At 39.4% G+C, this 68,845-nt stretch overlaps 4 protein-coding genes across 4 annotated transcripts; 1 reads left to right on the top strand and 3 right to left on the bottom strand.

Annotated features, from left to right (window-relative positions):
• The first annotated feature begins 364 nt into the window (after window positions 1-364).
• Window positions 365-23,676, top strand: LOC128711100 (leucine-rich repeat and calponin homology domain-containing protein-like). Its single transcript, XM_053805963.1, has 8 exons — window positions 365-678; window positions 18,577-18,721; window positions 18,889-19,258; window positions 19,335-19,870; window positions 19,953-20,810; window positions 20,933-21,179; window positions 21,265-21,342; window positions 22,411-23,676. The coding sequence occupies exons 1-8, from the start codon at window positions 423-425 to the stop codon at window positions 23,674-23,676; spliced, it is 3,756 nt and encodes a 1,251-aa protein (XP_053661938.1). The 5' UTR covers window positions 365-422.
• Window positions 15,641-16,672, bottom strand: LOC128711101 (uncharacterized). The gene is made up of 2 exons (XM_053805964.1): window positions 16,627-16,672; window positions 15,641-16,209 (listed from the first exon to the last, which is right to left on the bottom strand). Exons 1-2 carry the CDS (start codon window positions 16,670-16,672, stop codon window positions 15,641-15,643), a joined length of 615 nt encoding a protein of 204 aa, XP_053661939.1.
• Window positions 23,677-46,490: 22,814 nt separating the features above from the next.
• LOC128714823 (tachykinins-like) lies at window positions 46,491-47,783 on the bottom strand. The gene is made up of 7 exons (XM_053809703.1): window positions 47,691-47,783; window positions 47,378-47,607; window positions 47,221-47,269; window positions 47,025-47,151; window positions 46,851-46,958; window positions 46,694-46,755; window positions 46,491-46,622 (listed from the first exon to the last, which is right to left on the bottom strand). Exons 1-7 carry the CDS (start codon window positions 47,781-47,783, stop codon window positions 46,491-46,493), a joined length of 801 nt encoding a protein of 266 aa, XP_053665678.1.
• A 14,402-nt stretch (window positions 47,784-62,185) lies between these two features.
• On the bottom strand, window positions 62,186-63,056 carry LOC128712563 (cytochrome b5 domain-containing protein 1). The gene is made up of 3 exons (XM_053807456.1): window positions 62,901-63,056; window positions 62,476-62,823; window positions 62,186-62,407 (listed from the first exon to the last, which is right to left on the bottom strand). The coding sequence occupies exons 1-3, from the start codon at window positions 63,054-63,056 to the stop codon at window positions 62,186-62,188; spliced, it is 726 nt and encodes a 241-aa protein (XP_053663431.1).
• Window positions 63,057-68,845: the final 5,789 nt, after the last annotated feature.

Genomic DNA, 68,845 nt, shown 5'->3' on the forward strand with positions numbered 1-68,845 from the left:
CCGAGTGTGTGTGCGGGTTGTTGACAGGTTTTCCTAGATGCTGGGGGGAGGGTTGTGCTAATGGTGTCGAAATGTCGGTTTCAGCGTTGCCGTAGCAACGTCGATTGATCGGTGTTCACGGTTTTCTCGCTTTTCTCATTTTCATCTTACGCGGCGGCGGTGTACCAGGTGCATGTCGTTCGATGCTTTAGAAGGGAGAAAAGAGGGCCTTTTTTCTAAACGCTATTGGCCACTGTTAGTAAAATGATTTCCTATTCGCAGAAGGTGAAAAGTGTGTAATAGTGTGTATTGCCGCAAGTGGTCGTTGGCGTTGGTCGAACAGTGTCGCTATCTCCGGCACGATTCCGTGTGAGGAAATCGTATTCGCTGATGGACAGACGCAACTTGAGTGCTTCCAGTGTTGATAGGAGTGCTGCAATAATATGGCTGTTGCTGCCTGTCTGAAAGCGTCCCAGTCAACCGTCGTGTATTCGGGTCAGGCACAGCCATTGCCACTGGTAGGAATGAACGGCGTCGGCGGAGGAACCGGTGGTCACTTGCAGAGTCAGCTGACCCGCTCACTGGAGCGCATTCTGGAGGATGCGCATCTTAGCGGGGAGCTAAAGCTGAGCGGCCGCAAGCTAAAGGACTTTCCGAAGGCTGCTGGAAAGTATAACCTCAGCGACACGGTTATAGCAGGTGAGAGATCCGTACTTGTAGCTTACACCACTTGACCATGACTCTTACAATTTGCCTGAACAGAAAGAGGTTGAATCCTTTGTTTTTGGCACCCGGTATGTGACGTTGCGACAGAATCGATGAGGCACCCGTAAGCATTTATTCCCGTACGCGAAAGATGGCAGTACACTTTGCAATTAGAAGCAACGACAAAATCGTTAAAAATAAATTATTCCCGCAAAACCAACCAACCCCAGCCGGGCAAGTACACCAGCGTGCCGCCAGACTGGCGGACGAAAGGTCTTGATACACATAAGCATTCAACATAGATGAACAAATTGAAGAAATTAACACCGAGGAACGAACTTCAACATGCTTCATATTTATTCTACTCTATTTATATGATGAGTTTATTAATGAAAAGCGGTTAATGATGGACATTTGTACCGTAAGCAGAGAAGAGATATTGGTATGCTGAGGATATATCAGTGTGATTTTCATTCGCACATATCGTTGGAACCACAAAAGAAAATGAATTTATACGATGGTGCTATGAAATACTTAGTATCCTCTTCACAGACGTTTTTATACTTCCCTTTAAAGCAGATTTGCATGCAATCTGCGTAAAATCGAAACTTACCCTCGAAGAAAACAATGCTACGGGTTTGCAAACGAAAATTCGAAAGAGTAAAATCAATACCTGTGAAAAATTGGCTTTTCCTCGGCTTCTACCGGGGGTGCTGCTGCGTCCGTTGCGGCAGGTTTTTTTCTTATTTGAAAAAAAATGAGGACATACAAAATGAGGTAGTCTAGCTTACGTAAACAGCTCTCAGCCAAGACCAAGGAGCGCTCTTGCAGCACACACCGGCATGCTTATTGGTACGACCTCCTGCCTGCCCAGCTTTTCTTTTGGGACCACGGTTTGGCTGGTGGATGAAATAAGAAGTATGCAATGGGTGTTTCTGTGTGTGTTTTTTCTCCCTCTCGTTTCTGGTTTTGCTCAGTCTCGTCTGCACTTAACCCTAGTGCGGTGTGCCACCGGGCCGAAATTGCTCGAGGATAATAATTTTGTTGCTTGCCATTGGTGCGCAAATTATGCTACACACACCTCCCCATGGTTTGCCGAAGGGTCAACCATCCGTATGTGGCCATTAACGGTCGGATCGGATGATGTTTTTTTTTTTGTTGGTTTCATTGTTTTTTTTCGACACCGAACAAGTTGACCTAGAAGATCAATCTACCAGCATCGTCGCTGAATAATACGTGTGAACGGTGCGTGGTTGTGTCCAATGTACTTTCATAATTTTTCGTGGCTCATTAAAGGTTGAAAGCACATAAAACACATCGGGACATTGATGAATGGCGCATGGAAAGTTGAAGCAAAACAGACTTTTCAAGTGTTGATGTCTTTAATAAGTGAAATGCAAACCAAATGCAGAGAAAACACAGCCCTCACTCTGTAGGGTGACTTTGGAAGCACTCGAACAGTAATAGATCGCAATGTGGTTGCATTTAAACAGTAATGAACGATCCATAAGGGCTTTCTAAGAAGATTTTTTTTTTTTTCTCCGACCCTTCTACTTTGAGCAGACACATTCATTAACCACAAGCACCAAGCACTTGTGCTGTGTAGCGCACAGGCAACATTCTCGCTCCTATTATCAATTCTCCGTGCTTATCGCACACGAACGGGTCGCAAAATCATTAACACACTTTGTTTTCGCATGCAGTGTAGTAGAATTATGCAGGTTGCCGCCGATTGTAGCGCAAGAACGTCAGAAAACATATACTAACGTTCTGTCACTGTATAAACAATATACAGAAACACACGGTTTTATTATTAAACGCGATTAATTTTTCATTGTAACAAAAAGAATGGTGACCGTATGGGAAGTTGTTGCTTTAGAAGTTGCTCAGAAGTAGTGCTCCAGATGTTGAAATCGCTAAAGAATTGCGTTTATAATGCGGACTATGTTTAATATGAAATTATTCACATCTGTAGCAACACTTTCTATACAGGAACGCGTAAGAAAACTAGACGTAACTGTACCATTTCAACTTCCATGCTGTTGCAGGCCACAGAACTACTGTTAAATTTATAAATGACATCACCGATGTGGTAGCCTTCGGATGGAAAGGCGAAAACTGTTGTGCTTGATAATAGTGTGGCCCCAACGTATTGAAAGTGTGGCGACTGTTGTTCGCCACATGGCATGATTAGAACTCGTTTCTGTAGAGTTTTTCGGCGAGATATTTAAGGGAACAGCTAATTAGAACGGTAAGAAAGCGAGATATTTGGACAAATTCGATATTGCTGGCAACATAAAGTGTGTCCCACATGAAATTGTTCACTGTTCGCTGTTGCAATGCTGCAGAAAATTAGTCGACCCATCCTTTTCATACTTTCAGGCAACAAGATATAACCTTGGCGAATTTTTATTTCATTTATCTCATATACCACTACAACATACAACAACATCTGCCTGCAGTTTTTTTTTTCATTTTTCCTTTATGTTTCATGTTTAACGCAAGTTTGCTCAAACTCTTTTCGGGACGTTGTTTATAATATGACGTCATATTTTTTTCCTGTTTTCCTGTTCCTAATTGTCATACGTAAAAAAACATTGTAAACAATACTCTCTAAACTATTTCTACTAAAAATTTCAAGAGGTTTGATGTTTTTCTAGAGCGTTCCGACCGAGGTGCAATTTGATGTGAGACACCCTTTACTCATTTTTAGTTATCTGGCGCTACAACCGCTTCGTGGTCATAAGCTGCTGCAAGGGTTCGCTAAAGCGCTGATCGCTTCCATTCATGTCATTGTATTGGATACTATTGGAAAATTAATAATTAACTACGTGTGGAAAGAAGTACGTTTGGATAAAATAGACATAAAAATGGACTTTCCACTGAAAAGCCACTTATAAAATAGGAAAGATATAGATAAACAATTACGTCCGATAACAGAAAAAAAATATGAAGAATTCAACATTTTTGAGTTAAAATGTTAACCAGTTTCATGAACATGGTTTCGAGATGATTGCTTTCGAAGTTTTTGAAGATCGCACGAAATGGTTGATGTGTTAGGATAAGCAGCATAATTAAAAATCATAAAAGCAACGTGCAAAAACTAGATTTCAATAATGATCCAATCGTGGAAAGTTACCAACAAAACACCATCATAAAAATCCGGTCTGACAATAAACGAATTGGTGAAATTCCAATATCACTCGACAAGTGCAAAATTGCTCTAACGCGACTATGCGTGAGATTTCTGTTTTAGTGTTATGAAAGTAGGGTAAGGGTGGTAAAATGATACACTGATCGCTGATCGTGTTGTTTTACAAACTTTCGTAGTGTTGCACAAAGCAACATTTCTGTAGATAAGCCATCATCAACAGCGTACGTGTGGCGTTCGTCTTAAATAAGACAAGCGGTTCGTGCTGCGCTAGTGTCCGATGTGCGCTAACTGTCACTGCACACACAGTTAGTACATACGAAATGTTTACTTTTCCAGGCGATAATTCTCTGTCACAGGAGCTTTCGATTCCCGTTACCTTTACTGGGGCGTTCTGGACTCACCAATGCCCTCCCATGTCGAAGTGAGATGATGAGTGATTTACAAAGGCATTTGAAGGTGGTTTTCAAAGTGTATTCGGCATGCCAAAACTAATCATTTGAAATTTTCCACCGTGCTCGCTGTGCTCGAAATTGATTTCGGCCGGATTTTTCGTCCGCAGGGCGAGAGAAGGGAAAACGAAATTGCTCAATTAAGATGTGGCGCCTCGCCAAGGCTGCGCTTTGGATTCTGGCAATTTTATAGAGTCAATTTCGAAAAGTATTATAACCCACTAATATACCATAATGGAAGATTAATAAGCTCTCAAGCGCTTCAAGCCGCTCATTGCACGTACGCAAATGTGCTTAAGTGGCGTGTTGGTACTGATGATTTATGTATCGGAAATATTCTGCTTTTTCCGCTGGATCGCATGCGCAGACACACAAACAGTCCGGGGTTTCCTTGCGCAACATCGATTGCAATAACAGGGAAACTTTACTTTTACGGTGCATCACTGATCGATCTAAGATCATGTATTTTTCAACGTAAGTTTTTGTTTCGTGTAAGTTGGTTACTTTCGAAAACAGGAAATAAAAATGTTACTCAAATATTCGTTCGAGGTTTGGAACGTCCGGTTTTAACGGTAACCGAAAATTTTCACTCTCTTTCGCTAAACCACAATTTTGTTACGACTAATTGAGCAATAAAAACCTATTCAGTTGCATCGAACCGTGCATCGATGCGTTGCGGGCTAGTAGCGGAGTGAGTAGGTTGGGTACGGTTAAAATCAGAAATAGATTCATCTATCCCGATGGGTGTAAGCTCCTACGGCCGATCGTGAACGGGGCCCTAGATTAGATTGTACCGGGATGAGGGTGTGTGATGATGGGAGCTTAGGTGGTGGGATTTATTTTGCGCATGATTGCGCTCGATGGAGTAGAGGTGGAGTAGTTGGTAGGTTTTTTTTCAAAGAGTTTACTTTCAATTTTGTTCAATTGATGAAGAAATTCGAAGGAAGGGATAACATCATTGCATTGTTTATTTGTTGTTTTTTACTGCTGTTGATGAAATCTGTACGATTACGCGTGTTTTATCACACGATAACGACAACAAATTTCGGCTTTACTTGACAACTACTTATTTACCTAGTGCCAAAATTATGGAAATTATTAGCAAAGGTCAATATTTCACGTCAAACCGAATCCATGAGCCACGAAGCGATAACACAGCCGAAGGATTGTGTCGCTTGCCACATATGTTTTGCCGTCCAATTTCCGTTTTATATCCGACCATGAATCATCGCTCCGGTATCGAGTGTAGTGTGTTTGCTGATCGTTTCGCATATTTTTTTCACGGCCGCAAATCACGCTTACGACAGACAACATTTCGCGTATGTTGTGTTTACACTCGCAAACGAAGACTAGCGTATGTTGGATGTCGTGTTCGAAAAGCGTATATCCAGCGTTATAGTATTGCTGGTGAGGCCAGCACCAAGTATGTGTGTGCACGGTGGATTGTGTGGTTCCATTCACAAACGATCTTGTATCGAATGATCGCTGAAACACGAGGAATGCAATGGGGTCTAAAAGGCAAGCGTGTGGTTACGCTTGCGCTGAGTAACGTTTGCATCGCACGACTCAAACTGGTCTTTTGGAATTGGGAAAAAAAGGAAACAAAATGAAGAAAAATTGGCGCCACACGGTACTTAAACATTTACACCGTTGTTTAAATGGTATGTTGGTTTATTGGAATTGAATAGTAAATTTCGTCAATATTTTTTTTGATAGCCGAGATAGTCTAAAATTCAATTGATATATTGCATGTTGTTTTTGTCCGAAACATGAGGATGTGTTGAAGATTGAAGTAGTTTTTTTTCCTAAATAGACATAATTATATCTGAGATCTCGTGTACTAAGTATCTGACAAAAGCAGCAGGACTCCAAGAATACACCAATACACTCAGCGCTGTTCACTATCTGTTTCATCATTTGATTGATGCTGTACTCAACTTGATCTCGTTGTGACTTATAGGGCATGGCCGCACGAATGTTTCAATGTTCTCGCCTAAATAAACACTTTCGTACTTGACATTGATTCTGCAGGCGAACAACGAACGCATGATGGCCCTTAACTGTCACCAACGCTGAAGGGAGCGAAGGTTTTGTTGCAGAGTTTCACTGGAAACGTGCGTCGAACACTAAAACGGCATATGATCTCATCGGATATTTAAATATGGTACTAAAGTATGACTGATCACCGAAACTGATAGTGGCCTTTTCTATGGCAAGCGAATTTATATTCATACGTTAAGAGACCTTTTTCTTCAATTGCTGTGCTTCATTTAAATGTTCCCGCAATTGGACAAGGCAAATCGTTTATGTGTGTTCTCAAACATTATTACACTTAAATCTTTGTTGCGGTGTATTGGCGCATACAAAAGCGCGTAGAGCGTGTATTGGCGCATGAGCAATATAGTTTGCGAGATAAACTATAGCGTATTAGTCAAGCTGACGGTACGTTCCACACATATTGCTGTAGTGAAATCGATATTCTATTATTTCAATGTTGGTTATTTTGGAATTTTTCTTTTGTCAACATTGCTGCGTATCGTAGATGTTAGTATAGATAAGTATGTATGATGTGGAATACAATCAACATCAGGTCGTAAAATACAGGTTTACGGTTGGGAAAGTATGCATATGGCTAAACAAAGCGACAATAAGAATGACTCATTGCATTTATGATGCATGTTCGTATGCAACTGGTACCCAACGTAAGAAGTTGCAGTGTGCGTAGAGCAAAATATAAATAAACACGTTACACATTTTTTTATATTCATGAAGAATGGGCCACACTGCTAAATAAACACATGATGATGAATGCATTTCATTCTTTTTATAACCATCAACGGATCTAAACGAACATCTGCTGTTATAAAGTTTGGTTTGTAGTAGAAATAAGATACAACAAATCAATAGTGTTCTATTGGATGCAGCAATTAAAATATTGCGCATGTCGTACGTTGCCGTATGAAATATTGTGACAAAAAAACCCTGTTAAACTGCAGAAGGTTAAAAAAGTCATTTAATTTACTCCAGGATGCAGATCAAATCTCGTGCACGGTCGTGGAATGCACAATAAACCATTCTCGCGCTGAAATGGCACGTTCCGGCAAAACATCCGAATACGAGGAAGGAAAACATGGTTTGATAGTCGTTCGCTATGTTTGTCGCTCTTTTCTGCTCACATCAGCTATTGTGGGTGTAGTATTTCGTTCCTTCACTACCGGATGGCGTCTCCGTAATAGCCATGAGTGGTTGAAGAATGTTGAAGTGTGATTCCGCATTGGCAAATAAACATTTCGAACGAGTGTTTGCATATGTTTTTCGTAGAATGAACATTAGTTTTCATCATGTCAGAATTGTTATGGTGTGAAATGTAAGTTCTAGCCATTACCAAGAAAAGACGGGATTCCTTCTTAAATTTTAGATGATTACTACGTAACGTTGTTTTTTTTGCCAGCTTTCAAAGTCGTATTAGACTTATGGTAATTTTGTTCCAAATATTAGGTAACTTTAAATTTCACCCATCCTCATTGATCACTTTTATCAGCATATCGTCCAAATCCCGAAATTATTACCGAACATTTTCTTTATCTCTTCTAGCATTTCGACAATCAAGTCATTTTCCATCCACCTATATTATTTGAACTATTGGTCCATGTGGGTAATGTCATTGAATTTGTCCATTTACCATTGAACGAGGAGATTTACTAATAGTGTAACTTTTAGCGAATGCAGCTAGAAAGATAGAATATCTTATCTTACTATTTTCATACGGGGTTTCATTAGTTCGGCATCAAAAGGACGCCCTGTTGTTATGTTACAGAATCATTTTTTTATGCTAAGTGGTTATTTTTCGTGCAGTGTTTGAAATAATTTCATACATTGATTTCATTCGATTTTCAACAACTCCTAGCAGTTTACACTCAACTGGTCCCACCAGTTCATCATCTTTGGACGCGCCTGTCTAAACGAAGGCTATGGTCGACTTCGCAATCGCCTTTCCACATTTACTATTTATTTATAAGTATTCGATACTTTATGGCTCATTTCAAAGACAAGAACTTACTGTCTGAAAAAGACGATTATTAAACACGATTTCACAATATCTATATCTCTATCTCTATCTATGCTAATATCTCTATCTTGCTAACGCGACGTATTTCTTTTCTTTTTCAGGTAAGCAAATCGATAACGGAAATTACTTTTGATTGGAACTGGTCAAATTAATCGATTTTTTGGGTAAGTGTGAATATCGACGGAAAGTCGAAAAAAAGAAGTCGTATTTTCATTACTACACGGAAGCTAGTTGGATTATCTTTGGAAGGCGTGCTGAAAGCAGATGAACAATGCAGGATGAAAGAGAAGGCGAGTAGATATGGAAATAACAATATGCAAAGATAACGCAGACAAGTCATGCCTGCGTCGGATGATGCCAATTACTTTCTATTGTTGTTCAAAAGCATAGGATGTCGAATCAGACGAAAACAACATCGCCGGATGAACTGGATTAGATACAGCAAAGAGGTGGAAAATAATTAAAAACCAATAATCCACGAGAGAAAATGTAGAGCGTGCACGAATGGAGATGAAAAGAAAAGGTTTTAGTTTATCAATTCCTGTGCAGAGTAATCTAACGTTGGATACTCCACAATATTGTTGTTGGTTCATGTGTAATGTAAATCTAGCATTAATAGAGAACTTTTTTCTTTATTATTATGTGCAGAAATTATGAAACATGTATAGAATAAAACGATTGAAGCGTATAAAGATGCAATGCACATAAAAAATATAAATAACGAAACGGAATCCATGCCAAACCATACAGAGAGCCGTAACGGTCTGTGTAGGAAAGTATTACAAAGGAGTTGTTCCGTTTGCCTTCAGTTCAGACAACACAATAGAAATACGCAAAAGGATGCAAAGTAATGCATGGCTCTGGTGTGTGAGGAAAGCGTAGGATGGCAGACAAAAGTCCCCGACCGGCAAGCAGCCAGAATGGTGTTGCCAATGGCCGTGTGGTTCATTGGCACAGCTAAAGCACCCGGGTAGGAATGATATGAATATTTCCGGTAAAATGTTCAACTCAAGGTATGACGACCAAAAAGGGTGCGGCTCCACGTGGAGCTGTAACCGTCGCGACATCGTCTGGGGTTTTGCACCAAACTGCTGTCATGTTGTCAATGTGTACTGCAGTACTGCGAAACCATCTCCACGAAGTTATTATATTATGTCTCCCATTTCCTTACTATACACCGGTAATGCACGGAGACATGGTAAAGCGTTTTTGTTTTGTTCGAATAATGTGTGATTCAATACGGCTAGAAGCATTGTGCACCGGAAGTTATTGTTATTTATATGTTAAGGAATCTATTAGATGTCACACTATATTGCTTGATATTTCGTAATTATTCTTTATGTCGCATATAGTTACTATCATTTTCATTAGATAATCTGTTCATTTTCCACGAAATTTATTTTTTTAAATACGTTCAGCATGAAATTAAAGACAACTATGGTTTGATGTTGCGCATGCACCAAAGTCGGACCATTCGTTTAAAGTAAATATACAGACACTGCATGTGGGGTTTTAATACATAAGGAAGCGCACGTGTCAGACTGTTTGTAAGGCCGCATGCAGTTAGCATAACGTGCATTGATTATAAAACTGTTCTTTCCTGTTCTCGGGTAACCTTTTTTGTAATCGCTACCCAAATGCGTGGTATTGATTGAATAAGGAACGATCGATTTTTATATGAGAAGTTTAAAAATCTCTGAATCTTATGTATATATGTGTGGGGCTTTTTGAATTGAAAATAGAAGACATAGTGACCATTTTTATTATGTTATTGCTTTATTGATGTGTTTAGATATTTCTATCAATGTTAAGATTTAATCCAGATTTGTCAATCGTTATATCTAAATTGAGCTTTATGCAGCAAAACTTTTTTTAACTGATATGTTATCGATACTCTTGACGTTTATGAAACACATGTAGCTAACAAAAAATCGGCATTAAATTGAATCTAACGAACAGGCTGCGCTATTTCAACTTGATGTGCAAACCCCAATAAATATTTGCGGACACAATTTATACGACCAAATGCTGTGTTGTAGCCCAATATCTGCACTGACCTTCAGCTGTCCGGGAATGATCGGTACGAAAGCTGCCATAGCACCCAATTCCATTTGAAACGTTTGACAATGCCGAAATAAATCGGATTGCTTCGAGCCAACCCTTGACACTTGCCTTGGTTGATGCAGATTTCCCCAAAAATGCTTAACGCTCTGGATGATGTTCGTGGTTTCACTGTACGTTATGTATGTGTGTGTTTGTGTGTTTGAAAGTGATGTAGTGAATCGGGGAAAAAGGTTTATTTATAGCAGTATATCGTTTCGTGATGGCCTTCTTTCTTTCCGCGAGGAAAAACCTTTTCCTGGCCGTTTGGCATCTATTGGCGTTGTGTTCGGCGTTAGTGTCTTACGATGGTGGCTGCATCTGTGGTGCCCAGCACAGTGTCTTGTAGCGTGTAGTTTGGGCAGCAGCATGCTCGGACGCATGTTTTAGTGCGCAGATGTAGGCGTAAGTGCATTGGCCTGGAACAGCCAAGTCAAACATGATACGAATGCTTTAGCACACACACACGTTCCAGTTTTTGTCGATTCCGTAGTGTGGGAGAACGTGTCCGGGCGGTGCAGTGTACGGGGTGGGAGAAGTGTTGTCGTAATCAAAACACAATTTGTAGCTATACGCAAAGTGTTTCGTCTGGAGCATACTTTCTAGGCGTTGGCCGTTCACGTTGGTGGTAGATTAGATAGCCTGCTTTGCTCTTTTACCGTGCATAGGAGGTGAATAGAAACATAACGATGAAAACATTAGTTCCGATCAAATAGTTTACAGGTGTGGTACCGAAATTTGCCACTACTAGCCCGTTGTAGGTGTCCCTTCACGTCGTAAACATGGTTCTTGACAAGTATTGGTGGTTCTTCTTGGCCCAAACTAACCTGCAAAAGAATTCGGATCATATGTAACGAATGTTTTCATTGCATCTGAACACGTCAAGCAGTAATTTGTTGTATAATATATTTTAGCACATTTTACGAAATTGTTTTACGTTGAATTAATGCGAATTAGTACTGTATTAAAATGTAGGGGAGGAAAACGTTGCTGGTAATAGAAACGAATTAATATTTCCCAATCTTGGAACGTGCTTCACTTGATAAACAGAATAATGTGAATGCCAGATACAGCACACCAAAACTTGAAAATAGACTCAAATAGACGAATTCTGGACGAATTGGATTAAGTTGCATGTGCGGCATATGCGGCAATGTGTTTCTTGCTATTCCCACGATCAAATACCAGCGATATGAACTGTGAAAAGATCGTAAACAATCATACTTAATTAGGTTGCGGGATGCACTAAATTTGAACATTTAATAGAGATGTGATGTTTCAATTTCAATGTTGGATGTATGTTCAACCGAAGTGGTTGTGTGAGAAAAGCAGTACAAAATCTACAATAAGAAAATTTGGAATCATCGTAATCTACGAATGCTCTAATTAATTGCTTCATTTAGATTTTCTTGTATGGTTTTTAGTTTCGGACTTAGTAATGATGATTGAAGAATGTTATCGCAATGATCTAACAATGATCCGATCCAATGATGATGATTGTTCATATGAAGAATTTTATTTATGGTTAATGAATTAGTACCTACAGAGGTTAATATTGAAACTATTTAAGCACAAGCTTGCTTCTTCTAAGCTCCCTCCCAGATGAACCAACACTCGTTTCACTAGCATTTGCATTAATTGAATTAAACTCCTACAAACAGTGTTAAGTGAGTAAAGAAACTTATTTCAAATCTTTATATATGTTTTGTTTGTTAGCACCCAATTGCGAAAAAGGTCCTTTTCACTGCTACATTACTGGTAATAATTTTAGAAATTTTCGATTCAGTGAATCATAAATTTATGTTGTATTAAAGATGTCTCTCGGAATAACACATCAAGTCACGTGGACGTCCATTTCCAATAGCCCAATTTTCCTTTTTTAGTACCCAAAGGAATGGTTCATTAACGAGGCGTAATGAGCGCTTCGCCGTAGACCTTTACGTCATTTTACAATACAAGCCAATTTATCACCCGCAGTCTGTATTTACCAGACTTTACACACTAATGCTATAACATTTAAATAAAATGCACATTCTATAGTTGTTTGTCAGTTTATCTAAGTACTTTTTCGTAGGGTTATGAAGAGGAAGTACAATTATTTAACACATTATTTAACGCCATTAATCAGACATCTAAAAGATGCAATTTTTGATATTTGGTTCAAATAAGAGCAATCTGTGTACAATTCATTAATATCTAGCATGGTACGATAGCTTTTAGAATTACGAAATGAAGGAGAATCTGCAAAATATTGAGAATTCCGATCAACAATGCCTGAACCTTCAACCATTGATTGAAAAAAACATAATTATACGATATCGTAATGCTGAATAGGATCAATTTGTAGTATTATTTTGGTTTCATAGTAAAGTTATTCGAAAAATATCGAAACTTTTTTGAGCAACTCTACAATTTAATTTTTATGGATAATTTTTTGTTTGGTACAATACTTGGAATATTGGAAAATGTTGTACTCCATCAGCTTGTAATAAAAAAGCACAAGCGTAGTAAAAATATTGTTTAATAGTAGAATCGAAACTAAAAATTGGATTTACTTGCGAAACTCTATGTCTCGTAGCCATAAAACTTGATACTACACAACAACTTCGGGGTAATTATGCTTGAAATTATGTGAAATGTTTGAAGAAAAGAAAAGAACACACTCTTCATGATAAACTGAAGTGAAAGAGGTTTAATACGTTGGTTCTCCTTGTTGATTGCTCGATCGTACGTGTTTTGAAAGCACATAAATTAATATTAATAGGAATGCATGTGAAAGGCGTCTTGTTGGCTGTTGCACATCATAACCCGACATTTGGGCTGTGGGATGAATGTGAGCTTCAGAAACGCAATCAAGTGTAATTAACAATTCAAGGGGTTAATTTGGTAGTTTCATCGTGATTACCCATGATAAGGACTGTAGGCGGTAATAGCGAGCATAAATAATGGTGGAATATTGTTTCGAATTCAAAGCCAGTTTTGACACTTCAAAACCTGGCTTAATTCAGTGCAACAATAAAGAATTTTGCAGTTCATACAAAACGAGTAATTCTGATTTCTGATCTGATGTAATTCAATTTGTGGAATTTTCAATAGTTGTTTTACGAATTTAGGAAATGTTTGGAGTTTTACCAATTAACTTCTAGCAGGCTGAAAATGACTGCTTTTGTACAGCAAACTATATGTTTTTTTGGTACTTGTTTCGCCAGTTTTGTCATAAATATTTTCTTGCTATAAACTCAACAACTACATCAGCACACTGTCAGCTCCAGACGGCGTTGTCGTACCTTTTGTTGCCTGTTATATACGACCTCATTGCACTTGATTATTCCAGAATGAGGGATGGCGAAACAGAACATTCCCCTAACGTGCAAACACAAGCTCTGGAAACGGGACGTTCTGTTGCTCGAATGATCATTCGCGACCCTCGAATTACGGCTAGGGTAGAATGGAACGTACCGAAACCATCGTTGATAGACTAAATATCGTGTGTACTTTGCCATGTGGCCCATTACGTTGCGAACCTGTGTCACTTTCCGTTGATTCGGATGAGAGTCGCTCACAGCACGTTGGTGCGTTTTGAACGAAGGGTTCGTTGTTTCGTCTTGACGGTGCCTGGCGCGTTCAAAAAAGCAAACACGAGGGGAAAGGATATTCGATTCACGTTCTGCTATCGGAGTTGAAAATAATTTCTTGAACTTGACCCACCCCACGGTGGTGCAGTGTCGCATTTATCGTGCCCCTAATCCTTATACCTAAGGGATAAACGCTAGAAGAAAGATGCAGTTGAAGAGGGACAATTTGTAGGAAGTTGTTTAGAGTTTGATTGTGGGATGGAAAGGAACAGAAATATTAGTATTTTTCTATGAAAGTAAGAAATGAATTTAGACGAAAAAAAAAAAAATTAAAATAAAACATTTATTTTTGTCGTACTACAGTATTTCAAGTTGCAATCAACGATCACGGCAGTTAGGCAAGGAATATTTATTTAATATTCTGTATTTTCATGAGTACAATAACACCATTTATCAATCATTTTTGTTGGAAAACGTCGATGAATGCTTTGCCAACGAGTTAAATGCTGAGGATGTTATTTGTCAGGTTTAAAACACACTCAGCAGGTTAAACAGTAATGCGAAAACAGTGATGTTAGGAGCATTAAAAACTGACAATCACAGGTTTGAATCATTCGCATACGATCGGAAGATGTGACACAATTTCTTTCTGGTTTCTCACTCTCTTTCTCTCTACTCTGCAATAAAACACACTCCATTGTTGCAGATACTCGTATGGAAGTGTGTTTGCATATGTAGCCCAACCAATTTACATTCAATTACAAACAGTGTGGGTTTGGAAAACTTCCGGAGACTACGCATTCCAATCTGAGAAGAGATGTTGCTGATCATTACTGAGGCAAATGAAATTGTGACAAACATGAAACCAGTGCACTGGATACATGCGAAAATAGCATCGTACTTTACTGGTGTAAGGAAGTATGGGTATCTTTAGCTCAATTGCAACTGCATACAGTAATTTGCGCATTCATGTACAACGATAAGCAGTTGATAAAACGAGATCGTTGATAACCACGTGCTAAAAAGTGTTAAGGGGCAATGGAAAATACTGTTTCAACTGTTTAAATGTATAATTTTCTTTCGTTAAATGTTTAATGCGTAGACAACAAAATAGGAAATTTTATGTTGTAATTTTATTTATTGCATGATTTTCGTATAAGTCTTTATTTTCAATACTTTTTTTTCTATCTATTGGGCTAATATTTTCAATGTACTACCTTACCGTTCCGCAAGCTATCACTTTTAGTAGTAGAAGGTATATGCTTCGTTATCGTTATACCTAAGTAGATAAATGCAATCACTATAAATTTGTCACGACGAGAAAAATAAGCTGCTAAAAGACGAAAAATCAGTCACTCAAAAGAAATTCTTTTGACATTGGAAAAAAGTCATTCACGGTAGTAAGAGTAATAAGCAGCGTTCGTTTTTTGTCATATTCTAATCGAAAAGAATCGTAGGCGAAAAGAGCTATTCCCTCAGCTATCCGGTGTATAAGCTATATCATGGCCTAATCATAAGAATATACAGAGAATCCATTATTTCTAGCCGTTGTTGCAGTGTTCACGTATAAGTAGTGCAGGAATGCTGGCGATAAGTGTCGGTACTTTCCTTAGATGTTGCTAATGCCCGTATCATTGCTACGGGTAGAGGTGGTCGATTTGGAGCAGCAGTGATCGAGTTTCTCGAATTCGGTCGATCGCGTTGACGGTGTGGCAGTGGTTGCCGACGACATGTTCATCATCATGTTGTAGCTGCGTTCCTTCTTGCAGAAGAATGGATAGCAGATAAAGCCCCAGTACGCGCCGGCACCGATCAGAATGACAAATGTTACAATCGTAATGATGCCCCAGGCCGAAAGTCGATGGTGGCCAGATTTAGCCGACATAGGACCCTTCGTCGCGGAGGTACCGTCCTGGCCAGGATGCAAATATCGTGGGGCGTCGTGCGGATTTCCAAGGCCAATCGGTCCGTACACGCCAGCGCCTCGGCGCATCCCGCCACCGCTGATGCTACCCAATCCTCCCATTCCGCCGTAGGTGCCATAGTTGTACATACCCGATCCTCGAGCACCACCACTGCCACCACTTCCTCCACCGACACCGCCACCGCCTCCACCACCTCCAAGAAGTCCACCGCTGGCGGCGGTTATACGATCAACCATGCAGAGAACCAGGGTCACTGAAGACAACAGAAAAAACAGGTTTTGTGTTAAAAAAGAAAAAAAAGGTTGTATGCTCGCGCGCTCCGGTGAACTTCTCGTGGTTTCCCCCGAGCATCTTCACACTAAACAAAGGATCATAATCGTCAGTCGTTCTCCCACAAAATGTGTTTCAGGCGTATCGTAATGCACAGAAGAATAACATGATCGCGATCCAGAAGGTGATCATCACACCCAGTCCATGTGTGTGCGTGTTGTTTGCTGTGATCCTAACACAAACGGAGAGGCTGTGTTCTTTTCTCGGCGAAGCGTAGACAAACAGCCCTGTGTCGGGGCAGGTAGCATAGCAGGCAGAGGTATAACCTAATCAACGCCACCGAACGGCCTCTGCCTGCTGTTCAGAAGGGGTACAACAAATAAGAAAAAGAATTACTTACGTCCTCCGAGCAGGGCCAGGAATTGTTGAGGTTGATGCAGCTTCATTGTCCTCGTTGGTGGGATGTTATTTACTCTACAATATTTCGAACTGTTCGATTGATTCCTGCTTTCGATGGGTACACTTCCTAGTGATGGCAATTTAAAAGTTTTATCGAACTTTGTTTGTCTTCTGAATCAAGACACACATGCGCACACGCGTCTATTCCCACTTTTCTGAGCAAAGGAAGCGGAGTTGTAGCACTATTCCGTGGACCTTATTTGGAGGCCGTTAGCGAACACGATTTATTGCACCAAAGGTACCCCGTTCACAGTTTAACTAGCTTGCGTCCGAGACGGAAACATACATTTGTATGCACGGAACGTTTTTTTAAATAAAATAATTGACGTACGGACGTAGAACGATCACAGCGACGCAGCTCGGTTCGCAACGTTCTTGGGCAACATCGTCACGTTGATGAGTTCTGATGATGGTGTGTCTCGCAAAAGGGAACCAACAGGCAGCAGAGTCTCTCCCTGCTGTGATCGGATGCGGCGTTTTCTCTTGCTGAAGCACAATTACAAATATGTCACAATGTGCACGGTTGATTTTGAAGCTGCACGTTATCACTTGTCGCAAATATTGTGCTGCACAATATTCACATTCTTTACGACTCTGTGAACCCTGTTGACGCTGTGAATTTCGGATGGAATTCGAGACGAAACACGGCACGACAGAACAACACGCATGCTAGCCGCACGAGATGGATGATGTTGCGACCGCACTAATACCAACCTCCTGTCCCCTTGTGGTTCGCACGCAGAAGACCTATTCGACGCCCGTACGCACACCACGCCGTGTTGCTATAAACTGCTATAATGTTTTAATGCTCCAGTTGTCGGAGAGGAAAAAAACTATGCTTTGTGCCGTGTTCTTCTCTACTCGAGCGCATTCGAATGCTGGAAGGAGAGGCATGACTGCGAAACTGAAAGAGAAGCATTGCTTCGAAGATGGGAACAATGCAACTAGATCGAGCTTGTTTTCTTGAGCACGGCGCTGTTACTGTCCTTATCTTGCAGTAATCTTACATTATTCAGTCCTTATCTTACATGTAAAGGTAATGCAAACAGGAAGCGGGGAAAACTGCAATGCATCGAGATTCTTTCTCTCTCGTTCTCTTCTAGCATCATGATCGTTTGATCTGACAGGAGATGAAAGTGACGATCATGCTTAATAGAAATCGATTGTATTCCATTCATGTATTGGTCATGTTGCTTACAAAACAAAAATAGGTTATATATTCGTCGTATTCCACATCCATCCTTAGGAGTTTCTTGGCAATTGTGGTCAATAAGTCAATTGGTGAAGGTGAATCGCGATGATTCTTTAAATTATGAATGAATTCAGTTTATGCTGAAGTTGAAAATGTCTTTATGGTACTGATTGACATAAATTCGGTACAATGATGATTTCTTTGTCGACCGATTGTTATTGATTCGTTCCAGAGCTGTATAATACGAATAAATGACGCATGCAAATGATATCAATTGATGCTAGTTATGAGAATTGTTATGGGGTTTGTGGATAGGTTGTATCGTTGTACTATTTAAAAAACAGTATGAATTGAACAAGTGAATTGAATAAATAAAGAAATATTTCAATTTCAACATCCTTTACTCGGTCGAAATTGGTTTTGTAACTTCATTGAATTTTATTTTTGTCTTATTGTTACATGAACATTAAGCGGCTAGTTAAACTTCATTATTTTATTGTAGTATCAGCTATTTGCGTTCATAATGATGAAACATAAAACAATACAAACCAATTTTACCCATTTCATGAACATTTTATAAATACTTGCTTAAAACATAGAAATAAAATGTTTTTACTTGATTTATCAGATTAAGTCAGATTTTGTTAATCATGCAACATAACATTGTATTGTTTATTTATTTGTTTCATTTTAACTTAGACTTATCGAGGAATCGATTCTGCGAACTACCAGAGGACATCACTTGTCTTGCGTTTTTAGAACGACTTCTGGTCTACCATAACACAATTCGCTCCGTGCCAGAAACGATACGTGGACTGCACTCTCTAAGTTATTTAGATTTAAGGTAAGTAGATTATTGGCTGGGGAATATAACAAAGTTGATTGTATATTGTATCGCTCCTGGTTTGTCGTAGCAAATCAATTCGCGTGCATAATAGATCGCTTTGTTCATGCCATTAAATGCGATTAAATTAAACAGTATGTCTAACGAGAGTTTTCCCACACTTTCAGAAACAATCAGCTCTCAGTTTTGCCGCGCGAAATCTGTGCTCTACCTCTGCAGGTTTTACTTGTATCAAACAATCGACTTGCGACATTGCCCGATGAGCTCGGTCGAATGGAGAAGCTGACGGAGCTCGATGCTGCTTGCAATCAGATAACACATCTTCCATCGCGAATGGGCGACCTACGCAACATGCGTTCGCTTAATTTGCGCAGCAATCAGTTGGTTTACCTGCCCCGTGATCTCACCTGTCTGCAGTTGGCCTTTTTGGACATAAGTAGTAACAAGATTGCCACGTTGCCCGTAGAACTTCGACACATGACCTCGCTCGTGGATTTGGAGCTATCGAACAACCCTCTTACCTCTCCACCGGCTAGTGTAAGTAGTTCAAATTGTTGATTACAAAGGTATACAATAAGTAATCATGTTACTTTCGCTTTGTCATTTGAAATAGCTCTGTGTGCGTGGATTGGTGCATGTTTTCAAATATTTGGAAACAATTGCCTCGCGGGAGGAAAAATCTAAGACGGGAGTTGACGGGCACGCAACGCTACGACGTACGGCTCTTTCGGCGAAGAATTCTACCAGTTGTTTGCTGGATAATCAACAACGGAATCGCAGGGCACACGTCGACTCTGGATATTGCACTAGCGATGGTGGCTTCGAGGGTAAGCGATGGATGCATGATGAAGATACGCACAATTCCGGCACTGCATCGTCAAAATGGTCCCCTACTCCACTGCACTCGGGTTTTACGGTTATGCCACGCAATGGTAGTAACCATAACACTACTTCTAATCCGTCCTCAGGTGGGCCACAGGCCGCTCTGGTAGCTCATGCGATGCATGGTGGTTCGAACGATTCGGCCGTGGAGAATAATGTTGGAACTATCAGTGGCAATAATGATGTATGTTGGGAAGAGGAATTTCGAAAGAATGCTGCATTTCAGGATCATCATCCCGATCGTAAGCAGTTATCAAATAACAACAGGTATGTACAATGACTAGTTTGTGAAGAAGATCATTTATATAATCACTGCACTCCGACTGAATGCCGTTTGTTTCCATTTTAGTAACGATATATCTCCCGAAGGAGACATCACACCCGATGGCACAAAGACGGATGACAAAGGCCGTACACTATCCAACTATCAGACGTATCGCGAGTACAAGGAAGCTTTGCGTCAGCAGCGTAACCTTGACTCAGTTTATCGTTCGAAAGATCATCCACTGACACCAGATAGTGCTGGATCAGCAACCGACTCACCGGTTAGCAACATTTCGCCCTACACAAAATCGATCTCGTCATCCTCGGTGTACAGCAGTAGCAGCCAAAGCTCTCCCGTATCGCCGCATCATACCGCAGGCGTACAAAAAATGAACCAAATGAATGCAAATCCGAACGGTATACATAATACGACTGGCACAACTGGCGGTCATTCGAGTCCTTTGCTATCTCCAAATCGCAATGGTAGTCAATCGTCTACAATGGATGACAGTACTGGCGGTACTCCTAATAAACGACCAGTACAAAAGGTTATACCGTCTCGTAACATTGGTTCATCTCATCATAGCCAATCGCCTACACATTTGAACGGTAATCTTCACGCTTCAGGAACGGCTTCAGCAAGTGTTGCAAACGGATCGCATGGTAAAATTCCGCTAGCAAACGGAGCTGGAAAAGGATCTTTAACTTCACCAAACGGAAGCGTCAGTAATGAGTATGCTTACGTGAAACCAAATAGTCCGTGCAAATCCACGAGTGGCGCTTTGACGCACAATAATGTTCCTCCCTCGTCGATTCCAAAACCGATGGCACCAAATGGTGCAGGAGGGTTGGGTTCACCTTTGCTAGCTAGTGGAAGTCAAAAACCATTAACAGCTACAGTAGGATACGTAAATAACGCAAAACCGGGACAGAAAACAAATAAGTAAGTACTATGATAGAGTACATGAAGTTATTATACATAGACGTTATAATAAAAACGACGTACCATTATGTGTTAAATACGAACCAGTATGAATATTATTAAAATATGGTTGCTAATTTTAGGACTGTCTCTTGGAATCGCGACGTGCCTACAGAAAAGTTGAGTTTTACTATGCGGCGGGAGTTCGACAAACAGAAGGAAGAAACAGAACTGATTGAGCAGTTGCGACAAATAATCGAAACGCGTTTAAAAATGTCACTTCCGCAAGACATTGCACCGTCATTAATGGATGGTGTCGTACTATGCCACCTTGCAAACCTTGTTCGGCCTCGATCTGTTGGTAGCATTCATGTACCATCGTCAGCTGTGGTAAGACAAGTTTGAATATTTTACTTTGAAATAGAGTTTGAGTGACAGTCGTATTCATTTATATTCTAATGTGCCCAAATTTTAGCCCAAATTAACCATGGCAAGATGCAGAAGGAACGTGGACTACTTTTTAGATGCGTGCCGCAAAATAGGAGTAGATGAGGTGAGTTTTGGTTTTGCTTTAAATATTTTATAATTTTATGGTCATTTCTTCTGCTTGGTAACATTTGAGAAAATGTGTCTATTGGTGGATTATTTTAGGGGATTGGTTTAAAAACTCTTCGCTCCTAATTTCATGTTTCAAATATTATACTGTTGTGTTCAGATACGTTCATACAATTCTTGCTTTGTTTGTTATTAGACCCCATTTGTGCTCTTCAGTAGTTCCACAATTGTTTTTTTTACGAAAGATCAATGTTTAAGTTGTGTACATGAATTCCAAGCTGTTCTCGTTGGTATTATAGATGTTTATTATTTAAAGTTGATTTAATTTAACCATTGTCAAATTAAAAAAAATCCGACAAATTCCATGTAAATGCAATAAATTACGATAAACAGTGCAAGTAAATTTAATAACACACTGCCAATGAGGTGTTGACAATATGTACGAGAACTGTCCAGACACAAATTTCTTTATGTAAGATTGTTCTTTTTGGATGTTATGGATTAATATTAAGATGAACGGTCTATCTGTTCCTTAATTAATGTGTAATTGGGGTTGAGGATACCAAAATTACAAACTGCAAACGCCATTAACTTTAGTTATAATATGAAATGGAAATCTTTAGCATAAGCGTTGATGATATGAAACATGTGCGTAATGTAGGAAATTTTTAATCTTTCGTGAATTATGATTAATTGCACTCGTAGTTTTATTAATGCGCTTAAAACATATTTAGTTGAGCGAGCAAAGCAAGTAAGGAAGTATATCTGAAAACACTCTAAAACTATCTATTTCTATTTCCAACACGTGCTAATTGTTTTAGTTATCTTTGTATATATTATGTATGTACATAACAGTAACAAATAGAGACGGCAAATAACGCAAGAGGTGCAATGAGAATGAAACAGGAAATGATTGAATTGCTGCTTTTGGCACTTTACACAATTAGCCAGTGAACAAAATAACTAGTTATAGATATTTGTTCTACACATTAAAAGCAGAACAGAGGCGTCAACGCGCACTAACTTTCTTCTCTCTCTATCCTGTTGCTATTGGTGTTGGTTGCAGGAGTTGATTTGCTCCTGTCAGGATATCGTTCCATCAATTATGGCCGAACCCCCGTTGGAGGACAGTGATCGGAAGACGAAAGATGATGATGGGCATGGTTCAAAGGAAGCTAGTCTTACACCAAGACCTCCTAATCCCTTAGCGATGTATCGAACGATAGCAGCTTTGCTGAACATACAACCGATGTCGAGCCAATTGGTAGCACCACCTTCACCGTCGGCCATTGGTTTGCGTCGTCGTCCACGATCACCACCACCACCGCCACCACCGTCAGCATTGCATTCAGTATCGGTCGTTACAGCTGCTGCAACCAACACCAACAGCTCAACAGACCCAGAGAAAAATTTAAATTGCTACCCGTTGGCATCGCATGATGTATCCGCTCTAGGTACCATAGAAACGCAGAGTTTAAAAATTGTGACAGATCAACACACTACCGAACAGATTCTCGAATACTCTTACTGCGAATACAATCAAAAACTGCATCGCGGCAGTGAGGATTATCGGAATGTTCCGGTGACTTTGGATCTTCCCAAAGGAAATTCAAAACCAGGAAGGAAACGAAAGTTTCCTTCTTCACGAGCTAGCCGCCGGAATCATAGTTCAAACGACATACAGTCGAATCTGAATGAAATAATCGAAGAATGCGAATATGATAGTGATATTGGCAAGTTTCGCTGTCGTACTGACGACACTGATGGCATGAGATACGATCTTGGTGATTACGAAGATTCGGAAGCTAGCCTTACTTCCTGTGACGACGATTTGAACGGCATTGTTCTTGGAGGTGATGAAAATGGGGATGCATTCACACCAACTAATGCTCAACCCACGTTGTGCGATTCTTTAGTTCGTGGACAAATTTCAGCGAACGATCTGGACACTCCAGTAATGGGTTTAAAGTTGCTGAAGCAAGGAACAAACGGGAGTGAGAATTTTAATATTGTCCAAAACGACGCCGAAACCTTGCACGTGGAAGAGCATAAGGTGGTCACAAAGAGAATAGAATTTTTCGAAAATGCTGCTTCGACCGGGAGAAAAATACTGAATTTTGAATCATCGAACGGGACAAGTGCTGTTGAGGTTTGTACTACAGCACAGAAAACAGGTATTGAAGCACAGAATGCATCTGAAGAGAACTTTTCACAATTGTGTGCAATCGTCGATAATCGGCGACGTGAATCGGATCACCCAATGATTTCAACTATTTTATGTTTAGGAACCTTCCTGTTTACAATCATTTATCTATACCTTTATCCTTTGTAATAATTCTGAATTATGAATCTAATTTTTATTTGTTTTCGTAAAAAGAGAATCTTGTGGAATCATTTCTTTCAATTCATTTCAAAATGTATTTACTAATATTTATTAATTAATTATATACAATAATGTTTCTTGTGTGCTCGAAATGTGCTCGAAATGCATCACTTTCACTGGAAGAATAAGGTTTAAAGTTTTTTCATTGGTAATTGATACTGATTTTACATATGCTTTTTTATGCTATTAAGGCAAGGGAAATCGGATTATGCCCTTTACGTTTATATAGTAAATAATATTTTTTTCTGAAGCAACTTGATACATGGAACTTCATCAAAAAGATGGAGTTAAATTGGAGTTTTATATTAAATTATAACTAGGATGGTAAGTGATCATTTTCAAGAAATCATAAAACCCATCACTTCAACTTCGCAAAGATTCATTTGAAACATTTCCATTTGTCATGCCTAAAAATACATATTACTTATCGATAAATTGACCTTATTATAGCATAAGTATAGCAACTTTCAAGCATATAATGAGTGGAAATTTCGAAAAGCTTTGAAAATGTGCGTACTCTTTCATTAAAGAGACAACATCACTCTCAAAAACATCACTTATGCAAAACGGAGTGGCTAGTGACGCAATACATTATGCTTTTAAATTATTTCGAAGAGGCTTAATTATTTAATGTGTTGTTATATACATCTGTGCATTATTTATTAATTTATCTATATACTATATTTATATCTATATCTATGTTTTCCATTCCTCCGATTAACTTGTTTTTCGAAACCCATCTTAAGGCATTTTACTTAATTGTGATTTAAGGGCGTTTTGAATTTCAACAAATATTAACGCAGTTTCATTTCGATCATATTCTTGTTTAGTGGACTAAATTTGGTCGTAGCTTTACAGTGCCACGATGAAAATATACAATCAATAATCAAAAGATGAAAAGTTACTATTGCTAAGCACAATTGTGTCTATAAAGCGCATGTTCAACATGCAGTTCAGTGACGTAGAACAGGAACAATTAGCAACCAGAAAATATATACACGGATAAAAAGAAGTAATAAAAACATAAGAGTTGCCTTACAACAAATAAAACGTTAAGAGAATTAATGTATCTAAGAGGATATATTTGCAGTGAAAAATAATGCTTATTTTTCAGCGAAACACAAAAATCTCAGTGAATTCATAGTTGCGTTTAAAACATGTAGCAATAAGCTAGCATTCAGGCGAAAAAAGGTTCTAGTGCAGCGTAGAAATATGACAATGACCATAAGGTTAAAGCTAGACAGATTTTGACAAGCCTCTGAATGAAATATCGGTTTGAATTTTTGAATACCAGTAAAGCGAATTTGTTATTTCCAGTGAACAATTTAACACATTCCTTAATATGACGTACTACCGTGATTTCCAAACGTAAAATCTCATTACCAAATATTGAAAGTTCAAATGAATTTTTTTTTTTCTATGAATTATTTATTCTACTTACTTTGATCGGAACTTATGTTTAAGGTACATAATGTGTGTATTCTTCATGTTTTATACACCTCATTGACTTGCTTCGTAGAAAGATTAATACACTTACTTTAATTTAAGCGTAAGTCAATTCTATTTCGTCTATTTTAGATCTAGAACCAGTAGGCTGATATCTATTTACAAGTAAATACACCAAAGGGACTTACAAAAATTGTGACTATTGATGAACTGTAGCCTAAACCAACCAATAGTAAAAATGAAAGACAAGGCAAAAAGGTTGCATTGGGACATTATTAAACCACCTGCAAAACAGACATGTTTTCCACATTTTCTCGAAAATACGGTTGCAAATGTATGTTCTCTACACAGTTGTTGAATGTCAACCGATGCAGACGAAACATTGTATAATTTAAATAATCCTCTGTATTCCTAAACCAAGATAAAAATTATTGATAGAAAAAGGTCCTAGAAAACACAGAAACCCGAACGATCAGATGATTTGGTATCCATAATAATATGCTTTAGAACCGTTCTAGTAATTGTTAGATGAAGTATATAACAGCACTTGAATGTTTCTTAAATCGTTAATCCATCATGCTGCATTACCATCCAAATCGCGATAGGTTGCTTTTATTTCTTTCTACATTGTTTTGTTTTCTTCTGAATTACATACCTAAACTATCTTCATGCATCAAAACTAGGTTTAGAACTTTTAAGTCGCATCTTTTGTTGTAAAAATAATAGGAGATGCGTGGAGCATATTCCAACATGCGTATGGACAGCAATACAGTCTAACATTAACACGAATGAAATGTTATCTTTCTGCAGAACATGAATTTTGTTTATCAAGCTATCATAATCACATGCTAGGAAAGACTGCTAAAAATGGTAATTTTCTTCACCACACGTTAAAAAGTTTACTTAGTAACACGTTTCGCTAATCTAACAAAATGATTAATCATTTATCGTCAAAAGAAAAGCATTATCACGCTTATAATATGCAATGCTGCATTCATAAAACGACTTTCTATTGATTGACGTTTATGCTTGAGTTTCTACAAAAATCAATAAAAACAGTATCTTATGTGTATACGTTTTGTTTTATTTCGGTACTGTTAGCTGAATGAATAGTGGAGAGAATGTACTTATACGATGCAAGTCGTCCTTTTTGTGTTATTATCATTGTAGAATCTTCTTTGCTGCGCTGCAGATGTCCTTGAAGGTCGTGGAATTGTGCAGGTTGCCATAACGGTAGTGGAGCTGTTGAAATTCCATAATCCAGCATCGAACGTTCGTTCACCAACACGTAATATGTATGCAATAGGAAACAGTTACAACAGTGGCGGCAGCAGTGGCAGCAACAGCAGCAGCAGCAATGGGTCCAATGTACCGAAGACAAGTCCTTCCACGTCGTCTCTGTCATCTCCCGTTAGTGGAAACGGTACATGAGATTCGGACAATAATAATCCACCATCACCCGTTGATTCTCCTTCCAGGCGAAGCGTGGCAAACCCTTTGATGTCCATCGCCAGTGGAAGGTTATCAACGGTTGATGATGAGATTTGGAGAATCTAGACAGAATACAGTCAGGGTAACAGAATACAAAGCCAGCTGACGGTGTAATTACCATCAGCTGAGTACAATTGTTTTACACTGCAAAATGCACCTTTTCCGATCAGTTACGGTTAACAAAATGTAGATTCTACTATGTTGATAATTTGCAATGTATATAATAGGTTCAGAATACAGTCGGGTTTCCATTAGGCGGATCTGTGAACCAATTTCCGTTGGATAGTGATTGAGTTAATTGACAATATTTATCAAAACCAAACTAATTTATTCGTTCAATCCCTAAAGCGACCCGAAGCAGATCCCAAAATGTGTAATACGTGGTGACCATGACAGTACAGTGCCCTCATATGTAGGATGGATTATCTTACTATGAGTTAATCAAGTCACGGAGAGCTAGATATGACAGACCAGGACCTGTTGAGGTAGTAGTGCTGCAAAGGACATATACTATTATCCTACCATGACAGTAATGCACAGCCATGATACCCCGAAAGGGAATAGATTGGAATACCAATCACCAATTCTTACAGCTTTTTCGAAATATAACCTTTTGGCTAAATGCAGCTGAAGATGGGTTTAATTTAGTAGGTTTACAAACGATGCCATTATAGCAAGTAACGGAAACATACAATAGCCCACTAAGCCCACATGGGTAGGTGAATAACAACATTTTTCACTTTTGTCAAATTAAAGGATTTGTCAAGGAATACGGGATTATAATCGTTCTGTGAACGGTCATTGTAGCATCATCATTTTTTAGACTTAGCTTGTGGTTGTAGCGCTGGTAATATGGTAATATGATAGGGTTTTTTTCTGGACTGTCAGGTTTCCTATATAGTATATCAATGATCGTACGTGATTTCTATGACAGGAAGATGAATGCCAATGAATGTGAGTAGATGAAACTGAATCGTTTCCCAGGGTAAACTGATACGTGAGATTTGAATGAGTATTTTATAGCAGGCATACATAGTATTAACGATTTTATCTCGTCAAATTTTGATCGCAATACACATGAATAATTGTAATCTTCAAGAAATAAGCAATACGCAATAAAATTCATACAATAAACTGGAATATCATGGTTTCTATTCATGGAATTTTAGAAATAGATAATCTATAAGTATTTGTTACAAATGATAGTAAATCAATCTATATATATTTCATCGACTAATGAAAGAGACCAAGAGTCTGCACCAAGGAAATGGGCTGGCATGTTAACTCTTCAAGCTAAAGGTAGAAATTTTCCGCGACTCGGAAATGGAATCTTCTGGAACCGTCTTCTATAAGTCAATCCATATCTTAGCATGCGCTGATGACATAGTCATTATTATTTACGGCTCTCCTGCGTAGTGCATGCCTACCAGTGGATTGAGCAGGCGGTGGAAACCCTCGGGTTGATGGTGACACGACCAGCGACCCTGCAAACAAATCTTAATTTACGCAGGAGTGACGTACAATTAGGCGAGTGTTCTGTCGAAGTCGTCCACAGATATTTCACCGATCGAGGGTCGAAAGTCAGAACTGAAAATAATATTGTTGTTGAGATACGCACAAGGGTGCTGGCGCTAAACGGTCTTTCTACAGTCTGAGGAAATTTGTCTACTCAAAATACCTGTTTCGACAAACGAAGCTGGGACTTTATAGAATTCTTCATCGCATTCAAGAGGAAGATGCTCTGACATTTTTTTGGCCCCATACGTGTGGAAGAGCAATGCAGGAGCCGCTACAATGCCGAGTTCTACGAGCGATACTGTTGTAAAGCGGATTAGACTCGCTAGGCTCTGATGGGCTGTTATGAGAATGACACTGCAGTAGCCCGAAAAGTCCTCTTAGGACAGAGGACCCGTGGTAAGCCCAAATTGACTGTACCAATATACTGTTGTCATTGATCTGATGGTGACCACCATCAACTTGATTTTTGGCTCGTTTATCTCCAATCCGAAAACGTCCGAGTTAATGAATTGCCTGACGGCATTACTCGACCGTGAGTGCTATAGATGACTCCTTCAGCAGGCCAAGACCGCAAATTGGTCGAAGCACCTTTTAACTAAATAAAGTAATGAAAGAAATTCTATCCAAGATCGAGGTTGGCTACGAATGACCATGGAATCATTGGTCTCTGGACTCACTATTCAACTACTACGTTGAAACTGTATAGTACTTATATGCTTAGATACCCCTCTGACACCTGGACATGCGCTTTGCGCAAAACTGAATAATCCCTTCATAGCCGCGTTCGAGAAGAAGATGCTCAGATGTTTCGAGAGAAGAAGATGCTTCTTGAATGTGTGGTAAGACAATGGAGCATCTGCTTAAACTCACCAGATTCCGGATACTTGGTTATATCATCGGAATGGCACCACTTGACTCATCCCGTTCAATTCTTTTAGGCCATCCACATGCAGAGAGCGGGTGTTGTAGACACTAACTGAGATGGATATCAGGTGTTGATGCGTCGGCCAGAAAGACCAGGATGGTGAATTTGCAGACAAAGGTTGTCGACCATAATATCCGAAATAAGCCGGAGAAAACTTCCAGGTATTTTTTCGAAGGCGAATCCGGGTTTTCGGTTTCGAAGTAGCAGTAGATTGATGAATGCACTCCATATTTTACGTTCCAAATCTCATTTTGTCCTCTTGATGCTAAGATTCAACCTCCGATTTCGTGTTTGTAGCGGTTGTTAGTTTTGTCGCGTAGTATTTAAGGAACCAATTTTTGAGAAAAAGCCCTCTTTGTTATCATAGCAACAATATCTGTTTTTTGATAATAGGTTTCTTCTAATGTAAAGATAAGAAATAGTAAAATTTCACCTCCATCCTTGTGCTAAAGTGCAACACAGCATCACGAGATCGGTTTGTAAAACTTTCCAAGAAGTTGTACGATATTCTTGTACTTCTAGTATGGATAAGCGTTCAATTAAACTTGTCCGTTTCTGGTTGTTGCTTTTGCCTCGGATATCCCGTGATCCTTATCACATGAACAAAAAAACTGTTGCCTGCAAAAAAGAAAAACAAGCAAAGAAAACGAATGACACAAAAAATGAAGCCTTTTGTTCACAACAAACCTCTGTGTATATGGATGAAAGATGCAATAAAAAGCACGGCGGCAAAGAATTGGAATAATTTTGCAGAAACTATGCTGGCCGCATACGAAACAGAACATGCACGTTCGTTTTGTTTCTTGCTACTTTCGCAGAAATGTTTGTGGTGGAAGCAATATGTAGAAACAAAAACACTCAGACTAACTTTGGAGAATGAATCGAGATTAGCAACGAAACAGGAGAAAGTACTGTTGCGAGAAGAGTCCATCTGTATCAAAGCGAACGGCACAGATGAGCATCGTGCGTTTTATGTGCTACCACGGACACAACGGATTCAAACTTTTCAGAATGCAAAATTGCACAACCAAAACAAACTCTCTAGGTGAAACAAATCGTACTGGATATGAAGTGATTTCATAGAAAAAAAATGTTTTATGAATTTCTACATACAAACAACTTGCAGTGAAGCTATGGAAGTAATTATTTTTATTATTACCAATCATCTAACAGAGTTACATCTGACGTCACAAGATGAATGGACCAATTATGGATGCATAGATAGACGCTCACGAAACGCAGATTAAGATATACCAATTTGTTATAGATACAAGTTATAGTACATGTTATGAGTAGCCCTGAAGCGAGCAACTCGAATTATTTCCCGGTGCCTGATGGCTCTTCCTAGAAGGCGCATTAATGTTCACGAACCTAAGGAGCGATGATGCATCTATTTCGTTGTCGGTCAAATAGATCAAATGGAAATAGGAAGTTACGAAACACTTATATGAAATAGCTGTACAGTTGTGAGTAATTTAAATCACAAATTACCAGAATTGCCATTAATTAGTATCTTTGGCGGAGTTGTTACTTCATTAGCAGCATAGAATCTGAAGTCCCACCGACAAATGCATAATCACACCAATTTAACTTCTTTTTCGTTACGTCCTCGTAGCGTCGAATGGAATATTATAACTGATGGGCTTTGAGAAAGAGTAGCTAAATGCTGATATCAACTTTCAAGAGGACTACAGAAGTACTACGTGGATTTCGGCCAATTCTCCTGCTACAACATCTTATCTGGCTGTGATAAATTACAAGACATCACAGGGTGAAGGTTTCAACAAAACCAGATTTGTCCTGCAAAAATATATTAACGAGGATGATAGATGATCGCATCTGTGATATCGTGCATTATCTAGCTTGTGTCGAAAGTCAGTACTGTCAAAAATCATAAATAATAATAGGGGGTTAGCATACCCATTTCTCTAGAGGCCCTTTGTGGTACATTTCGGGGTCGCCTCTAGCATACGAAGAAGGTCAAAGCGAGGCTCTTCCTGCCCTTTTCTGGCATAATTAATACACTTTTTCCAACTAAACAGCTTTTTTCAAAACCCCCCAAGGCGAGACCCAAGATGGCCGTCCACTTCGCCCACCGTTATATTCGCCACTGAAAAAGAGACCGACTAAGAGATAATATAAAAACAAAACTTACACAGTAAAAGCTACTATTGAAAGTTCATAGGAGGAAGAACTTGATGATTCCCATGAAGCACTACTAAATTTTTCTTGATGCATGGTAAACGTACTTGCTTCACAAGTCACATATGCATCCTTCTTCTGTCGTTCCAGCTCAATGCAGTGCGAGTCAGTGTTTTTCACGGTCGATCGTTTGCTTGGAAACGATTTTTATATAAAAGAGCGCTTAATTTGCCATAAAAATGCAACCGAGCTTGCATCTTAATCTGTACTCCATTGAAACTACGGAACGAAGGATTGGAAGCGGTGCAGCGGTGCAAAGGGTCATTCAACGTGTTTGATCGTGAGTAACTTTCGTCTCGGGCTGGCATAAATGTAACGATTGACTGGTATGGTGTGAGCATCTCCGTAGACTCTATGCAGACGGAAGAACGTTAAGATAAAAGTACGGATGAATTATTCCTATTACACTACTTGAAAACTGCAAACTGGCACATATGTTTGCACCACGTTGGAGGACGTTATGGTTGTGGCTTTGAAACAGTAGCACATTCGAATCATCGCTAGTTATTAGACGTGTGCTAGCCTTTTATTATCGGTATTCTACCATGTTCGTATATGGCTAACTGTCGAGCATCTTCGATAGGTCTACACTGTACGTACAAAAGCAAAAAAAAAAATCATTTATCTGGATAGTTTGCGTTTGAAATTCTGTAAAGTCACTTAGACGACTTAGTAGTACAACTTTTTAATGTGAAATGTGTTAGTTATGTTAGCAGGAGTATCAGTTCAATACTAGAAAAATCATTATGCATTGAAAGCATGATCTGAGTTGCCTTTGACCAGTTTTGACAATCCATCTTCGTGGAACCATGGCATGGAGTGAAAAGAAAATGGTCTCGAACACTTTCAAACTCTCCTTTTCACAGTGTAAAGTGATTTTTCGAACAAAGTTTTCGAATGCATTCGCTTCCCAAATTGAAAGATCTAATCATTTTCCGACACGCAGCAAAAGTTCAGCGCTGCGTGGGGACATAAATCATAGCACTAACAAAGTTTACTATTACCGTAGTACTAGCGCAAAAACTCATTCGCCTTCATTGAAATCAATTACACTCTTCTTCAGTGTGACAGTTTCAGTCCATAGAAGTAAAAAAGAAGTGTATCGAAATCTTTGTACTAAACGAAGTACTTTTTTCTCCGTTCGGGCAAGTGTTACACTAGTTAACGTAAGCTGAAACACGTCTGAGGTTCACTTAAAGAGCTAAGTAATCAACTAAAAAATGTGTAACAGAGCGGTAATGAACTTTTCAGTTGCGTTTTGTCTCTTGTTTATTCGGTGCTATTAAGTAATTAAAAATTTCATTAAAATCATGAATGACTTAAATAACGTGATACTTTAAATTAAGGATTTTGTTTATACATTTTATGGAAGTTATCAACTAAGTAGTAAGCGAGTTTTTATGTTTTTGATTTTTTTGCTAAAGTTATTGTAAAAATGACATTGCCTAATGTTTATTAAACATCGAATAGAACACATAAGATGGCTATAAAGTTATAAGTTTACTGCTGTTGTTTAAGAATTATCATAGAAGAATATGTAACGTGCACTATATGTTATGGAAGAACAGTGAATGAAGAATTTAAGCAATGAAAAAAATATGAAAAAAAAAAAAATAATATATAAAAAAAAAAAAAAAAAAAAAATTTAAAATATTTAAAATAATTTAAAAAAAAAAAATAAAAAAAAAATAAAAAAAAAAAAAAATTAAAAAAAAAATAAAAATATAAAAATTTAAAATATGAAGCTGTCAATGTTGAGCTGAAAAATGGCACATCAACTCAAAATCATTAATGTTACCATAAAGTCAACATGCACTTCCATGGTACTTGCCTGTGAATATCTCCTAATAATGTGACTGTTGGTCATAGTGGTTGTCGATCCGAGCAAAAATTTATTGCGTCCTTCAGATGATTGAAACGTTCCGGCGATTTAAATCGAACGAGATGAACGGAGGCGATGGTTTCTGAGTTAAGTTGGTCAATTTAATCCTATCAAGTCAAGGATGGCTTCTTTATGATAATAGTGGAAAATTCATCCCGTTTCAATCACTTTCAACCACCTTGAAGAATATTCCAAAAGCCACAGGGCGAGGATTGAAAAGAGCTCGGGAAACAAATTGGCTAGGTGAGATGGTTGAAACCGGCTTTAGCATGTCTCGGACTACGGAACTGCTCAGTTACGACCAGCCATGTTTTCAATTGAGTTTATGAGAGTGTCAGGGTACGACGGTAATACTCCTGGCGGTCTGGTACGGTATCGGTTTTTGGAATGAATGGGACCGGAAAAAAAGATTCCGGATAAGCAAAAGCGGAAAGCACAGCACCAATGAAAGTGTGACAAATGCAACAGACTGTCCATTTATGGCCTCATTTTAACGTTTGTGCATAGCCGGTTGATAGTGGCGATTTTTTTTTTCTAGCGAGCATTCAAAGTGAAAAAGCGATACGGAAAATCGTGATGTTGTTGAATATTTGAACAGACAAACTTTCAAAACATTTTCTCAATTTCTTGAGTTTCTTGTAATTATTTACACTTTTCCCTTTTTCGTTTTTATGTCATAAATTGATAGTTAAAAAAAGAATTGTTTAATTGTTGGTAAAACGGTATGGATCTCAGTTCTTCACCAATTTTCAGTTTACTATCGGGTAAACTGATGTAAACGATCGTGATCATGTACTTACTTTCTGAAAACAAAGCGAATGTCTAAAATGCGACCGTTTTATCAACACTGTTCAATAAGACCTGTACAGGCCTTCCAACTGGAATACAAATTAATGTACTTTATCTCTTAATGAATTTGTTATTTATCGCTCCTCGCTTCCGATAGGATTGTTGTGCTTGCCTGATCTATCCCTCGAAACGCAATAGCGAATCGATTGTTTGTCGATCCGCGCGTTTCAAGGCACCTTCGCGTCCTCCCACAACTGAAACAACTGGAATGGCGCGTCCGGTCCGACCGTAAGGCAACGTGCTGTCGTGCCGTTGAAAATGGATGGCGCGAGAAACAGGATTTGACGTTTTCGGTGGCACGGTGCTTCTCGAAATAATGGCAAATGGCTACTGCATCCCGAAACGGGCCTTGCGTGTCCATTGTGGTGCCTGGCAGCGTGGTTCGCAGTTTCGGTATGGTGGTGGCAATGTTGGCCCCGTTTTTGCAAGGACACAATGATGGACACAGCACGATGCACCGAAACGCACTGTGGCAGCTAGCGTAAACACAGAACAAACAATATCCCACAATCAATCAATGCTTCTTTCGCAGGACGAGAGAAAACAAAGACAATGTTTGATCACGTGGTTTTGTCGTTGGAATTTTTCACCCTTTGATGGTGTTGGCGTTTTGTGTTTGTTGGCGGTAAATGAAAATGACTGCTTTGCTATGCTGACTTGGATTCCTGTCATTTGCCATGTTGGGGCTTTATGCGAATGGAAATATATTTCTTCCTGTTGCGTTTTCTGCGAATAGGAATATCATGTTGACTAACATCTTTGCAATACATTGCTTACAATTTTCATTCAAAAATGCTCTATTTGGTCATTTTTAATTAAATATCGTCCAGGCCAGTCAAATTTGGCTTTCATGGTTCTTCCTCTGATTTTTGTTATATAAAAATAAACGTTCTCGGCCGAAGCTAGCCTAATTAGAGCAATTGAAACATTTTTGTACAGTAATTAGCTAATTGGTCTTTGATATGGAAGTTTGTTCCAGATTAGTTCGCTTGTGCTATGTACTGAATTTTCGACTTCCGCACGAGCACGAGCAGTAGTAAGTAGTAGCGTTTTTTGCATTTTCTTAGAATGTTTCATATTTTGTTCGTTTCATTGATTTATATAGTATGTATATCTATATAAAGCTTCCATTGCGCATAAACGCATTAAACTAATGATAATTTACTTTAAATCAATTACGTCATCGATTAGTGTGTTCAGTTAATGTGTTCTTAGTTAGCAAAATAAGTTCATTAACAAATTTTGATATTTATCAATGTTTCTAATCGGAAGCAGAAACACGCAACAACGCATAAGGAAGTTTTTAAAATGCATATAATATCGTTCCATGTGCATTACATTACACTGATGAGATCCTTTAATTTTATGCAAATGTCTTGCTTTCGAGTTTGCTAAAACGTGACTCGCCAAACTCGGTCACAGGTAGACGAAGAGCCAAGGTCGAGCTGTTTGTTCGCGTTGCACCTGCTATCTTCATCATGGTTGTCTTGGTCCTTCTTGGTCCTTGCAGTGGGGAGAAGAAATTGCCTCGGTAACTGGTTCTAAACTAGTTTCGAAAACAATTTATAAACTTGCTTTATTTGACAAAATGCAAATCTCGTCTTAATACCCTTTTAGCGCTCATTGACGGTGGTGATACCTTCTTGGCTGGGTTCAAGTAAATTCATGCGAGCTAAAAGATGGTGAATATACCGACTGTGGTTGAAAGATGACAGAAAAAAGCATTACATAAAGGTATCTTATTAGCATCACTCGAAAGTAAGCCGGAAATTGAGTATTATCAACGTCGTTTGTTAAAAAAGGAATGGTAAAAATAGTTCGTGGAAATGCTTCAGGTGACTGCTTCTGAGTGGTGTAGTGCACTAGCAATCTACTTAATGGTAGGAGGTTTTCATTATGGTTGGTGTATTTTTTTTGCAAATTATATATAATAAATAGGGCTTTCTGAATAAATGATTCGATATATTTGCTTTCATCAAGTGTTTAATTTCGTCGAATCAATTCTACTACAGCAGTACTACAGACTGCATGAATTGATGAACGTAATAAACATATGCCAATCAAAATCATAGGAAATGATAAGTAGAAAATCATAAATATAATATAAAACTAATACGTCGGAACAGCTAAGCGAATAATTATCTAAATAAATACAACCACAAGCCAATTGTGAATAAAGGCAAATTGTTATCCCTTTTCCAGCCGGTCAATAAAAAAGGCTTTGGCTCGTGTTGTTTTGTTAAGAAAAACTATTACAAATGAACCTCAATTGCTGCTTGATGATGATCATAATGAAGTTTGCCCTTGATTTGTTCAGGATCGTCGAATGAAAACGAACTCGCAAAGGTCAAACCATCACCCAGAAGTCCCAAGGTTATCACAAGGTTGGTGATCAGTTCCAATTGTGCGTTGGAAATTGAGTTTGAGGTGATTTGGCTTCTTGGAGCATTGGACATTCGTACTCAGTCGGGCAGTGATTGAAAGCCCGCACAAATTCAATTCTACGGCAAAAATGCAATATAACATGTGTACCATGTGATTCACCGCGCCAAAGTACAAGATCCTTTGGAATAGGTGTTGCAAGTTTACGATATTTTTATCGCTAAAGTGATGGTGGTTTTGTGTTTGCATGGTCTAGTGTACTGGAATAGAAGGATTTAAAACTTACCTTGTTAATCGTTTTTTTGTTATATTATTTAAATTAAGCTTACGCTTGAGCGCAGTTAGGATTTAAATCGAACGTACATTGAAGTTGAGTGAGATAACACTACCCAACACAGCATGAACAATTATCATCGTTGCTACAATGCAGTAGCTGAGGTTAATAATTTAAACAAAAAATGCCATCTAGCAAATTAATTTATGATTCTGTCCAAACAACGCATATCTCACCCTGCAAAACCAACCAGCTAACGATCATATACAGACAGTATACAACCCCAACATCATTCCAAAAAGGGTAAAAAAAATGTTTCAATCCAAAAAATCCCACAATCCCGCAACAACACAAAACGAGCCCTTGGAGGGCTGAGAAACATGTTTGATAAAGCTGCAATATATCCGCCCCTGTCAAGTGCAGAAATTGAAACGCATTTGAAGCATGACCCTCACCTTAGGATCGACAAGCGTCTGTGCGGAATGGAAAACCTACAGGATCGTGAAATTAGGAACTCACGGAATCGGTGTAAAAACAAATAGTTCACCTAGAAATGGCGCACAGGTTTAGGTGGTGGTGGGATGGGTTTTTTTGGATATGGTGAAGATGATTGGTCGCACCGTGAATGAATGAGTTTGATGGCAGTGACGGAATGGAATGGTTGGAAGAACAACAATTGCTGCGATACGTGATGTTGTTGAATGTTGTACAAAGTAAGTTGAATGCAGTTGGTGAAAATTGCTAGATAGTTAACTTAATCCATTATCAATTAAAGCTGTGATTCATAGTCTAAAGGAGCCGCTAGAGCAGTATAAATCCAACATAAACAGAATAAATGTAAGTATTTATGCGCCTATAAAATAATTGTGTAATAGAAAACAGTAATCCAGAGCGCAAAACAGTATACTATCTTCATCTGTAGGTATTATATTCTATTGGGTAGAAGGTAGAATTGACTAAAAGCTTAGGTATTAGGACATAAAAACATAAATCATTATTATGACTGAATAGTGATGTAGTAGGCGATCTAATTACTTAAGTATGGCATGTTTTATTTACGTAATCCTTATAATGTAGGTATTATTTTTTAGTTTTTGATGTCGACGACTAAGGGAGATGTATGCTGCATAGCAAGATTCTTATTAAAATAAAAATTACAATAACTCCTTACAAATAGAAACTTTTTTGGTAAAAATGCATCTGTATTTCGTTGCAATAGGCACACTATTGTGACGAAAAATGTATTGGCACTTTAATTCGCATTGTACAGATTAAGGCACACGCCTCGAGCTGGCATTTCAACATTGGTACAATCCACAAAATGTTGTTCACGTGTTCAGTGCGGTAGAAGTACAAGTACTGATGGTAGACAGGACTCGCTACATACCGCTTTGTTGCATCCTTTTTCCCGCTTTACGTGCCGAACATGGTCGAAATTGGTCGGCTGGATTTCCCCACCTGTCAATCGGGTGGAGAAAATCAGCCGAACGAAGACCCCACGCAGTAGTTCCGAAGTTGGCACAAAGCGATAGAATGGTCGTTTATCGACCGAATAGTGGGCCGGATAGCAGTATTGTTTGGTCCATCGAGGGGGTATTGAAGGAACGAGCGAAGGGCCGTGCGGCTCTCATTCTCTCGCGACAGCAGTGATGGGAGCTGTCACACACAACGGCTGCGTTTGCTCCACAGCTGTTTTCGCATGTGAATAGAAACAAATATGCAACTTTTTTCACATCATTTGATGCATATTTTCTAATGCATCAATCGAGATTTTGTTTCATTTATCATAAGAACACAATTAAAATTGATTACCGCATACACACACACACACTTTCCACTTCATTTTTTACTTTTTTTACTGCTCTTATAAGCGGTTGCTTGGATGCCATACGCGAATGGCTATTGCGGTCCTGTAATTGCCACGCATATAATTGCTACTCCTTATTCTGGGAGAAACTTAGCAGCACTTTCCTATTTTAAACACTTTTAATATAGCAAAACACTATGCACACATTCGACACTTTTCTAGAGGGGATTGCTGTTGATTCGAAAGATACAGCATTGGTTTTCCGCGTGTCAACGGGGAATATTTCAAGCAATATGGAATAATCATAGTGGAGATGATTGAGCTGTTCAATTATTTCAAATCTGATCAGTTGTGTTAATTACCATGATCGACAAAGAACTCACTAATTCAAAGGGATAACGTCTACTATCTACTGAGGAGATACGGAATATTGTATTTACCCAGAAGATACTGATGAAAATGCCATTCTTATAGACAATTTTTTCCTTCCTTGTGAACATGTAGCAATCATTTTGAAAAATAGCTGTTACAAGATCCGGTCGGCCAGATTTATCACACTTGCCAACATTACATGGACATGAGAAACCAGAAGACTGACGATATAGTAAAGTGCCCTGAATAAACGAATGTAATTGTTGTTTTGCATACGTTTTGTCGATGCACTTTACATTTATCATTAAACAGTAAGCATCCATCTTTAGTACGTGATCTTTAAAGTTGAAAAAGCAATGGCTCTAATTATGTCCCCATATCGATTTACTGCTCAAACCCAGGGGCAAGCTTTGGTTCAGCTTTGGAGCAAAGGGGACTGAATGTTTACCATTTGGTACGAACCATTTTTCCCATCAATTGCACATGACCTGCAAAAGTTTTGGGCTTACACTCGTTGTTTGTTTACTGCAAAACCCCATTTCAACAATCGGACATGAACGGGTTGACATGAAATAGTGCAGGAAAGATTATTACTAACGGAAAGTGTATTTCATCTGCACTTTTTCACCGGATGAGCGAGGGAAATCCTACGTTTGACCATATGGTGCCTATGTGGCGTGGAAAACGTGTGAAAAAGTTAGCGTTATTCTCTCCGTCAGGCCGCGTTCCATTCTCCCACACCTTCAGCGTTTTGTTTATAAAATGTTGTCCAAAACATGGTTTGGTCGGTACCAATGGCAGTGCATTTGGTTTGTCCATGAGTTCATGTGTGGAAGGGAAGGACATTCGGCAGCGTTGCTTCTGACAAGACGGCGGCTGACCTCGGGAACACAGTATGTGATGGCTGCACAAAAATGTAAGCGAAAAAATGGACCGAGTATGGTTAAAGACCATTTAGCTGGATTTAAATAAATGGAAAGCGTGAAGAATTAATTCAAGCTGGAATTGTAAACGTACTAAATTTTGTGGAAACAAAGTTTAATGCTTTCATGCTGAAGATACTGACATTGTCTTTTTATCCTTTATGATTTAAAGGTGATGTTATGATAGTGGACAGATCTAAGAATTGTGTTGTTCATAATTATTCTAATAATCGAGACAATTTTTAATAATTTGCTTCAATAATGCAGCAGCTACAGGATGTCGAATTAAAGAAAATAAGTTATGTATGCTATTCTTCTAATTCATGTTTCTGGTAGACTTTCTATAGAGGAACAGTTTAGGTCGAATTTAGTACCAGTGTTGTCGGGTAAGAGATCTACATCTCTACCAACTTTATCAGCGACTTGGCACAAAATCATATCAATTCTCATTAATCAAATAGGATGTCTCAGTGGTGCCGGTTTCACACGATCGGAACGGTACCAGATCACATCCAGACTGTTTGGAATCCCATGTAGTAAAGACTGCTACTGACTATCCTGTTACTAATTTACTTACTTTTCCGACGCTACAACCGCTTCGCAGTTTTGGTATACTGCAAGAGTTCTCTAAACCGTTCACGGTCGAACACTGTCTTCAGCCAATCCATTATACCGGCCTTCCTGGCGAACGCATCAACGCCATCATACCATCTCAATTTGTGTCTACCACGCCTTTTCAGTCCATACTATATATTAATGAAGAAGTTTCCTCAGACTGTAGAAAGACCGGTTGGCAGCCAGCACTCTAGCGCGTATCTCAACATCAATGCTGTTGTCGGTGCTGACCTTCAACCCAAAACAGATGAAATTTTGAACGACTTCAAAGATGCCTTCAAAGAAGTCACTGGTACTTAAGTTAGGATTTGCTGGCAGGACCCTGCGTGGTACCTCCATCAATTTGGTTTTTGCCTCGTTAATCTTCAACCCGAGTTTTTCGCCGCCTACTTAATTCCTTTGGTAAGTATCCGCTACGTAGGAGAGCCTTAAACAGCAATGTCTATGTCAGTATATAGTAGTGTGTAGTACGTCAGTGTATAGTAGATGAATCCCGAAATTTCCACCTTCGAGTCACAGATGGCCCTCTCTAGCGCTAGGTTAAAGAATAGACAAGTCAGCTCATTTCCTTGGTGCAGATTCTTTTTTTTAACGAGGAGGGAATCTTCAAAAGACGAACACATCAGAGGAGGACGGATACGGTTGACTTCAGCGTTTGTAAACTACCATTCGTCCGTTGAACAGTGCGGGATTCACCAGGTCCGCTAGTTCCGGGGGGAAAGGAATTAGGTCGTCCTTACGCGACCTCTCTAGACCACTCCTCGACTTAATCTAACCCTGCCGATGCGCTGAGATGCCTTACCCTTGCAGGGGCGTGTGTGCTGTCTCTGTCCGATGTCCCTTTCCACTACTTCTGCTAGTGCTTCGACGTCCTTATGTGTCTGTTGGTTCTGCTGCTTCACCTAAAAGACAGAATAATGGGGGACATTCAACATTTAAAGTTCTTTGGATGCTACATCGCCAAACTGCATCTTCCATGCTGTAGCAAGATTATTGCCGTCGTTGCCTTCCCGTCGGTGAGCTCACCTCATTTCACAATTGTTGTAGTGTCTTGAAGATGGCCCTGGTGGCCGTGCGTTCTGCGTTCCAGGTGTTCTTGTCGGAGCACATCTCTGCCACAAGGTCCCGGATGACTTTCTCGACAATGCAGCTACGTAGAAATACATGTCCCGTAAGGAGTTGCATTAGGAAGAAGTCCGCTTCCACGTGCTTGCGGCGTAGCCAGACCGAAAGGATCGGTATCAGCCTCCTTGTCTTCATTCCGGAAGCCTTGGTGAAATTCCGTGGTGCGAGCAAAGGGCCTTGAGAGTTTTCCATCTACCACCGTTGGTAATTGTCATTGGTACTAGTCTGTTTACGTTTGGCCAGGATTCGAAATGAGTTCAATGCGTCATAAAGTTTTACCTTAGCTATTCTGACGTATGCGGCCTAGAAGTCGGTGAAGAGATAGAATGAGTGGAGTTACAGAACCGTCTTTTTCTCCTTCAGTGTATTGAACCGATCGGCGAATCATGACATCAAGGAACTACACCAGGGGTTCAATGCTGTATATGAATAGTACATATTAATTGTATTAAATTCAACTTTAATTATGTTTTATGATGACTCCAAAATCGTTTTAAAACCTTTACGACCAAGAACCCTGTTGCCCATTGCTAATGCGTTGATAGTTTTTATTTAATACTTTTTACTATGCTTAGCACAGCTTTCACAGCACAGGTTAGCTTTCTTAACATCACCTAAACTTTCAATGATATTTAAATGATTGAAAATGCTTATTGCTGTTCCAAACCAGTCGAAGGATTGATTCGCTTAGGAATTTACACACTGATAATAAAAACATTCCTGAACAACCGAGAGGCATTGAATACGATGATCTAATTAAAATATTTCCTCCGACTAGTAAGCATGGTACGTACTATTCCTCAACCATGGCAACCGGGTATAATGGCAACACACGATGTACCATGGTCCTCAGTGAAACAGGGAAGTAAATTTAATATTCATAATCGAAAGTTGTATTATGGAAGGAGAAGACAGTTTAAAGAGAAAATTGCCCACACATTGCCATTGCAAAACTATTTGAATAATTCAGCTCCGGCTGTGAGAACAATTGCAGTGCAACCGGTGACAAATAATAATGGTAGTGGAGGAGGTATCCGAAAGCCCAAAATAGAGTTTCACAAGGTAATACAGAAATTAATGCCCTAGAAGTGGAATCATATTTGTCGTTCTCCTGAATTTATCCTTCTTGAACTCGGGTATTGAATGTTAACCCGTAGTTTGTTTTTTTTTTTAAATTTGGATTGAGTTTATCCGCTGCTAGCAATTGGTAGAGACTTGCGTGTGAAAATGTGTAATTATGCACGTAAATTGATCTATGGGCGTAATGTTTTGTTAACATATCAACTAGGATATCAACTAGCAAAAAGGATAATGGTATTGGAGCCGGTACCAGTAAGCCCAATTAGAGTTTCGGAAGGTAATACAGAAATTAATGGAAGAAGAAGAAGAAGTTGAGGCATATTTGTCGTGCTCCTGAATTTATCCTCGAACACGAAGGTGCAATGGAAAAAAAATAAGACTGTCAAATTTAAATTGAATTATTTGACTAGAATCCTATCTTGTTCTCGATGTATCGACTTAGATTTACTTTTACCACGTAGCAGGAATAGTCAATTAATAACTGACGTCCTAGAAACGATTTTAATGCTGGTCCTATGACATGAAAGACTAGTGTCAATATCTCTAACTCAACGGGTAACTCTACAGTATCAGTAGAACCAGCATGTTTCTAGTCAATCAGTATTTTGATTAATTTTCACTCAACTTTCAATTCAAAATGCAACGAAGATACGACGATTCAGTCCCAAAATAATTATACCAAATTTTTATACCAAAGCAAATACACACACCTGAATTATACCCGGAACCCTACAAATGTCACACAATAGCATATTTTGATTTCCATAATAGTGTAGTTCGTGTTTTCCAATATGGTGCTATTATCGGAGAGGAGCAATATGTAATTTCTCACATGGAGAATATAGGTTATTCTATAGGTTACAAATTATATTTCGTCATTTTCATCACTAGGTGGCGCAAATAATTTTTAATAATTTTAGTACAACGTCATTATATTACCATAAACCAGGAGACAACAATTACAGGCAGTTCCCGAGATATAGATAGGAAACTATTTCACTATAATCCGGAAAAATCCGCCTATCTCGAATTTCCGCGTAAGTCGAATTTTAGTACAACGTCATTATATTACCATAAACCAGGAGACAACAATTACAGGCAGTTCCCGAGATATAGATAGGAAACTATTTCACTATAATCCGGAAAAATCCGCCTATCTCGAATTTCCGCGTAAGTCGAATCCGGGAGTAAAATCGTTTATACTTCAAAGCTAGATAGTTGACGACCTTCTCTGCATTTAATTTATTCAATAAATCAGGCAACTTTTTGAATGAATAAATTACAAACAAATCTTTTGATATGATAAGGAAATTATTATTTTCGACATGTATTTCACATGTATTTTGCTTAGATTTTGTGCTACAAACTAACTCAACTCTCAAATTTGCAAATCCGCGTATCTCCGAATTCGCGTATAAGAGGAACCGCTTAGCTCGGGAACTGTCTTTATATGGATAATTCAAATAACACATTAGACAATAGCGCTCTCTAGTCCAATGATAATAAATTACATACTCGTCAAATCACTGCTTCTCTGGTTTGCATATAACAGCACTCTAACTAAAACCCTGTACCGTAGGCAACTTCTATGTAGCACAGTTTAACGAAGAAACTGCAAGGCATGTGTTGCATCCTTTGTGTTCTGCAACCTCTCTTATCCTTCTGTGAGACCAATTGATACAGGCGGATGTACACGGGAAACTGGGTATGCATCAAACATTCTACAGCAATTGAAATTGTATTTGTGCTATGATAAACGTACGAGTAACGCAAAAAGAACACAGAAAATGGTCTGTGTTAGGCTTGTCAGGTTAAGTCCAAAAAATGTTATTTTTATGAAAAATAACCGTGCAGTTAGACGGTGACAATTTTCTCGGAGACTTTTTCGATGACATGCGATGAAAAGTCCATATATAAAAAATGGCATCACGTGTACATCGCGTGTATGAAATAGCTCTATTTTGGCTGTCGTTGTCATTTGTTCATAAATACAAGTTAAAAAACAAAAACAAGTCATTTCAAGTTTAAAATGAAATTAACATTAACTGCATAAATAAAAAAATAAACACTCAAAAGTGGCTTGTAAACAAACAAATGAGCGCAGAAATTTCTCGGGGAAACGCAGTTTTTTTTTCTCGGAAAGTCTCGGAGAAAAAGTCTCCGAGACAGTTGTCACCGTCTAATTGCACGTTAATGCTTTTTTTTAAATAATTATAATTCTGATTTTTGGGGCGGCCTGGTGGTTTATTTGGTAGCGTCGCCGGTTTCAGACGACAGGACGATACCAACTCCTAAACGAATCGAAGAAACACAGGACTTAATAATCCAGATACTAAACAAAAAAAAAAATTTTAAAGTCCAAGAAAGCCCAAAAATGGCAGCCCTTTGAGCTCTTGAGGTTATTGTGCCGCTGTAAACAGATTTGGAACACTTCAACCAACCATCAATTGGTTGGCTCAGTTACCCGGGGCAAAAACCATTGAAGCAAGATTTGACATAAATCGCCTGAAAACTGGTTTCTTGCGTTGCGAAGTTCAATGATTGAACTACCATGTTAATTACTGGGCGCCTCCATACAATTAATTTTCGTCAAATGGCTTTAAAATCTATGAACAAATATCGTTCTGCAGAAAACGTTCTCTAATATTCAGAAGTTTTAACGAAAGAAACAATAATTTTACAGTTTTTGATTAAAATTGCAAATATGAATTTATTTATCAAATGTCAAATTTTGTGATATGTGCATTATTGTGAAATTTAAAAAATATTTAAAAAGAAATACATTTAAATTAGTGGATAAAAATGCATTATAAGCTACATTCTTATAGCGAAGCAAAAGATATTACCGATATTAATATAAAATATACTTTCATTGTTGTATAACATTGAAACAATCCTTTTTTATCGGAACACACATACTAAATTCGATAAGAAAGAGAACTTTTGGCGCCTTATTTACTAGCAATTCAACAACATGTTGAATGATTTCGTGAAATTTCTATAAACATATAGATTTAATTTAAAAAAACACACACAAACAACGATGTAGTTGGTCTTTTTTCCATTTGTTTGCCATACCGCACAGATTTTTCATAATCCCAAACTAAAGTTTCTCTTTTTGTTTACAATTTAACCTTTTCAATCTTCCTTCCTCAGTTCAGTTCTTCTTTAATTCTTTAAACTCAAATACGAAATGATTGGTAGTTAAATTTTTTTTTTTGCAATAGCATAATTATAAAAATATTTTTTCTGCATAATGATGAAAATAAAACTAAAGATTTAAACTAAATGATCTAAAATGATATAAAAATTGGAAACAATATAAATGCGTTACTCACAGTGAAATATGTCATTCGGAATGCGTTCGTACTAATCGAAAGCTAATGTAACGGTGCAGTTATATTTCCAGAAGCCAGTTTGTATTCATTTTGAAATGATATAAATTCTGTGAGTGTAATAGTTTGAATTTGTGTTTGTATGTATATGCGTGTGTGTGTGTGGGTTTTCTTAACAGTTTTGCCAAAGATTTACAAACAGTTTGCACAATTCACACTATCAACCCCATTCCAATGTACTGTACAGAAAGGGAACATTACGCGCACAGTGTCAGCATTCAACTTGCCGCACTGATAATGATGATCATGATGATATGTTCAGCAGCAGATGCTTAACGGTAGATTAAAGGGTTAACGATACATTTGCGTTCCCCGTGGGCTGGGAGAGAGGACAATCACGAGATCATTGATCGTTGAATAACTATCTTACTGGGTAACTATCGGTGATCCTTTGGCATCGATTCTGTTGGAAATGGTGTACGTTGGTTAGTGGTTGAGCCGTACGCAGTTGGCAGTGTGAACAAACTAATTACTTACTTATTTCCCACGTAGTCCCATGAACCCGTTGGGAACTCTTTTCGGAGGTGCCGCATTCAGGTGCATCGAGGGCCCAAACGCGGGATCGAGTACGAGAAAGTTCGGATATTCTTTTGCCATTCGATCAGAGTTCTGGAACGGTTAAAGACGATGGAATTATGATAAATGTTGCCGCATTCCAGCTTTACGCTTGGCTCAATTACCAATTCGTCCAAACTCCATCGTTCGTCCAGTGAATTGTCAAAGTTCTTCTTTCCACGCATTCCTGTAGGGGGGAGAACGTGTGTATGCATACGCTTATTACATAAAGGTGTAAATGAAATGAGATTCGAATACAGAGCTTCCTGGACGAAAACATACCCATAAATCCGGAAGGAGCTCGTTTGCCATCTCGGTAGGAATTTGGACCACCGCGTGACGCTTGATTGTTCCAACTGAACAGAGAGAGTGACTTCTTGCCCCGCATTCCTATCGATGGAGATAAAGCGAAACATAATTGCATTACTATCACACGAACGTCTCAAGCTATGCTACCATTAAATCCGGAAGGAACTCGTCGTCCTCGCATGCCCGTAAATCCTGTCGGTGCTCGTTTGGGAAGATTTCGTCCAAGCTGGACCCGTCCGTTCTCCTCCTCGTCGTTCTGCGCCATCCGCCATAGCTAAAAATTTGCAAACAATTTGTTTATACGCGAATGGCGCAGGTCGCAGGATCAAAGCGATACCGATACCTGCTCACCGTGCGGCATGAACATCTCGTTTTCCACCTCAAGGGCTGCCCTATGTGTGTGGGTGTGTCGTTAGGTAGCCGAAACCGGACGCAGATGCAAAAATGGATTCATTTATCAATCAATCGCTGCATAATCAATGACGACAACATTCACCTACCTCAGTCCATCCAGCAGCTCCGGGCTGATGCGCCATCGGGGTATTCCGCTCCAGCCGTACAGACCACGGGCTAATCCATCCGTACTGTGGCCACCCGTTGCCGTCCGTGAATCATCGGTCGGTGAGGGAACTGGCGATGGAAGGTCGTTATCGTTGAATGCATTTTCGTTGAATGCCATGTAATTGGGCCTATCGTCATCGGGGCTCGCGATACCATCGACGGGATTTTCCTGCCGTGGGACGAGAAAACGGACAGTGGGGAGGCGGCGAAATGCAATTAATGCAATTAACATGCACTGATTAATCTACTTACCGGCACGTCTGCCGGTGTTTCGGAAAGACTTACCGAAACACACACGTTTACGAGGCATGCGAGACACGCCAGCATTACGAAAGGTCGGCTCATTTTCTAGCACTGCAAGTAAGTAAAGCAGGGAAGAAGTTAATTATGAGACCGTCGTCCTACGCGATGGTTTATCGGTGGAGAGATAAAAAAAATATCACACATTCACCTGACGTCACCAAAGCCTGCATGGCGGCGCTACATAACACAAACATACATCATTTTCAACTGATACGATTTTTGTGTGCGTCCCGTTGGCAAGTTCTCGTTCGTGCCATACGCGTATGATCGTTGGGTTCGTAGCTAAGTGTAATTTTACCGGACGGATGAATACAAAGCGCGCTGATATGTTTATAGTTGTCAAATTGATTACGTGCCGATTGGCGTGATTACTTTTTCCCAATGCCGTATGGCACATGTGCAAGCGCATTTCGGCATTCCGTCATGTGTATGTGTTTACTGCGACCGTTTTTTTGTTGCTTGTAGTGGTGATTGGATGGATATAAAGTCATAAAAAGGAAAAACAAAGGCAGCGCACAGTTTCCTGCGCAATTTGAATAAAATGTAAATGTGTTTTACATCGCATTATTGACCTTAATCCTTGTCAGATCATTTTTATCCCAATGAATATTTGTAATCTCTCCACATGGCATCGTGGAAATCAAGTAAATTTTTCATACTGATAATTAATAACTACTTTTGAAGTGTTTAATCCCGTAATGGATTATATTGGAAAATATAAATTTTGGGTTTTTGGAGTATATTAAACTGAATTTTAACAGTCAACGAACTATTCTTTCCCTACTCATACTCATTGCATTGTTCATTCCGGTTGCGAGCACTGATCGTTATAACTCCCCGATCCTCAGGATATCAAATTGACAAACAGCCCCACTTGATCGAGGTTCAATTTCGTAGATATGTACCTGATAAGTTCGGATCACACACACCGGCAAGTGTAGGGCATTGATCATACCGCAGGAAAAGTATATCAGATTGTCTAAAATACTGCTTTGCGATATGACTCTAAAGTTTTATAGTGCTTTTAACTTACTGTACTGTATAATTATGTTAAACGCAAAATGCGATATTAATTTTACCACGTTTTGAAGTCTAGAAGGTATAGCCTTATTACTATTGGGGAAAATATTCAATACTGTGCTGAATATTCGTTTCACCGACAGGAAAATGAGCCGCAAGCTTAAAAATTACACAGGAAATGTAATGGGTGTAATGTAACTTGTGGTGTTTAATTCAGTTAGTTTAAATTTATTAACACAAATACGAATTTAAGAAACTGGAATATGCTGTAAAATTTGATGTAATTCATAAAAAACTATCATGTAGAAACTAGTGCGGCCATTCCAGCTTTATTCTGTAAACTTGACGGGGGCGCCCAGCAGCTTTAGTGAATCGGTGCTGAAAACGGACTGTTTACGATCCAAAGCATGGGCAATTAATGTCAAGAAAAGTCAGAGTAGAGTTTCTATTGAGACACTAACAATCTCTGAAATTTGTTACCGGTAAGTTTAGCCAACGTCTAACACAAAATTATTTTATTTGCTTCAAATTTATACACACTACCGATGTTTTAAACGAATTTGATCAGAACCAACAACAGTTATATGCCATGTTAAATAGTTGTAAAGTTATTTCTTGAACCACTTCTAACTTATACATGTTTTAAAACATTATATCTGTTTTAAATAAATAATCCAATCAAAGGTAAAAAGTATTACATCAATTTCAAACGTTGATCGAAACCAACAGACGATATTTAGTTATAGTCAAAAATTAAATCAAACTTCTTGATGTTCATTTTCTTTGTCAACACAACAACCTCCACAGCACTACTAGATCTGTCATTTTTATCTTGCTTGACTGTATTTACTCGTAGCTGGATAGTCAGTCCTAATACATTACTGCGCCGCCGCTTTTTAGCTGTTAGCCCTATAAATTAAAAGAGTCTGGACTCTGGAGAGTCTTCTAAACCAGTAAAGAATAGTTGTTAAATGTTAGTTATAAAATCTAAAAAAAAACCTTCAAACATTTTTCTTATTGCATAAATTACCTTCCTTCGTGGGTATCAAATTTGCGCTGTTTATATTCAAACCCGTACCAGCGACTAATTCATCACCAATAAGCCTAATTCAATATGTTTGATATGGAGCGCGTTGGGTTTGTTGCTGTGCTGATGTTTTCAAGTGGCATATGAAAACACATCTTTAAGATCGATGATAAAGTTTGATAGATTCCAATTAGAAACGGCCCAGGATGGCCACTTGTATCGAGTACCCTTGTCATACCGTAAAACTAATGAAGAATAATTGCTGCCATATACCGCCAGCTGTTTCATGGCAGCGGGTTTACTAAAAGCTTAAAACAAATGCCAGAAGCTGTTTATGATGAAACAAATTCACATTAACATGGTGAATATGGAGCACTTACGCACATGCCAAACGCCATTTCACTAGTAATGGATAGTTTGTACTGTAAGGAGGAGAGAATATCCAAGCAAGGTAATAATTGTATTACGACGAAAGATGATGGGAAACAAAAGTGAAGAAATGTGGTTATTTCACTCCTTCGCGATTGTTAGATCACGATAATTCAATGCAGATCACATGCCCAACGTTTAACAGTTAACATAGCGGACATCATTTATTTTACGAATGAATGTAAAGTTTGACGTCAGATTGTGCTACACAGACCGCAAATAGGTGGATGGTCATTTTTCTTCCCCTGTTCTCACACCTTCGGTAGCAGATGTTCCCAGAGACTGCATCCCGTTTAGGAACAACTTTGCTCATCTTCATCGCACCATACTAAATCATCGGGCTCGCGACGGCTAAAATAACGCAACATGGCGGGTAGTGTAGGACGGGTGGATGGATAATATGATTTCCGGGGCTTGATACCGCCACCCCAAGCATTGGACACCGACCGACCTACACCCTTCCGTGGAGAATTTGCCGAACAGTCGATCCCGGGGAAAATCGGGCGTACGATGAAGCTCTGCAGTGAAAGCAGCTGCCAGCTGCCAGATAGTTGTTTCCGATTTATTTAATACGACTGTAAAAGCAGAAGAAAAGCGAGCGACTAAATAGAGTACCCAGTCGTGGTCGATTGCACGATTCTCGGGGAATTTGTGGTAAATTTAATTCCAGTGCGCTTTCCCTTTTCTCGCGTTTGACAGCGGGTGTCGGGCTCGCGTTGGTGAGATGCGCCTTTCAGAAGGAAACATTCTACATCGGAGTGGAGTGTGGTTTTAAAAAATTCAAGGACGTCCGCATAACAGTTACATTTATAGTGATATATTAATACACGAGCCGTTGTTGCTTCAGAAAGTATCACGTATTGTGCATGAATATTCATACGGAGTGGTTGGTCAACGAAATAGAAATAGTGAGCGAGCAAGCCAATGCAAATAATGCTCGGCACTGCTACAGCAGCACACCATAAAGATTATGCTCACGTACTAGCGCCGGTTCGCGGTCAGGTATAGTTTTTACCTGTTTCATGCTTATGTTCTACGCTTTTTGTTCCTGTGTGCAGTGAAACAAAAAGAATTATTCGACTGTAAGTCATACTCTCACTTCTAACACATTTTTCAAGATCGGACATCTGAAAGCGGATTAAGGGAAACGTCATGTTGTTCTTTGGCTAATGGAAGGATGAACGAACAATTTGCACCGCACAAGAGTGAAACATACTCTCGCGCAAGTGAAAACAAACCAATAAAAGCGTTGGTGATAACATATTTGAATTTCAAATTTATGACAGCAATGTTTGTGTAATGTACAACTGCTGTTAAGGGCCATAGAGTTGAGTTGGGCATATTTCTTGGACCCAATAATTTCTTTACTCCTTATATTCAACTAAAATTGTAATTTCCAGTTATTAGCCGATGAACATCGTGAGAGCAATATTGAATATTTCATAAAAAAGTGTGAGTCAACTCAAAAAAGAAAAATAAAACAAAATCCCTGTGTAATGTAATCAATTTATGCCTTCATTAATCATGTACGAGTGTTGAACTGTTTAACGACTTAACGCGATTCCATCCATTAAGCAAATACTTTCCGATTAAAATCATACATTTTAAATAGCGAGGCGTCCACCATTACGGGTCACCATTATCAAGACCTTGAATCAGGCGCGGCATAATTGATAACATCCTGTTTAAATGAAAGTTTTCGGCCGGATAGTGAAAAGGTTCTTTGGAGACTAATTTTTAATTATGGATGCCATTTTGGTACATAAGTCAGGGTAAAAGTTCCAAGAATAAGTTTATGTGCGCGTTGTCCAACGCTTCTCATTAATGGAGCTTGGCAATTAACAATTACAACATTATCCTTCCCAAAGCTTTGAGGTAGTGATATTCGAACTGTTTCTCCATACACTGGACAGACCATCCGGCAGCGGGAAAATAGAAGGAATCAAGGACTGTCATAAAGAGCATCTGAATTTATAGTGCCACTTGAAGATGATTTTTATTTTAGTGATCGTACTACTATCATGATTTTGATGTGCGAAAGAGTTCAAAGGATGACCCAACTTTCGCACCAAATTCAAAGATCATCAACCAAACACATATGGTGGAATGGAAAAAAAATCCTTCATCAGCGTCACTCATCCCGTGCTTTTTCCTGCGACCTTAAGCACCTCAATAAATGATGCTGCCGTGTAAGTTAACTCTTCCAATTACCAACACATATCAGCAAGCATAAAAGGGGATGAATAATATCATCATTTCATTTCACAACACACTACGCACGTTTCGTACACTCGTTTCGCTTGTGTGTTTTCCCGTATTTGGCCCCGTTTTTTTCCGTTTCTTACATTACTAAACACTTTTGCTCGCAAACATAATTAAATATTCAACTGCTTTGGGTGGCCTTGCCATCAGAATAAAACCTCGTGTGGCACATCAACACCTACTCCAATCCCGCACATGCTGAGGCCAGTGTTGCTTCCGGTGTCTGTTTGCTTTTTTTTCTACTATTTCCGATGTTGTTCGCAACAGCACAGTTCATAAGCATACAGTAATTACTTACCAGTCGGTTCAGTTGGATTCGTTGTTGGAAAAATAAATGGCTACGGTTGCTGGTGCGAAGGCTTGATCAGGTTCGGGATCAGCGGACTCACGGATGGAAAAATAGAACTCAAATCCAACCCGTCGCACTAAATATTAACATAGGATGTCTTTTGGCGCACGGCACGGTATAGTGCAATGCATACAGTACACTTTCAGACCGTTCCTTTAATTCTTCTTTTACAGCGCGGCAGGATTTCCAACACCAGCTCAGTACAGCCACCGAAGCACGTGGCACGATGCAACGTTACGGTACGGCTCACCGTTAACGACACCAACCGTTTGAATGATTCAGCCTCATCACACTTGCCACCTTTTATATAGCGTCGGGAAAAGTCATCGCCGGCGGACCGGACATGCCGGGGCGGAAAATGGGACCGCAATCGGTGCCGTTCCGACGCTATAGGGCATGCGTTGAGCATTCGCGGACGTTGAATCGGTCGACTGAACCGAAGAAAGACGATCGTACCGCGGAAAGCGTGGTGTTTGTTGTTGGTTGTTGGGAGCAAGAGAAAAGAAGACATGGTCGCCGGAATACCTTGGCGAGATGGTCGAGTGTAGAATTTAATTCAAATGGGATTTTTTGGTGGGATTTGTGGATTTGTAAGAACGTACTGGAACAAGCATTGGAAGAGTTACGCGAATAATTAGTAGCGAACTCAGTAGCTGTTTGTGACTTCAATTAAAGGTTAAAGTTAACTATGGTGCGCGAACAGATGGTTGAACGGTAAATAATTATTGTTTAATAAGCAATAGAAAAAAAGACATGTACGTAAATGTTCCTGCACAATTGAATTTATAGTTCATGGATGAGACTTTGTTTTGATAAATTTCGGTCAAAAAGGAAGAGATTTATAAATGCTTCGATGTAAATGAATTAAATGCATCAAATAATTTACAATTGAACTCATTATATTGTACTTGTATAACTTTGTTTTGCGAAAACAAATGGAAAAACATATAAAGCTTACATAAATATATTTTTATGTGCATAAATTGCTTAATAAACAAAGATTTTAAATCTACGTTGAATTCTCTAAGTTTGAACGTTTACATTGGTTTGGAAGAAGTATACCCTTTAATAGCAACCTTAAATTGCAATACGACTATTTAATATTAGTTAGTATTGGTTATGTTTGTATAAAGAAACGTTTTATTTCCGGTTGATGTTCTAACTTCATTAGTTCATAGAAATGTCGATTAAATTGAGTCCCATTGGTTTCCAAATGTCGCTCGTTTCGAGAATGCATTGAAATATACGAAGCAATTATTGCACCATAATGTTATTTGCTTGATAACCTGCACGAAAGCTTTTATTTCGTTTCGTATTTTAAGTGCCGGAATATGCAATATTATTATATCGCTTTATGCCGTCCCGTGCGATAAGCTTAGAAATCGCATCCCGGTGCAATAATTGAATCATCGCAATCGATTGTCCTACGCTCGCGTGGCCGTGTAGTTCGAAATGAGCGTATCATGTAGTACGCCCAACATTTACAAACCCCTGCGGTTCAGCAAATTGGACCATTCAATGTTGCAAAACTGAGGCAAATGATTCTCCGAAATCAATAATCATACGTTTCTGCATACCGACGCCGGATGGTAGTAAAATGTGCTGGCAGCACCTCGGATGACATCGTCGACCGGGATTACTCTTTATTTGCGCATGGTTAGCGATGAGGTGCAGGGAAACATGCCCGAATGTCGTCAACTCGCTGGCGGGCATATGGCCCGCAAAACACAGCGGCCGTGGCAGGTGCTGGGCCAAGATTCTGGCTATCACCAAGTTATCAACTTCGTTATCTCACCACGCTATTAGCATTGGTTAGTGAAGCTTATCATGAAGTTCGCAATGGGCGCAACACGCCATGTCCATTAATTAAACCAACGTTTGCCACTATCTGCCGAGCGGCGAATGGTCCCGGTATTTATCGATGAAAGGTTAACAGTAACGAAGGGCTCGATTCGAATTGGTCCCCGAACAATATGCAAATAGGCCACGTGCATCTTTCTAAATGTCTTATTCCGAGCGAATTCACCGAACCTGGGAACCGGGATGGGGATAAAACCGGCAACCAGACATCCTGGTGTGTGTGGTTAATATATGAAAAGTCTCTCGACACCTACACAAACTGTCGATGACGACGATAGCGTAGAAGATGATGTATATCCTCGAATCTCGGCCACCTTGGTCACGGATCATCTACGTTCGTCATTCACCGGAAGGCATATTGTTCCGGGGAGTTTGCATGGTCCGATTTGCTCACCACGCTTCGTTCTGTGTCTGTTACGTGTGGTATGGCGATGGCCGTAGTTAGTACGACTGCTCGTTATCGTTTTGTTTTCTGTAGACTCGAAAATATAGTAGCAGAGGAAACAAAAGATAGGCACCTTATTTATTATTGAAACCATCCCGGAGCTGCAGCAGGAAAAGTCTCCCGGACATACGTACGTTTTTTTGATAAGAAGCATGGATTTATCTCTTTTTGTGTCACATTACTCTTTGTTGGACTGTTTCGTTGAAATGTTACTGGCACATGGACCATGGATATTCGTGCTGGGATGGTGCTCTTTCACGGCCATGTCTTGTTTGAAATCATTCGCAACTTTCATGATTTAAACACAACGATTTTGTGCCTGTTCCGTATTTCGTTACATCACTTGTTGCTTAAATTTAGTGCAGCGTAATAAGTTGTGGACGTCATCGCTCATAACATTTCGCCCGGGTAGTAGTTGCATTATCAAATATTACCAAGAAATAGGGAGATTAATTTCAAAATAGTGCTATTATCTTTATTAAATTCGGTAATAATTTTTTTAAATAGAAAATTAAAAACGGACAAAATGGTAATCAATTGAGATTTAACTAGCTGAATGACAATTGTTCAAAACGTTTAAGATGTGTTTAATAATTTATTAACTTGGCACGAGGTAAACGAAATGGGGCTAAAACCTCTCATGAACGACAATTTGCCCAGTGTGGCAGGCAATGTGCAGTTTTGATTTCCAGCGAAGTTGTCCTTCGGATATACCGGATATTTCATTCTAGATTTAGGATTAGGATTTTTGGTAGAGACATTATAGTGCGACCAACTAAGGCTAACTGGCATTCTACTCACTTCCCTCATGCTTTTTGCCGTTGAAGGCAAGGCAAGCAGCAAACTCTTAATGGTTTTTTACCATACGTTGTCACAAATCGAATGCTTTGTAGTAAAAAAGCTTATAGTAAAACAAACATCCCTCGCTGGTTGGGTTCATTTTAGTTGGGTTTCTCGATAGCTAGCACCTCGATAGTTAGGTTGAATTCCCAACCAAGTCGAGGTTGTCGTTTTCAATTAATGTGGCCTATTAAGCATGATATTTTTTGGAACCCAACTATTAAAGTACCAACTAAAATAAATCCAACTTTACTTAAATAAAAACATCAATCAATTAGTAATTCAAGTAAGTAATAATTGGTTTTAATTAATCCATTTCCGACACCTTTTTTCTGCCGCATTTTGTGCATGAAATAGAATAAATCATTGAAACATTCGTCATTGTTCCGAGCGCCTTGTAATTGCGAAACCAATGGACCTTGCTTGAATCGAATCGAATGTGATTTTTTAGGTTTTTTTTCAAGATCATAACGACTTACAAGCTCTTACCGAGCTTAAGATAACTTACTAAAATTATTTGTGCTAATTAGCCGGATCAGCACCGAAAATAACATTGATGTTAAAATATGCGCCAACCGGTCATACAGTCTGAGGACACTTCTCCATTAAAAGCACCTGTCGCGACGAACGAAGCTGGGACTATATCGAACCTATATCCAGTACTCACATACGCCTCTGAGATATGGACTTTGTTCAAAACTGACGAAACCCTCTTAGTCGCGTTCAAGAGGAAGATGCTCAGAAGGATCTTTGGTCTCGTATGTGTGGAAGGACAATGGAGGAGCCCCTGCCATGACAAGCTCTATGAGCTGTACGGCGAACTTACTGTCGTACAGCACAATACAGTAGACTCGCCAGGCTGCGGTGGGCTGTTCACGTCATGAGAATGACACCGGGCGACCCAGCCCTAGTTCTTTTAGGTCGTCCACATGAAGCGCGGCAGACCCAAATTGAGATGGAGTGGGGATAATGGATTGGCAGACGCAGGCGCTTGAATTTAGAGGACGCCAGCAGCAGGCCAAGACCGCGAAGCGGTAGTAGCGCCTGGTAAGTAAGAAAAATAAGTAACAGGATAGTCAGCCTTTGCTTTGTGGGGTTCAGCAAATGTAGAGTCCAGCGAATGTCTAGGATATGGAAGGAAACACTAATCCGACAACTAACCAGAACCTTAGATAACGCAATCCGAAACCAATCTTTTTTCTCGTGACCTTGGCTCTTTTAGTCCGAGTTGGCCTCGAAGTTTTTGAATTCGATTGTCTGATTGAAATTTACCTTTAAAAAAATTTATCATCGATTTCAACCGCCAATAGGGGAGTTGGTGGTCTTCGGTTCAACGTTATAATTAACAATTCAAATTCAATTTTAACAGCTGCACCTTGGCAGATTGCTGCTGGCCAGTTGCGACTGGTCTTGACAAATACTTTCACAACACCGAGCCCGTCTTGTCCAGCTACTTCTTCACTGGCCGATTGCTTCACCTCCAGGAAGAACGCCGAGAACACTTTTCGTTCGATCTTCATGTCTAAGATCTGCAGTGTTTTACGGTGATGTTCTGTGTTCTGTGCTGTGGTAGCTAGAAAAAGAAAACTGCTTGGCACACTGATCTTTTTTTAAGATTGGTGAAGACACAAGACACATGGTCGATCTGACCATACTGGACGAATACTGATACGAATATTTTGTCAAATTTCTTCGATCGACGATGTGACGCTTGTCGTTTGCAAAAAAATATCAAACGCAGTTGACTTACTGTTTTCGTAGCGGTTGTTAAAATTAAAGTGATAATGCTGACAAATTTGGGCTGTACATAAAAAGATAGTTCTAAAACACGAAACAGTGCTGGGTTCTCCTTCATCATCATCGTCATTCTCCTCTAGGTGGGTACTAGCATGAAAATTCGCTCAAATCTGTCCATTTTCTTTCCTGCATAAGTTATGTAATGTCTTGCGTCATTTCAAATTAAATTGAATCAAATGTTCGAAATTAGCGTTTGTGTACATTCTTCGTCAATATTCGCGTGCGCTCTTTCTTTTGTTCGCTTACAACTATGTGCGGCACTGTGACGAAGAGAAATCATAGCACTATGCCTACACGCGATGTTAATTCGATGTTCTCTTCCGTGGTACAACTTTTGTGCGATGTTGCACACAACTTTTTCGGTCATTTGAATTCAAATTAAGTTAACTTAACGTTCCCGACGTTCAAAACAGGAGGAATCACATTATTCAAACTTAGGTAAAACTTAAACAATTTATCAAAAAATGGAAAAAATGGAACTCATTTGAGAGAGAGAGAGAGGCAGAGATAGATGAGATTTGAAAAAGCTATGAAAATATAATCTGAAAAATATCATGATTTATTTACAATGGTTGATGATGTTTACACTATTAAATGATGTTTCCCATACTCTGGTTTATTGTTGACAATTATATTGTTGACAAACTATATTAATTATACAATTATATTAAGAGCCTCAATTATATTAGGTACATGGAATTTAAATTAACCTTGGACAGAGTTCCATAAAGTATTTGAACAATTGTCATGAAGAGATAATTATTATATTATATATTGGCAGAGATAGATGAGATTTGAAAAAGCTATGAAAATATAATCTGAAAAATATCATGATTTATTTACAATGGTTGATGATGTTTACACTATTAAATGATGTTTCCCATACTCTGGTTTATTGTTGACAATTATATTGTTGACAAATTATATTAATTATACAATTATATTAAGAGCCTCAATTATATTAGGTACATGGAATTTAAATTAACCTTGGACAGAGTTCCATAAAGTATTTGAACAATTGTCATGAAGAGATAATTATTATATTATATGTTGAGGAGTTTCGTTACAATTTTCTGATTGTTTTTATTTGGTTGTACTGTTTGGTACTGTATATTACTGCACCCTTATATTTATTTATTGGGGCGGCTCGGTGCAAGACGCTAGCGGCGCCTGATTTCACACGAACTGACCGGACCGAAATCCTATATGGACCAATCCCCCGTACGCAGGACTGTCCAGCGTAAATATCGGGTAAACGGCGTAAATAATGTCACAGGAAGCCGGAAATAGCAGTCCTCTGCACCTCTTTAGGTTGTTGTTGTCGATAAAAAAAAAATATTGCATTCATATATGTACAATTTCTTCTCGTAGTCCAAATGGCAATAACATATTACAGAAAACCAATAAAAAAAGACATGAAAATAAACAACTGAAAATTGGTCACGTGTCTGCCTTCAAAACTTCAACAAGGATATTAAATTCGATTAGCTAATAATTGAGTTAGCCGAACGATAAACATCAAATAATCAAGGAAAAAAAAGCACAACCCAATGTTTTAGGCACACCAACCATCTATCGCGGTTATTGTCGTGACCCAAGCCGTAAATAAAAGGATCGCGTTGGATAAAAACGGGATGCACCACCGGCAGCTCTGTTGTTCATAGGCAGCCATTTCAACGGCAGCCACCACACGTCAGGCTAAATGTGGTGCAGCGAGCCATGGATGTGAGGATGCTGATGGATGCAACGTAACGATCCTGCGAGGAAAACGAGGATCGTTTCACTTCTTTGTTTAGCCAGGATCTGTCTGTGCGCTAGTAAGCTATTTAACGAAAACTGGCCGGAAAGGAAACGGAAAATAGAAGAAACGGAGTGAAAATAAAGAGAAAAACTTGCAGCTGTCGCGTGCCGATTTTAATGCCGGCAAAGGATGGTTGGATGCGGCACACGTGTGTGTCCCGTATGTAAGAGATCTTTAGAGATGATTTGGTTCATTCTTTCTTTCTTCTATGCTTCTTTCCTCATCGGCGTGCGTTAAATCATGGGTACTTATTTTTCGTGGATGCTTCCCGAAGCTATGTTTTGATGATCCTTTTTAATCGTGATCCATAAACATAACACTATAGGCCATATGTTTATGAGTAAACTTAACCTTTAGTATGTGTTGTTTAGGCGATTTAGTTTCAACGTAACGGTTTGTACAGTTTATACTGTTTAAATTAAATCTAGTCTTTTATCACATCCCAAATAAAATAACCCGTGATGATGTTGAAAGAAAATTTTGCTTTAGTGTATCATGACACGAAAGTAGCAAAAAAAATACACATTTGCGAAAGTTCCGAAAGCGATCTCCACGTAAATCCGGGTGCACATAAAAGAAAAAAGCGTCATTTGTGAACGGTCCAAGCAGACCAACCTGGTACAGTTGGCTTACCCGATAGCAACCTTGCTGCCAAGTGCGGCAGATGTTTCGATTCAAAGGATGTATGCTTACACACGATGCTGGCTATCGTTGCTTTATGCCCGAACGCGTCAGCAGGATAAGTTTCACAGGCGCAATGCTCTGTGTGTTGTGGCAGCGTTTGTATGTTTTGTTTTCAAGATTGTTCGTACCACAGTCGCATGGTGGTCGCACAGGCGTTCGAAACCGTTTGTTACTGGCAGATACGCCTTGGTCAATTTATCTTCGGTACTGCGCGAGTGGGTGCGACGAATACACCGGACCGGAATGTTGTACCGCACAGCAACGTTGTAGGAAAGCCTTCAAAGAAATCGATTCGACCGAAAGCACCTGGCGCCGATCGGACAGCAGGCCAGCGTTCATAATGAAGGATGCTGAAAGGTGCAATCGGTTTTTTTCGGTTGATTTTCGGTTGCTAGATCCGTTGCCACGGGTACGGATCGTCTCTTCCAAGATGAAAGTGTGCTCGATACGCGTGTGCTGGAGCAGAGCTAGGTATGAAGCAATTTGACGTGCTAATTTAGATCTACGCGTGACAGACAATTTCTTGAAATGGCTCGTCATGTGTTACTCTTCGATCGAGAAAACGCATCAGCAGAAATGTAAACGAATATCATCTGTCGCTATTTGTTGTATCAACCAATGTGTAAACCTTAACACCTTATACATTTTGTGTAGACTATGATTTGTATAGCGATTGGATTTAGAAGCTTTAACAAAAATACCACAAACATTCTATATGTTTGTGAAAAAGGAAAAAAAACAGCTGGGGACGTCATATAATCAAAATCAATCGTCAAAATAATCTAAAAATATAATTAATTGTTAAAGAAATGCAAAAATCAAGCAAACAAAATCTAGCAAATGTTCTTTGTGTAACATATTACTACGAATATATATGAAACGAAACAAACACTCGAATGAACTAGTAGACCCTGTGATTTTCCCTCGTTGATGAAATTAAAGCATTTGAATTGAAGCAAAATTTGAATGAGCTAAAACAAATTTTAAATTCCTCGTCTCTTTATAACGGGTATTTTGCATCCTCGGTCGTAAAGTAGCTATTTTGAGCCGTTGAATGACTGTAATAAATTTAAAAAAGAAGTTTTACAGCATGTCAAGTATTGTAAACCGAAAACAGCTCTGAGAAATTATAGCCTTGTTCTCTTTTAAAATTTCACCATTCTATTGACAGAAGGAAATTTTAAATTCCTGTTGCCAGAGTTGTCACCGTTGCCATGTTGTTGTAACTATATGGTACGAATTTGTTTTTAATTTATACAACCTTCCACTGATTAGATGAATTCGTAAAAAAAATGTGACAAAATGTCGACTCTACCATTTCACCAGAGGATCATCTACATTCCAAAGCATTTACTCGAAATTAATTGACAAATTACTTGCATTTAGAATTACGTCCAGAAAGCGATATTTGGAATGATGATAATTACAGAGACACATATTTGTGGTGATCCAAGCGCTTGGACATAAATTAAGGTGAGACGCATTAGATAAAACCAGTCAACAAAGCCACAGACCCCTGCAGATCGTGCAGCTACTGCCGTTGTTTGGAAGAAAGACACCTTCAGACACATATTATGGCGGGAAATGATGGGAAAGAGGAAAGTTAGACATTCCAACCGTTACCCGAAACGCACAGTTGATGATGAGAACAGAAAAGCTAAACAGTAACACAAAGCACAAGGTGCAAGACAAATACCGAGCTCGCGAGATGGATAGGCAAAACAACAACACCTTTCCCGGTTTGAACTACTTACTCCGGATGAAGGTTGTCTGAGGTTCAACGTTACTACCATGCGCTGGATGGAACGGTGAAAAGCGGGTCTCCGGAAAAATTTCAAGAATTTCTATTATATTGTAATTTTACTTCAGTTTTTCGCATACCCCAACAGATCTCACCCGCAGAATGTGTCTTTGTGGACGACTTTGTTTTTCACTGCGTAGTGGCGAGTGTTATTACCTTGATTCCGCCTGCGGACCGCTCGATCACTGGGTTATATTTTCCGGATGAATAGTCCGTATCGCTTGTTGTGTCCGTTGTACCCGGCGGTAGAATGTAAAAAATCCAAATCACCGGTATTGGACTGCGCAGATTGACCTGATATCCGTTTTCCGTAAGTGTTTCGTGCATTCGTAGCATGCCAGCCTTCGAACCCTGAGAGTATAAAAGTCAATAGTACAATATCGGACATAACCCACAACAGTACTGCGGAAGACACCTACCTCCGACAGATCCATACGCCATTCGTACTGCTTTGCGTTGTCGTTGTAGCGCAAGTACTTTTCCCGCACGTCACCGATCGTATCTTCGTAACAAATGATCATTTCCGTCTCGTGGAATGTCAATGTGTTGATAATTTTCACCGGGCATGGGTGGAATGTTATGCGTCCAATGACCAGAGCCGGATCACGGTACCAGCAGCGCTGGGTGGCAGGATTACGCTCCAAACAGGGCACAAAGACCGGAACCCGTTCTCCGTTGCGGTTGGTACGCTCAATAGGGGTAAGCTCGTTGTTATGGAAGAACAAGCTTAAATCTTGGCCCGCAAATGCCAATAACCACTGCAGCGTCTGGAAAGAAGGGTAGGAATGGAATATAAAGCACGGATTGAAGTTAGAAACTTTCAGCCATTTTCGAAATATTAAACCTTCTTTAGCGTGGTTTTGTGTCCGGCTGCCGTAAACAACGGTGTAGTGTCGATAACAACTCCATGGACGATAACCCACGCACTTGTTTCATCGTTGTGGATTACGACTTCATCGCGCAGAAAATATTTACATGGTGGTGGCAATTTTGAATCCATTCTTGTGTGGTAGCTTTACACTGAATCTAACGACACGTAACTTTGATTCGTCTCCCTCTCGTCGGTTGCTTCGATCGGGATCCATCCATACAAATCATCGGTTCATTAGTTTACATGCGATTTGTTTACGTACCACAATGGCACATATACACGGGAAAAATCAATCATTTATTATTTAAGTTATCTTTTCCTGCATTTCTGTATCTCCTGTAGCCAATGGAAAGGAACCGTAGAAGGGTGTCAAAATTAACACTAGACCTCCGCATCGCTGTGCTTTGGTCTACTATGGGTCGTGGGGGCCTCACGGGCCCAAAAACGGAATGTGTACGCATAGTCGTGGACCAAATATCCGGTGACCAGCGAAGTAATCAATCAGCTTAGAAATTGAATTTAATACTCGCTCATCCACAGCACACATTCCCCACTGGTTGATGTCTTTTCGTGTGTTCTTGGGTCGACCATCAGGGCAACAAATTTACACGTGCCATGCACGTTGGTGGGCTGGTGCGTTAGTTGCTTGGCCCGGGTTAAATTTGACGTTATGCGGGTTGCGACAGGGTACAGAACGGAAGAGATAGAATGAAACACTGAAGAACACAGCGAAATAGGAAGTAAGGGTTAAAGTTTCATCAGTATGCCACCATCATCGTAAGAAGGGCACCTCATGCTTCCGTTTGAGCGTACGCCAATGTTCTGTTCTGTTGACGTTAACTTAGCTTAGGCTATCCCTACCACGCGTGGTATTTTGTTCCATATTCTCTAGCATTATTCGGGCAGATGAATGGACTACAAATAATGCTGCTGATATGTAAATTCAATTTCAAATGAATACTGACACGATCAATCTGTCACGACTGTTTGATTGATAGTCTGATTGTTTGATGATCGTAAAAGTGTGCCCAGTTTTCACTTAATGATCGATTCAAATGATTACTTTTTCTCCAATGATGGTGAAGTGTGAAGAATTGTTTATTAGTGGAAGTATTCAGCTAATAAAAGGCAAAAAACCCAACAAATTTATTGGACATATTTTGCCTTGATCAAATCTCCTGGATAAATTTTTCCAAGCTTGGGATGTCTTCTGTATGTATAACTCTAGGCTCCTGCATGATTCAACTTATGCAGATGACATATATCAATCGATCACTTATCACGCCAATACTGTGAAATATATTCAAATGATTAAAATTAGACTACCATATTTTCGTTTTCGCTTTGCAACGAAAAAAGACTGGAGCAACTTGCTCTGGCGATTATAAGCAACTATCATGGAGCGAAGGTTTCGTGATGAGCTCAAAAAGAACTGAGACCGTACAGTATGTTGAAGGATAAATTGAACATTTTCTTGATCTCCAAACATTTATAAAGAAAGATAACTGTTGACAATAATTAGGCAACTGTTTTTTAAATCATTTTATCATTTTTCATGATCAGAAGCGCCTGCATTAAATCCTGCATAGAAACACTGTCCATATACACCCAAGTTTCAGTTTTAATATCGTTATTACAATCATCATTAAATAGATATTTAAAAAAATCTTTTTAAAAAATCAAATAAAGACTACTTCTTACTCACAAATGACACACGCTTTAATTTCTTGATTTCTGACTGTTTGAAGTCATTATTAACATGTTATAATTGTAAACGTTACGAATACGCAATAAAATTACTTTCGGTGTAATTCTGATTAACTCCTTATATCATCAGTAAATACCAACCATTCCGTTCTTACCGTTATTCGTTTCGTAGCATCTACCCATTAACATACATCGGAATCGTGCTCGGGTAACAATTGCACGCGTCCAAGATGGAAGATAGTTCTACGTACATCATACATATCAATCTCCAAGAAAGAAACTCCAACAATGCGAATGAAACGATGTTTGCATAGTAAAACAAGAATTTCTGCTTGTACCAACAAACGTGTATGCGCATTTCCTTTTCCGCCTTGTTCATTAGCATCTAGTTTTGGCTAATCTACAGCTACCACACCACATGTTGCGCAGGTTGTTAAGCGTTCGGTTGGTATGTTGTTATAAAAATTGTATCCAGTGAAATTATATTCCATTTAATGTACAACTCTTCGACCGGATATGGTCCATACTACCTCGTGGAAGCGCTTTGAAGTTAAATCTCCGCTTACCATTTACTTCCCGGAATGCAAAACATTACAAATATTAAAATTGAAATGAGCTGTTTTTCGGTAAAAGAATATAAAATGTCCGAAAATTCCGTGGGAACGAGAAGAAGCGGATACGTAACTTCACTGTGGCGATGGGTATTTCCGTACCGGCCCGGGTTGGGATTTCATATCACGTGCTGATGGAATTTATGTGTGTGGTCCATATAGGAAGTTCGTTGTTTACTTTTAATGCTTTTCGCACGAAGTCTATTGTTTCGCTTGTTTCGGTAGATAGTTGGGGTGATTCGTTTACGTTCCATTGCGACCAACCAGAATTAGCGTCTCAAACCGATCAAGCTAACCCGAAAGTCCGTCCCCCGCCCCAAATAGACGAGCCTAGGAGTCGGTAAGAACGGGTCATTAAAAATTGGGTTCACATGGACGGCAATAAGACGGTGGCCCCGATAGAGAAGGGGCTTAATCGGGGATCAAATGATTGGAGAAATAGAATATCGTGGGCTAAAGTATGTCGCACTGTACGTACTGTTTACGATAGTCGATGGGTTTTAGTGGAGGGTCCAGCAACTGGTTTTAATATACCCCGGTTGACACAAAGAACAGAACGCGCATCGAAGCAGCATGCGAAAAGCGGTTCTGCTGCAATCCAGCATTGAAGGAAAGAAAGGGCAATGCATGCAGTACGCTTGCGAGCAGGTACCCTAACCGGCTAGTAATTAGCGAAGAAAGAGTATAAATGCAGTATAATAACGCTTGACATGGGAATTATTATTACCGTGGAGGTGAGAGAGGATGATGCCGCGGCGTACGATGGTCCCTGGAACGATGGATGGATGGATGGTTGGATGGATGGACATTGTCTCAGAACGAGTCTAGGGAATCGGGCCAGAGCAAGTACCCATCGGCGACAAATGCATACGCATAACCACAATGTGATGTTTACAGTGAACTTCCAATCAAGAGCGTACATTGGGGCAGTAATATGCCGTTTCAACTTCAGAATCCATTTTTACCTTTAAAACATCGTTGCAAAGTTACTTTTACCTATACAGTCCCAACGTACACCAAACTTCAACTCGCATGTTTTAACTTTTATCGCAATCAGCTCCATTTTGATCACACCTGTAGATCTACGGTGCAGCTCGTGTTTGTGGCGACAACTGCTTGCGATCTGCAGAGCTCGCGGTGCGAAAGCAACGCACAGCCACGACTCGTTTGTCGGTTGCAGATTGGCGGCTGCAACTTGTTGCAACGGTAATCGCACACCGAGACAGACGCAAACCAGCGCTGCAGCTGGCGTGGTAGCCGTGGCAGGAACATGAACCCGTGAACTCGCTCTCTCGGTTGCATCAAAACAACCGTACTGCCTGCATCGGGTTGCGTTGGGCACACCGCCTGCTGCAATGCCACAATCATCAGTTGTTTACTATTCTTCACGATCGCCTGTTGTGGTGCAGTCTCACTCCGGTCGGTGCTGCTGCTGATGGTGAAATTTCGGTCATACGTTGGGGATATTGGGTTCAATATTTGCCAACCAAAGTGGATTGTTTTAGCGCTGGACTTGGAATTTATGTGTGTGCCTGTGTGTGTGTGTGTGTGTTCCTTGGTGCACTGGTGAGCTGTGGGTGTGTTGTAAGGTGTGTTTCAACTAGTGTGGTTCGCTGTGGTAAAGGTTTAAAATGTCAGCTATTGAAAACATGTCAAGCACGGCGCGGATTCGCTCGGAACTGATGCAGATTATAAGGTAAATGTATGCAAAGTACGGCGAACGTAAACAGTAGCAACTTTTTGCTATTGCATTAGAAGACTGGCGCACTTTTCAAGCGAATAAATCTTTAAGGACGATATCCATATTCATAATTAGAATCGCCATTGACCCAGGAACACCCACAATGATGCATTAATATTTGATTGTGCTTTATGACACGGTTTGGACTGGTAGTTATAGAAACACGATTTTAATTCAGCATGTCACGATGTTCATTCATTAGGACGAGCTTGATATGCAAGCAGGCAATGAAGGAAATTTGCATATTTTCTCTGTTTGCCCAAGAAAAAAAGCTTTGCTGTGAGAAAACGACGCCATGACCTTAATTTGACTAGTTGACAATTATGGCAACATCACTAGTGGCAGCCCGTAGGAGTAAAGGAATGTATACTAGTTAACGGGTTCAATTTAATCATCACCGCTTAATTTGGAATGGTATTTGAGTGGTGGCTAAAACAGGTTAAAAAAGCTACTAAATTAGCGCGGTATCCATAAAATCGATCTGGTTCGAACGAAGATTCTTTGCCGATTTCACCGAATAGTAGAACCATTTGTAGGTATCTCAAATTTTGGTGTGTTGATAAATGTTTCGATAATTCCGTACCTTACATCTTACATATTTGGATGCGCGTGTGGGCGACATTTAAGGCGGTAAGCCTTTGGCAACAACAGAAAAAAAGGAACCAATATTCCATATTATTCACATCACGCATCTCACACCGAAGCTTAAAATCTCCATTATCCAGCGGGGACCAAGCAAGGGAGGGTAAGAAAAGAAAAAGAAACTTATAATAATGTATTTCCATTCATCTTCGTTTCTTCGGTCCGCACTGACCCGAAACTGATCGTCATGAAATGGACAACATTTTGGCACATCTACGACGGGAACGAACACTCACCATGCTGCTTGGTCCACCTACGCGCGCGTTCCTCCTGTCCGCTGCGAGCAGAGAGAATAATTTAATCGTGAGCCAGCCGGTTCCTAATATGGTGACATCGCAGAAGGACTACGCGACGGTAAGTTTCTTTCATATTCGTACCGTTTTTTTATTGTGCGAGTCGCTCTGTGAAATGACTCGAGCAACTTCAGTGAGATCCAAGAGTGCTGTGAGGCGATGAGAATGATCACGCACCTCCAAAAAGCATCGTTCGGCGGCACTTAATTCATGATGAAAAGTTAAAGCGGTATGAAGGATGGATAGTGTGTTCTGATTGGTTTTGCAATATTTTACGACGCAACGGAAATATAGGATTTCGAAAGTACGTCCTGTTTTCATCTGCAAACCTGAACGGCGCTACTCGCCCTGGGACCCATAAAAACCCAACAAGGTCAAATTGAGTTAATTACCGCACGCCGGAAGACAGCAGAAGCCAGTCAAATGCAACCGACCTGCTGGAATGAAATTCCAATCGTTGAGTTTGCTGCAAAAGAGGAAGCAGCTGTTTGGCAAACTATGGAAGACTGCGAGACAGAAAGAGTTTTGATTTTCGTAAAGCTTTCAGTTTTTTGTTTGTTTGTTGTGGCAACTAATTTATGCATAACAGTTTGCTGGTTGGCTCTGTGTGTGTGTGTATCTCGGGTCGTCAGTATCTGTAACATCATCGTTCTGCTGTACCTTAAACAGCAAAACAAAGGGTTCCGAGATATACGTCACGCGGAACGGTGACATGTGAACATAAAGACATTAACAAAAAAAGTCGTTGACTGATGGGAGCAGCGATTTTTTCCCCTGCAAACTAAAACAACATTGTGGTCTGGGCACCATGGCGTCTGACCACAAATTTAGCAGCAGCACCCGGAGTATGGTTTGGTCGACAATGGAAATTCCTATCCAAAATATTTCCCACGGCTTTTTTTCCTCTTTTTATGGACGAACTTG

The sequence above is a fragment of the Anopheles marshallii genome, chromosome 3 (assembly GCF_943734725.1).
Source record: "Anopheles marshallii chromosome 3, idAnoMarsDA_429_01, whole genome shotgun sequence".
NCBI lineage: Eukaryota > Metazoa > Arthropoda > Insecta > Diptera > Culicidae > Anopheles > Anopheles marshallii.

Excerpts from the sequence above, each read along its gene's own strand:
- LOC128711101 (XM_053805964.1), bottom strand. The coding sequence starts at position 16,672 with ATGAAGCTGCATCAACCTCAACAATTCCTGGCCCTGCTCGGAGGAC. Across the intron at positions 16,210-16,626 it reads CCTGGCCCTGCTCGGAGGAC|TGACCCTGGTTCTCTGCATG; the intron begins GTAAGTAATTCT and ends TGTTGTCTTCAG.
- LOC128712563 (XM_053807456.1), bottom strand. The coding sequence starts at position 63,056 with ATGGATTCAAAATTGCCACCACCATGTAAATATTTTCTGCGCGATGAA. Across the intron at positions 62,824-62,900 it reads ACAAAACCACGCTAAAGAAG|ACGCTGCAGTGGTTATTGGC; the intron begins GTTTAATATTTC and ends CCTTCTTTCCAG. Across the intron at positions 62,408-62,475 it reads GGCGTATGGATCTGTCGGAG|GGTTCGAAGGCTGGCATGCT; the intron begins GTAGGTGTCTTC and ends TTATACTCTCAG.
- LOC128711100 (XM_053805963.1), top strand. The coding sequence starts at position 423 with ATGGCTGTTGCTGCCTGTCTGAAAGCGTCCCAGTCAACCGTCGTGTAT. Across the intron at positions 20,811-20,932 it reads CCGGGACAGAAAACAAATAA|GACTGTCTCTTGGAATCGCG; the intron begins GTAAGTACTATG and ends TGCTAATTTTAG. Across the intron at positions 21,343-22,410 it reads GCAAAATAGGAGTAGATGAG|GAGTTGATTTGCTCCTGTCA; the intron begins GTGAGTTTTGGT and ends TGTTGGTTGCAG.
- LOC128714823 (XM_053809703.1), bottom strand. The coding sequence starts at position 47,783 with ATGAGCCGACCTTTCGTAATGCTGGCGTGTCTCGCATGCCTCGTAAAC. Across the intron at positions 47,608-47,690 it reads AAACACCGGCAGACGTGCCG|GAAAATCCCGTCGATGGTAT; the intron begins GTAAGTAGATTA and ends GTCCCACGGCAG. Across the intron at positions 46,959-47,024 it reads AGTTCCTTCCGGATTTAATG|GAATGCGGGGCAAGAAGTCA; the intron begins GTAGCATAGCTT and ends CTCCATCGATAG.